The sequence below is a fragment of the Epinephelus lanceolatus genome, chromosome 24 (assembly GCF_041903045.1).
Source record: "Epinephelus lanceolatus isolate andai-2023 chromosome 24, ASM4190304v1, whole genome shotgun sequence".
NCBI lineage: Eukaryota > Metazoa > Chordata > Actinopteri > Perciformes > Serranidae > Epinephelus > Epinephelus lanceolatus.
Genome location: NC_135757.1, coordinates 1416897 through 1488985, shown reverse-complemented (window position 1 = coordinate 1488985; position 72089 = coordinate 1416897). Strand labels below are relative to the sequence as shown.

Here is a 72089-nt window from a genome sequence, read left to right as displayed (position 1 = left end):
TCCAAAACCATGAAAAAAAGTCATAGTATAGTATGTTGTCCAAAACTATGAAAAAGAAGTCATAGTATAGTATGTCGTCCAAAATCATGAAAAAAAGTCATAGTATAGTATGTCGTCCAAAATCATGAAAAAAAAGTCATAGTATAGTATGTCGTTCAAAACCATGAAAAAGAAGTCATAGTATAGTATGTCGTCCAAAATCATGAAAAAAAGTCATAGTATAGTATGTTGTCCAAAACTATGAAAAAGAAGTCATAGTATAGTATGTTGTCCAAAATTATGAAAAAAAAGTCATAGTATAGTATGTCGTTCAAAACCATGAAAAAGAAGTCATAGTATAGTATGTCGTCCAAAATCATGAAAAAAAGTCATAGTATAGTATGTTGTCCAAAACTATGAAAAAGAAGTCATAATATAGTATGTTGTCCAAAATTATGAAAAAAAAAGTCATAGTAGAGCATGTCGTCCAAAACCATGAAAAAAAGTCATAGTATAGCATGTCATCCAAAATCATGAAAAGAAGTCATAGTATAGCATGTTGTCCAAAACTATGAAAAAGAAGTCATAGTATAGTATGTTGTCCAAAACTATGAAAAAAAAGTCATAGTAGAGCACGTCGTCCAAAACCGTGAAAAAAAGGTCATAGTATAGCATGTCGTCCAAAATCATGAAAAAAAAGTCATAGTATAGCATGTGGTCCAAAATCATGAAAAAAAGTCATAGTATAGTATGTCATCCAAAACCATGAAAAAAAAGTCATAGTATAGCATGTCATCCAAAATCATGAAAAAAAAGTCATAGTATAGTATGTTGTCCAAAACCATGAAAAAAAGTCATAGTATAGTATGTCGTCCAAAATCATGAAAAAAAGTCATAGTATATTGTATGTCATCCAAAATCATGAAAAAAGTCATAGTATAGTATGTTGTCCAAAACTATGAAACAGAAGTCATAGTATAGTATGTTGTCCAAAATTATGAAAAAAAAGTCATGGTAGAGCATGTCGTCTAAAACCATGAAAAAAAGTCATATTATAGTATGTCATCCAAAACTATGAAAAAGAAGTCATAGTATAGTATGTCGTCCAAAACCATGAAAAAAAAGTCATAGTATAGCATAGCATGTCGTCCAAAACCATGAAAAAAAAGTCATAGTATACCATGTCGTCCAAAACCATGAAAAAAAGGTCATAGTATAGCATGTCGTCCAAAATCATGAAAAAAAAGTCATAGTATAGTATGTCGTCCAAAACCATGAAAAAAAGGTCATAGTATAGCATGTGGTCCAAAATCATGAAAAAAAAGTCATAGTATAGTATGTCGTCCAAACCCATGAAAAAAAGTCATAGTATAGTATGTCGTCCAAAATCATGAAAAAAAAGTCACAGTATAGTATGTTGTCCAAAACCATGAAAAAAAAGTCACAGTACAGCATGTCGTCCAAAACCATGAAACAAAAGTCATAGTATAGTATGTCGTCCAAAATCATGAAAAGAATTCATAGTATAGTATTTCGTCCAAAATCATGAAAAAGAAGTCATAGTATACCATGTGGTTCCAAAATCATGAAAAAAAGTCATAGTATAGTATGTCGTCCAAAACCATGAAAAAAAAGTCATAGTATAGCATGTCGTCCAAAACCATGAAAAAAAGTCATAGTATAGTATGTTGTCCAAAATCATGAAAAAGAAGTCATAGTATACAATGTGGTCCAAAATCATGAAAAAAAGTCATAGTATAGCATGTCGTCCAAAACCATGAAAAAAAGGTCATAGTATAGCATGTCGTCCAAAATCATGAAAAAAAGGTCATAGTATAGCATGTCGTCCAAAATCATGAAAAAAAGTCATAGTATAGTATGTCGTCCAAAATCATGAAAAAAAAAGTCATAGTATAGTATGTCGTCCAAAACTATGAAAAAGAAGTCATAGTATAGCATGTCGTCCAAAATCATGAAAAAAAAGGTCATAGTATAGCATGTCGTCCAAAATCATGAAAAAAAAGTCATAGTATAGTATGTCGTCCAAAATCATGAAAAAAAGGTCATAGTATAGCATGTCGTCCAAAATCATGAAAAAAAAGGTCATAGTATAGCATGTCGTCCAAAATCATGAAAAAAAAGTCATAGTATAGTATGTCGTCCAAAACTATGAAAAAGACCTCATAGTATAGTATGTTGTCCAAAACCATGAAAAAAAGTCATAGTATAGTATGTCATCCAAAATCATGAAAAGAAGTCATAGTATAGCATGTTGTCCAAAACTATGAAAAAGAAGTCATAGTAGAGCATGTCGTCCAAAACTATGAAAAAGAAGTCATGGTAGAGCATGTCGTCTAAAACCATGAAAAAAAGTCATAATATAGTATGTCATCCAAAACTATGAAAAAAAGTCATAGTATAGTATGTTGTCCAAAACCATGAAAAAAAGTCATAGTATAGTATGTCGTCCAAAATCATGAAAAAAAAGTCATAGTATAGTATGTCGTCCAAAACCATGAAAAAAAAGTCATAGGATAGCATGTCGTCCAAAATCATGAAAAAAAAGTCATAGTATAGTATGTCGTCCAAAACCATGAAAAAAAGTCATAGTATAGTATGTGGTCCAAAATCATGAAAAAAAGTCATAGTATAGTATGTCGTCCAAAACCATGAAAAAAAAGTCATAATATAGTATGTCGTCCAAAACCATGAAAAAACAGTCATAGTATAGCATGTCATCCAAAATCATGAAAAAAAGTCATAGTATAGTATGTTGTCCAAAACTATGAAAAAGAAGTCATAGTATAGTATGTTGTCCAAAATTATGAAAAAAAAGTCATGGTAGAGCATGTCGTCTAAAACCATGAAAAAAAGTCATAGTATAGTATGTCATCCAAAACTATGAAAAAGAAGTCATAGTATAGTATGTGGTCCAAAATCATGAAAAAAAGTCATAGTATAGCATGTCGTCCAAAACCATGAAAAGAAGGTCATAGTATAGTATGTCGTCCAAAATGATGAAAAAAAAGTCATAGTAGAGCATGTCGTCCAAAACCATGAAAAAAAGGTCATAGTATAGCATGTCGTCCAAAATCATGAAAAAAAAGTCATAGTATAGCATGTGGTCCAAAATCATGAAAAAAAGTCATAGTATAGTATGTCGTCCAAAATCATGAAAAAAAAGTCATAGTATAGTATGTCGTCCAAAACCATGAAAAAAAAAGTCATAGTATAGTATGTCGTCCAAAATCATGAAAAAAAGTCATAGTATAGTATGTGGTCCAAAATCATGAAAAAAAAGTCATAGTATAGTATGTCGTCCAAAATAGTAGTCATAGTATAGTATGTCGTCCAAAATCATGAAAAAAAGGTCATAGTACAGCATGTCGTCCAAAATCATGAAAAAAAAGTCATAGTATAGTATGTCGTCCAAAACCATGAAAAAAAGTCATAGTATAGCATGTCGTCCAAAACCGTGAAAAAAAAGTCACAGTATAGCCTGTCGTCCAAAACCATGAAAAAAAAGTCACAGTATAGCATGTGGTCCAAAACCATGAAAAAAAAGTCACAGTATAGCATGTCGTCCAAAATCATGAAAAAAAGTCATAGTATAGTATGTTGTCCAAAATCATGAAAAAAAAAAGTCATAGTATAGCATGTGGTCTAAAACCATGAAAAACAGGTCATAGTATAGCATGTCGTCCAAAATCATGAAAAAAAGTCATAGTATAGCATGTCGTCCAAAACTATGAAAAAAAGTCATAGTATAGTATGTGGTCCAAAATCATGAAAAAAAAAGTCATAGTATAGTATGTCGTCCAAAACCATGAAAAAGAAGTCATAGTATAGTATGTCGTCCAAAATTATGAAAAAAAGTCATAGTATAGCATGTCGTCCAAAACCATGAAAAAAAAGTCATAGTATAGTATGTTGTCCAAAACTATGAAAAAGAAGTCATAGTACAGCATGTCATCCAAAACCATGAAAAAAAGTCATAGTATAGTATGTTGTCCAAAACCATGAAAAAGAAGTCATAGTATAGCATGTGGTCCAAAATCATGAAAAAGAAGTCATAGTACAGCATGTCATCCAAAACCATGAAAAAAAGTCATAGTAGAGCATGTCGTCCAAAACCATGTAAAAAAGTCATAGTATAGTATGTCGTCCAAAACCATGAAAAAAAGTCATAGTATAACATGTCATCCAAAACCATGAAAAAAAGTCATAGTATAGTATGTTGTCCAAAACCATGAAAAAGAAGTCATAGTATAGCATGTGGTCCAAAATCATGAAAAAAAGTCATAGTATATAGTATGTCGTCCAAAACCATGAAAAAAAGTCATAGTATAGTATGTTGTCCAAGACCATGAAAAGAAGTCATAGTACAGTATGTCTTCCAAAACCATGAAAAAAAGTCATAGTATGTCGTCCAAAACCATGAAAAAAAGTCATAGTATAACATGTCATCCAAAACCATGAAAAAAAGTCATAGTATAGTATGTTGTCCAAAACCATGAAAAAGAAGTCATAGTATAGCATGTGGTCCAAAATCATGAAAAAGAAGTCATAGTATAGCATGTGGTCCAAAATCATGAAAAAGAAGTCATAGTATAGCATGTGGTCCAAAATCATGAAAAGAAGTCATAGTATAGCATGTGGTCCAAAATCATGAAAAAGAAGTCATAGTATAGCATGTGGTCCAAAATCATGAAAAGAAGTCATAGTATAGCATGTCGTCCAAAACCATGAAAAAAAGTCACAGTATAGTATGTCGTCCAAAACCATGAAAAGAAGTCATAGTATAGTATGTCGTCCAAAACCATGAAAAAAAGTCACAGTATAGTATGTGGTCCAAAATCATGAAAAAAAGTCATAGTATAGTATGTTGTCCAAAATTATGAAAAAAAGTCATAGTATAGCATGTCGTCCAAAACCATGAAAAAAAAGTCATAATATAGTATGTCGTCCAAAACCATGAAAAAACAGTCATAGTATAGCATGTCATCCAAAACCATGAAAAAAAGTCACAGTATAGTATGTCGTCCAAAATCATGAAAAAAAAGTCATAGTATAGTATGTCGTCCAAAACCATGAAAAAAAGTCATAGTATAGTATGTGGTCCAAAATCATGAAAAAAAGTCATAGTATAGTATGTTGTCCAAAATTATGAAAAAAAGTCATAGTATAGCATGTCGTCCAAAACCATGAAAAAAAAGTCATAATATAGTATGTCGTCCAAAACCATGAAAAAACAGTCATAGTATAGCATGTCATCCAAAATCATGAAAAAAAGTCATAGTATAGTATGTTGTCCAAAACTATGAAAAAGAAGTCATAGTATAGTATGTTGTCCAAAATTATGAAAAAAAAGTCATGGTAGAGCATGTCGTCTAAAACCATGAAAAAAAGTCATAGTATAGTATGTCATCCAAAACTATGAAAAAGAAGTCATAGTATAGTATGTGGTCCAAAATCATGAAAAAAAGTCATAGTGTAGCATGTCGTCCAAAACCATGAAAAGAAGGTCATAGTATAGTATGTCGTCCAAAATGATGAAAAAAAAGTCATAGTATAGTATGTCGTCCAAAACCATGAAAAAAAGTCATAGTATAGTATGTCGTCCAAAATGATGAAAAAAAATTCATGGTATAGTATGTCGTCCAAAATGATGAAAAAAAGTCATAGTATAGTATGTCGTCCAAAATCATGAAAAAAAAGTCATAGTATAGTATGTCGTTCAAAACCATGAAAAAGAAGTCATAGTATAGTATGTCGTCCAAAATCATGAAAAAAAGTCATAGTATAGTATGTGGTCCAAAACCATGAAAAAACAGTCATAGTATAGTATGTTGTCCAAAACTATGAAAAAGAAGTCATAGTATAGTATGTTGTCCAAAATTATGAAAAAAAAACTCATAGTATAGCATGTCATCCAAAATCATGAAAAGAAGTCATAGTATAGCATGTTGTCCAAAACTATGAAAAAGAAGTCATAGTAGAGCATGTCGTCCAAAACCATGAAAAAAAAGTCATAGTATAGCATGTGGTCCAAAATCATGAAAAAAAGTCATAGTATAGTATGTCGTCCAAAATCATGAAAAAAAAGGTCATAGTATAGTATGTCGTCCAAAACCATGAAAAAAAGGTCATAGTATAGCATGTCGTCCAAAATCATGAAAAAAAAGTCATAGTATAGCATGTGGTCTAAAATCATGAAAAAAAGTCATAGTATAGTATGTCGTCCAAAATCATAAAAAAAAAGTCATAGTATAGTATGTCGTCCAAAACCATGAAAAAAAAAGTCATAGTATAGTATGTCGTCCAAAACCATGAAAAAATGTCATAGTATAGTATGTCGTCCAAAACCATGAAAAAAAGTCATAGTATAGTATGTTGTCCAAAACCATGAAAAAAAAGTCATAGTATAGTATGTTGTCCAAAACCATGAAAAAGAAGTCATAGTATAGTATGTCGTCCAAAATTATGAAAAAAGGTCATAGTAGAGCATGTCGTCCAAAACCATGAAAAAAAAGTCATAGTATAGCATAGCATGTCGTCCAAAATCATGAAAAAAAGTCATAGTATATTATGTTGTTCAAAATTATGAAAAAAAGTCATAGTATAGTATGTTGTCCAAAATTATGAAAAAAAAGTCATAGTATAGTATGTCGTCCAAAACCATGAAAAAACAGTCATAGTATAGTATGTCGTCCAAAACCATGAAAAAAAGTCATAGTATAGTATGTCGTCCAAAATCATGAAAAAAAGTCATAGTATAGTATGTCGTCCAAAATTATGAAAAAAAGTCATAGTATAGTATGTGGTCCAAAATCATGAAAAAAAAAGTCATAGTATAGTATGTCGTCCAAAACCATGAAAAAGAAGTCATAGTATAGTATGTCGTCCAAAATTATGAAAAAAAGTCATAGTATAGCATGTCGTCCAAAACCATGAAAAAAAAGTCATAGTATAGTATGTTGTCCAAAACTATGAAAAAGAAGTCATAGTACAGCATGTCATCCAAAACCATGAAAAAAAGTCATAGTATAGTATGTTGTCCAAAACCATGAAAAAGAAGTCATAGTATAGCATGTGGTCCAAAATCATGAAAAAGAAGTCATAGTACAGCATGTCATCCAAAACCATGAAAAAAAGTCATAGTAGAGCATGTCGTCCAAAACCATGTAAAAAAGTCATAGTATAGTATGTCGTCCAAAACCATGAAAAAAAGTCATAGTATAACATGTCGTCCAAAACCATGAAAAAAAGTCATAGTATAGTATGTTGTCCAAAACCATGAAAAAGAAGTCATAGTATAGCATGTGGTCCAAAATCATGAAAAAAAGTCATAGTATATAGTATGTCGTCCAAAACCATGAAAAAAAGTCATAGTATAGTATGTTGTCCAAAACTATGAAAAAGAAGTCATAGTATAGTATGTTGTCCAAAATTATGAAAAAAAAGTCATAGTATAGTATGTCGTTCAAAACCATGAAAAAGAAGTCATAGTATAGTATGTCGTCCAAAATCATGAAAAAAAGTCATAGTATAGTATGTTGTCCAAAACTATGAAAAAGAAGTCATAGTATAGTATGTTGTCCAAAATTATGAAAAAAAAGTCATAGTATAGTATGTCGTTCAAAACCATGAAAAAGAAGTCATAGTATAGTATGTCGTCCAAAATCATGAAAAAAAGTCATAGTATAGTATGTTGTCCAAAACTATGAAAAAGAAGTCATAATATAGTATGTTGTCCAAAATTATGAAAAAAAAAGTCATAGTAGAGCATGTCGTCCAAAACCATGAAAAAAAGTCATAGTATAGCATGTCATCCAAAATCATGAAAAGAAGTCATAGTATAGCATGTTGTCCAAAACTATGAAAAAGAAGTCATAGTATAGTATGTTGTCCAAAACTATGAAAAAAAAGTCATAGTAGAGCACGTCGTCCAAAACCGTGAAAAAAAGGTCATAGTATAGCATGTCGTCCAAAATCATGAAAAAAAAGTCATAGTATAGCATGTGGTCCAAAATCATGAAAAAAAGTCATAGTATAGTATGTCATCCAAAACCATGAAAAAAAAGTCATAGTATAGCATGTCATCCAAAATCATGAAAAAAAAGTCATAGTATAGTATGTTGTCCAAAACCATGAAAAAAAGTCATAGTATAGTATGTCGTCCAAAATCATGAAAAAAAGTCATAGTATATTGTATGTCATCCAAAATCATGAAAAAAGTCATAGTATAGTATGTTGTCCAAAACTATGAAACAGAAGTCATAGTATAGTATGTTGTCCAAAATTATGAAAAAAAAGTCATGGTAGAGCATGTCGTCTAAAACCATGAAAAAAAGTCATATTATAGTATGTCATCCAAAACTATGAAAAAGAAGTCATAGTATAGTATGTCGTCCAAAACCATGAAAAAAAAGTCATAGTATAGCATACCATGTCGTCCAAAACCATGAAAAAAAGGTCATAGTATAGCATGTCGTCCAAAATCATGAAAAAAAAGTCATAGTATAGTATGTCGTCCAAAACCATGAAAAAAAGGTCATAGTATAGCATGTGGTCCAAAATCATGAAAAAAAAGTCATAGTATAGTATGTCGTCCAAACCCATGAAAAAAAGTCATAGTATAGTATGTCGTCCAAAATCATGAAAAAAAAGTCACAGTATAGTATGTTGTCCAAAACCATGAAAAAAAAGTCACAGTACAGCATGTCGTCCAAAACCATGAAAAAAAGTCATAGTATAGTATGTCGTCCAAAATCATGAAAAAAAAGTCACAGTATAGTATGTCGTCCAAAATCATGAAAAGAATTCATAGTATAGTATTTCGTCCAAAATCATGAAAAAGAAGTCATAGTATACCATGTGGTTCCAAAATCATGAAAAAAAGTCATAGTATAGTATGTCGTCCAAAACCATGAAAAAAAAGTCATAGTATAGCATGTCGTCCAAAACCATGAAAAAAAGTCATAGTATAGTATGTTGTCCAAAATCATGAAAAAGAAGTCATAGTATACAATGTGGTCCAAAATCATGAAAAAAAGTCATAGTATAGCATGTCGTCCAAAACCATGAAAAAAAGGTCATAGTATAGCATGTCGTCCAAAATCATGAAAAAAAGGTCATAGTATAGCATGTCGTCCAAAATCATGAAAAAAAGTCATAGTATAGTATGTCGTCCAAAATCATGAAAAAAAAAGTCATAGTATAGCATGTCGTCCAAAATCATGAAAAAAAAGGTCATAGTATAGCATGTCGTCCAAAATCATGAAAAAAAAGTCATAGTATAGTATGTCGTCCAAAACTATGAAAAAGACCTCATAGTATAGTATGTTGTCCAAAACCATGAAAAAAAGTCATAGTATAGTATGTCATCCAAAATCATGAAAAGAAGTCATAGTATAGCATGTTGTCCAAAACTATGAAAAAGAAGTCATAGTAGAGCATGTCGTCCAAAACTATGAAAAAGAAGTCATGGTAGAGCATGTCGTCTAAAACCATGAAAAAAAGTCATAATATAGTATGTCATCCAAAACTATGAAAAAAAGTCATAGTATAGTATGTTGTCCAAAACCATGAAAAAAAGTCATAGTATAGTATGTCGTCCAAAATCATGAAAAAAAAGTCATAGTATAGTATGTCGTCCAAAACCATGAAAAAAAAGTCATAGGATAGCATGTCGTCCAAAATCATGAAAAAAAAGTCATAGTATAGTATGTCGTCCAAAACCATGAAAAAAAGTCATAGTATAGTATGTGGTCCAAAATCATGAAAAAAAGTCATAGTATAGTATGTCGTCCAAAACCATGAAAAAAAAGTCATAATATAGTATGTCGTCCAAAACCATGAAAAAACAGTCATAGTATAGCATGTCATCCAAAATCATGAAAAAAAGTCATAGTATAGTATGTTGTCCAAAACTATGAAAAAGAAGTCATAGTATAGTATGTTGTCCAAAATTATGAAAAAAAAGTCATGGTAGAGCATGTCGTCTAAAACCATGTAAAAAAGTCATAGTATAGTATGTCATCCAAAACTATGAAAAAGAAGTCATAGTATAGTATGTGGTCCAAAATCATGAAAAAAAGTCATAGTATAGCATGTCGTCCAAAACCATGAAAAGAAGGTCATAGTATAGTATGTCGTCCAAAATGATGAAAAAAAAGTCATAGTAGAGCATGTCGTCCAAAACCATGAAAAAAAGGTCATAGTATAGCATGTCGTCCAAAATCATGAAAAAAAAGTCATAGTATAGCATGTGGTCCAAAATCATGAAAAAAAGTCATAGTATAGTATGTCGTCCAAAATCATGAAAAAAAAGTCATAGTAGAGCATGTCGTCCAAAACCATGAAAAAAAGGTCATAGTATAGCATGTCGTCCAAAATCATGAAAAAAAAGTCATAGTATAGCATGTGGTCCAAAATCATGAAAAAAAGTCATAGTATAGTATGTCGTCCAAAATCATGAAAAAAAAGTCATAGTATAGCATGTCTTCCAAAACCATGAAAAAAAAAGTCATAGTATAGTATGTCGTCCAAAATCATGAAAAAAAGTCATAGTATAGTATGTCGTCCAAAATCATGAAAAAAAGTCATAGTATAGCAGGTCGTCCAAAATCATGAAAAAAAAGTCATAGTATAGTATGTCGTCCAAAATCATGAAAAAAAAGTCATAGTATAGCATGTCGTCCAAAACCATGAAAAAAAAAGTCATAGTATAGTATGTCGTCCAAAACCATGAAAAAAAAAGTCATAGTATAGTATGTCGTCCAAAATCATGAAAAAAAGTCATAGTATAGTATGTGGTCCAAAATCATGAAAAAAAAGTCATAGTATAGTATGTCGTCCAAAATAGTAGTCATAGTATAGTATGTCGTCCAAAATCATGAAAAAAAGTCATAGTATAGCATGTCGTCCAAAACCATGAAAAAAAGGTCATAGTACAGCATGTCGTCCAAAATCATGAAAAAAAAGTCATAGTATAGTATGTCGTCCAAAACCATGAAAAAAAGTCATAGTATAGCATGTCGTCCAAAACCGTGAAAAAAAAGTCACAGTATAGCCTGTCGTCCAAAACCATGAAAAAAAAGTCACAGTATAGCATGTGGTCCAAAACCATGAAAAAAAAGTCACAGTATAGCATGTCGTCCAAAATCATGAAAAAAAGTCATAGTATAGTATGTTGTCCAAAATCATGAAAAAAAAAAGTCATAGTATAGCATGTGGTCTAAAACCATGAAAAACAGGTCATAGTATAGCATGTCGTCCAAAATCATGAAAAAAAGGCATAGTATAGTATGTCGTCCAAAACTATGAAAAAAAGTCATAGTATAGTATGTGGTCCAAAATCATGAAAAAAAAAGTCATAGTATAGTATGTCGTCCAAAACCATGAAAAAGAAGTCATAGTATAGTATGTCGTCCAAAATTATGAAAAAAAGTCATAGTATAGCATGTCGTCCAAAACCATGAAAAAAAAGTCATAGTATAGTATGTTGTCCAAAACTATGAAAAAGAAGTCATAGTACAGCATGTCATCCAAAACCATGAAAAAAAGTCATAGTATAGTATGTTGTCCAAAACCATGAAAAAGAAGTCATAGTATAGCATGTCGTCCAAAATCATGAAAAAGAAGTCATAGTACAGCATGTCATCCAAAACCATGAAAAAAAGTCATAGTATAGCATGTGGTCCAAAATCATGAAAAAGAAGTCATAGTACAGCATGTCATCCAAAACCTTGAAAAAAAGTCATAGTAGAGCATGTCGTCCAAAACCATGTAAAAAAGTCATAGTATAGTATGTCGTCCAAAACCATGAAAAAAAGTCATAGTATAACATGTCATCCAAAACCATGAAAAAAAGTCATAGTATAGTATGTTGTCCAAAACCATGAAAAAGAAGTCATAGTATAGCATGTGGTCCAAAATCATGAAAAAAAGTCATAGTATATAGTATGTCGTCCAAAACCATGAAAAAAAGTCATAGTATAGTATGTTGTCCAAGACCATGAAAAGAAGTCATAGTACAGTATGTCTTCCAAAACCATGAAAAAAAGTTATAGTATGTCGTCCAAAACCATGAAAAAAAGTCATAGTATAGTATGTTGTCCAAAACTATGAAAAAGAAGTCATAGTATAGTATGTCGTCCAAAATCATGAAAAAAAGTCATAGTATAGTATGTCGTCCAAAATCATGAAAAAAAAGTCATAGTATAGTATGTCGTTCAAAACCATGAAAAAGAAGTCATAGTATAGTATGTCGTCCAAAATCATGAAAAAAAGTCATAGTATAGTATGTTGTCCAAAACTATGAAAAAGAAGTCATAGTATAGTATGTTGTCCAAAATTATGAAAAAAAAGTCATAGTATAGTATGTCGTTCAAAACCATGAAAAAGAAGTCATAGTATAGTATGTCGTCCAAAATCATGAAAAAAAGTCATAGTATAGTATGTTGTCCAAAACTATGAAAAAGAAGTCATAATATAGTATGTTGTCCAAAATTATGAAAAAAAAAGTCATAGTAGAGCATGTCGTCCAAAACCATGAAAAAAAGTCATAGTATAGCATGTCATCCAAAATCATGAAAAGAAGTCATAGTATAGCATGTTGTCCAAAACTATGAAAAAGAAGTCATAGTATAGTATGTTGTCCAAAACTATGAAAAAAAAGTCATAGTAGAGCACGTCGTCCAAAACCGTGAAAAAAAGGTCATAGTATAGCATGTCGTCCAAAATCATGAAAAAAAAGTCATAGTATAGCATGTGGTCCAAAATCATGAAAAAAAGTCATAGTATAGTATGTCATCCAAAACCATGAAAAAAAAGTCATAGTATAGCATGTCATCCAAAATCATGAAAAAAAAGTCATAGTATAGTATGTTGTCCAAAACCATGAAAAAAAGTCATAGTATAGTATGTCGTCCAAAATCATGAAAAAAAGTCATAGTATATTGTATGTCATCCAAAATCATGAAAAAAGTCATAGTATAGTATGTTGTCCAAAACTATGAAACAGAAGTCATAGTATAGTATGTTGTCCAAAATTATGAAAAAAAAGTCATGGTAGAGCATGTCGTCTAAAACCATGAAAAAAAGTCATATTATAGTATGTCATCCAAAACTATGAAAAAGAAGTCATAGTATAGTATGTCGTCCAAAACCATGAAAAAAAAGTCATAGTATAGCATAGCATGTCGTCCAAAACCATGAAAAAAAAGTCATAGTATACCATGTCGTCCAAAACCATGAAAAAAAGGTCATAGTATAGCATGTCGTCCAAAATCATGAAAAAAAAGTCATAGTATAGTATGTCGTCCAAAACCATGAAAAAAAGGTCATAGTATAGCATGTGGTCCAAAATCATGAAAAAAAAGTCATAGTATAGTATGTCGTCCAAACCCATGAAAAAAAGTCATAGTATAGTATGTCGTCCAAAATCATGAAAAAAAAGTCACAGTATAGTATGTTGTCCAAAACCATGAAAAAAAAGTCACAGTACAGCATGTCGTCCAAAACCATGAAACAAAAGTCATAGTATAGTATGTCGTCCAAAATCATGAAAAGAATTCATAGTATAGTATTTCGTCCAAAATCATGAAAAAGAAGTCATAGTATACCATGTGGTTCCAAAATCATGAAAAAAAGTCATAGTATAGTATGTCGTCCAAAACCATGAAAAAAAAGTCATAGTATAGCATGTCGTCCAAAACCATGAAAAAAAGTCATAGTATAGTATGTTGTCCAAAATCATGAAAAAGAAGTCATAGTATACAATGTGGTCCAAAATCATGAAAAAAAGTCATAGTATAGCATGTCGTCCAAAACCATGAAAAAAAGGTCATAGTATAGCATGTCGTCCAAAATCATGAAAAAAAGGTCATAGTATAGCATGTCGTCCAAAATCATGAAAAAAAGTCATAGTATAGTATGTCGTCCAAAATCATGAAAAAAAAAGTCATAGTATAGTATGTCGTCCAAAACTATGAAAAAGAAGTCATAGTATAGCATGTCGTCCAAAATCATGAAAAAAAAGGTCATAGTATAGCATGTCGTCCAAAATCATGAAAAAAAAGTCATAGTATAGTATGTCGTCCAAAATCATGAAAAAAAGGTCATAGTATAGCATGTCGTCCAAAATCATGAAAAAAAAGGTCATAGTATAGCATGTCGTCCAAAATCATGAAAAAAAAGTCATAGTATAGTATGTCGTCCAAAACTATGAAAAAGACCTCATAGTATAGTATGTTGTCCAAAACCATGAAAAAAAGTCATAGTATAGTATGTCATCCAAAATCATGAAAAGAAGTCATAGTATAGCATGTTGTCCAAAACTATGAAAAAGAAGTCATAGTAGAGCATGTCGTCCAAAACTATGAAAAAGAAGTCATGGTAGAGCATGTCGTCTAAAACCATGAAAAAAAGTCATAATATAGTATGTCATCCAAAACTATGAAAAAAGTCATAGTATAGTATGTTGTCCAAAACCATGAAAAAAAGTCATAGTATAGTATGTCGTCCAAAATCATGAAAAAAAAGTCATAGTATAGTATGTCGTCCAAAACCATGAAAAAAAAGTCATAGGATAGCATGTCGTCCAAAATCATGAAAAAAAAGTCATAGTATAGTATGTCGTCCAAAACCATGAAAAAAAGTCATAGTATAGTATGTGGTCCAAAATCATGAAAAAAAGTCATAGTATAGTATGTCGTCCAAAACCATGAAAAAAAAGTCATAATATAGTATGTCGTCCAAAACCATGAAAAAACAGTCATAGTATAGCATGTCATCCAAAATCATGAAAAAAAGTCATAGTATAGTATGTTGTCCAAAACTATGAAAAAGAAGTCATAGTATAGTATGTTGTCCAAAATTATGAAAAAAAAGTCATGGTAGAGCATGTCGTCTAAAACCATGAAAAAAAGTCATAGTATAGTATGTCATCCAAAACTATGAAAAAGAAGTCATAGTATAGTATGTGGTCCAAAATCATGAAAAAAAGTCATAGTATAGCATGTCGTCCAAAACCATGAAAAGAAGGTCATAGTATAGTATGTCGTCCAAAATGATGAAAAAAAAGTCATAGTAGAGCATGTCGTCCAAAACCATGAAAAAAAGGTCATAGTATAGCATGTCGTCCAAAATCATGAAAAAAAAGTCATAGTATAGCATGTGGTCCAAAATCATGAAAAAAAGTCATAGTATAGTATGTCGTCCAAAATCATGAAAAAAAAGTCATAGTATAGTATGTCGTCCAAAACCATGAAAAAAAAAGTCATAGTATAGTATGTCGTCCAAAATCATGAAAAAAAGTCATAGTATAGTATGTGGTCCAAAATCATGAAAAAAAAGTCATAGTATAGTATGTCGTCCAAAATAGTAGTCATAGTATAGTATGTCGTCCAAAATCATGAAAAAAAGGTCATAGTACAGCATGTCGTCCAAAATCATGAAAAAAAAGTCATAGTATAGCATGTCGTCCAAAACCATGAAAAAAAGTCATAGTATAGCATGTCGTCCAAAACCGTGAAAAAAAAGTCACAGTATAGCCTGTCGTCCAAAACCATGAAAAAAAAGTCACAGTATAGCATGTGGTCCAAAACCATGAAAAAAAAGTCACAGTATAGCATGTCGTCCAAAATCATGAAAAAAAGTCATAGTATAGTATGTTGTCCAAAATCATGAAAAAAAAAAGTCATAGTATAGCATGTGGTCTAAAACCATGAAAAACAGGTCATAGTATAGCATGTCGTCCAAAATCATGAAAAAAAGTCATAGTATAGCATGTCGTCCAAAACTATGAAAAAAAGTCATAGTATAGTATGTGGTCCAAAATCATGAAAAAAAAAGTCATAGTATAGTATGTCGTCCAAAACCATGAAAAAGAAGTCATAGTATAGTATGTCGTCCAAAATTATGAAAAAAAGTCATAGTATAGCATGTCGTCCAAAACCATGAAAAAAAAGTCATAGTATAGTATGTTGTCCAAAACTATGAAAAAGAAGTCATAGTACAGCATGTCATCCAAAACCATGAAAAAAAGTCATAGTATAGTATGTTGTCCAAAACCATGAAAAAGAAGTCATAGTATAGCATGTGGTCCAAAATCATGAAAAAGAAGTCATAGTACAGCATGTCATCCAAAACCATGAAAAAAAGTCATAGTAGAGCATGTCGTCCAAAACCATGTAAAAAAGTCATAGTATAGTATGTCGTCCAAAACCATGAAAAAAAGTCATAGTATAACATGTCATCCAAAACCATGAAAAAAAGTCATAGTATAGTATGTTGTCCAAAACCATGAAAAAGAAGTCATAGTATAGCATGTGGTCCAAAATCATGAAAAAAAGTCATAGTATATAGTATGTCGTCCAAAACCATGAAAAAAAGTCATAGTATAGTATGTTGTCCAAGACCATGAAAAGAAGTCATAGTACAGTATGTCTTCCAAAACCATGAAAAAAAGTCATAGTACGTCGTCCAAAACCATGAAAAAAAGTCATAGTATAGTATGTTGTCCAAAACTATGAAAAAGAAGTCATAGTATAGTATGTCGTCCAAAATCATGAAAAAAAGTCATAGTATAGTATGTCGTCCAAAATCATGAAAAAAAAGTCATAGTATAGTATGTCGTTCAAAACCATGAAAAAGAAGTCATAGTATAGTATGTCGTCCAAAATCATGAAAAAAAGTCATAGTATAGTATGTTGTCCAAAACTATGAAAAAAAGTCATAGTATAGTATGTGGTAAAAAATCATGAAAAAAAGTCATAGTATAGTATTTGGTCCAAAATCATGAAAAAGAAGTCATACTATACCATGTGGTCCAAAATCATGAAAAAAAGTCATAGTATAGCATGTGGTCCAAAACCATGAAAAAAAGGTCATAGTATAGTATGTCGTCCAAAATCATGAAAAAAAAGTCATAGTATAGCATGTCGTCCAAAACCATGAAAAAAAGGTCATAGTATAGCATGTCGTCCAAAATCATGAAAAAAAGTCATAGTATAGTATGTCGTCCAAAATCATGAAAAAAAAAGTCATAGTATAGTATGTCGTCCAAAACCATGAAAAAAAGTCATAGTATAGTATGTGGTCCAAAACTATGAAAAAAAAGTCATAGTATAGTATGTTGTCCAAAACTATGAAAAAGAAGTCATAGTATAGTATGTGGTCCAAAATTATGAAAAAAGGTCATAGTATAGCATGTCGTCCAAAATCATGAAAAAAAAGTCATAGTATAGTATGTCGTCCAAAACCATGAAAAAAAGTCATAGTATAGCATGTCATCCAAAACCATGAAAAAGAAGTCATAGTATAGTATGTTGTCCAAAACTATGAAAAAGAAGTCATAGTATAGTATGTTGTCCAAGATCATGAAAAAAAGTCATAGTATAGTATGTCGTCCAAAATCATGAAAAAAAGTCATAGTATAGTATGTCGTCCAAAATCATGAAAAAAAGTCATAGTATAGCATGTCGTCCAAAATCATGAAAAAAAGTCATAGTATAGTATGGCGTCCAAAACCATGAAAAAAAAGTCATAGTATAGCATGTCATCCAAAATCATGAAAAAAAAGTCATAGTATAGTATGTCGTCCAAAACCCTGAAAAAAAGTCATAGTATAGTATGTCGTCCAAAATCATGAAAAAAAGTTATAGTATATTGTATGTCATCCAAAATCATGAAAAAAGTCATAGTATAGTATGTTGTCCAAAACTATGAAAAAGAAGTCATAGTATAGTATGTTGTCCAAAATTATGAAAAAAAAGTCATGGTAGGGCATGTCGTCTAAAACCATGAAAAAAAGTTATATTATAGTATGTCATCCAAAACTATGAAAAAGAAGTCATAGTATAGTATGTCGTCCAAAACCATGAAAAAAAGTCATAGTATAGTATGTCATCCAAAACTATGAAAAAGAAGTCATAGTATAGTATGTTGTCCAAAACTATGAAAAAGAAGTCATAGTATAGTATGTCGTCCAAAATTATGAAAAAAGGTCATAGTATAGCATAGCATGTCGTCCAAAACCATGAAAAAAAGTCATAGTATAGTATGTTGTCCAAAACTATGAAAAAGAAGTCATAGTATAGTATGTCGTCCAAAACCATGAAAAAAAAGTCATAGTATAGCATAGCATGTCGTCCAAAACCATGAAAAAAAAGTCATAGTATACCATGTCGTCCAAAACCATGAAAAAAAGGTCATAGTATAGCATGTCGTCCAAAATCATGAAAAAAAAGTCATAGTATAGTATGTTGTCCAAAACCATGTAAAAGAAGTCATAGTATAGCATGTGGTCCAAAATCATGAAAAAAAGCCATAGTAGAGCATGTCGTCCAAAACCATGTAAAAAAGTCATAGTATAGTATGTCGTCCAAAACCATGAAAAAAAGTCATAGTATAGCATGTCATCCAAAACCATGAAAAAAAGTCATAGTATAGTATGTTGTCCAAAACCATGAAAAAGAAGTCATAGTATAGCATGTGGTCCAAAATCATGAAAAAGAAGTCATAGTATAGCATGTGGTCCAAAATCATGAAAAAGAAGTCATAGTATAGCATGTGGTCCAAAATCATGAAAAGAAGTCATAGTATAGCATGTGGTCCAAAATCATGAAAAAGAAGTCATAGTATAGCATGTGGTCCAAAATCATGAAAAGAAGTCATAGTATAGCATGTCGTCCAAAACCATGAAAAAAAGTCACAGTATAGTATGTCGTCCAAAATCATGAAAAGAAGTCATAGTATAGTATGTCGTCCAAAACAATAAAAAACAGTCACAGTATAGTATGTCGTCCAAAATCATGAAAAAGAAGTCATAGTATAGTATGTCGTCCAAAACCATGAAAAAAAGTCATAGTATATAGTATGTCGTCCAAAACCATGAAAAAAAGTCATAGTATATAGTATGTCGTCCAAAACCATGAAAAAAAGTCATAGTATAGTATATTGTCCAAAACCATGAAAAGAAGTCATAGTACAGTATGTCTTCCAAAACCATGAAAAAAAGTCATAGTATAGTGTGTTGTCTTAAACCATGAAAAAAAAAGTCATAGTATAGCATGTCGTCCAAAACCATGAAAAAAAAAGTCATAGCATACCATGTCATCCAAAACCATGAAAAAGAAGTCATAGTATAGCATGTCGTCCAAAATCATGAAAAAAAAGTCATAGTATAGTATGTCGTCCAAAACCATGAAAAAAAGGTCATAGTATAGCATGTCGTCCAAAATCATGAAAAAAAAGTCATCGTATAGTATGTCGTCCAAATCCATGAAAAAAAGTCATAGTATAGCATGTCGTCCAAAACCATGAAAAAAAGGTCATAGTATAGCATGTCGTCCAAAATCATGAAAAAAAAGGTCATAGTATAGCATGTCGTCCAAAATCATGAAAAAAAAGTCATAGTATAGTATGTCGTCCAAAACTATGAAAAAGATGTCATAGTATAGTATGTTGTCCAAAACCATGAAAAAGAAAGTCATAGTATAGCATGTGGTCCAAAACCATGAAAAAAAGTCATAGTATAGTATGTTGTCCAAAATCATGAAAAAAAAGTCATAGTATAGTATGTTGTCCAAAACCATGTAAAAGAAGTCATAGTATAGCATGTGGTCCAAAATCATGAAAAAAAGCCATAGTAGAGCATGTCGTCCAAAACCATGTAAAAAAGTCATAGTATAGTATGTCGTCCAAAACCATGAAAAAAAGTCATAGTATAGCATGTCATCCAAAACCATGAAAAAAAGTCATAGTATAGTATGTTGTCCAAAACCATGAAAAAGAAGTCATAGTATAGCATGTGGTCCAAAATCATGAAAAAGAAGTCATAGTATAGCATGTGGTCCAAAATCATGAAAAAGAAGTCATAGTATAGCATGTGGTCCAAAATCATGAAAAGAAGTCATAGTATAGCATGTGGTCCAAAATCATGAAAAAGAAGTCATAGTATAGCATGTGGTCCAAAATCATGAAAAGAAGTCATAGTATAGCATGTCGTCCAAAACCATGAAAAAAAGTCACAGTATAGTATGTCGTCCAAAATCATGAAAAGAAGTCATAGTATAGTATGTCGTCCAAAACAATAAAAAACAGTCACAGTATAGTATGTCGTCCAAAATCATGAAAAAGAAGTCATAGTATAGTATGTCGTCCAAAACCATGAAAAAAAGTCATAGTATATAGTATGTCGTCCAAAACCATGAAAAAAAGTCATAGTATATAGTATGTCGTCCAAAACCATGAAAAAAAGTCATAGTATAGTATATTGTCCAAAACCATGAAAAGAAGTCATAGTACAGTATGTCTTCCAAAACCATGAAAAAAAGTCATAGTATAGTGTGTTGTCTTAAACCATGAAAAAAAAAGTCATAGTATAGCATGTCGTCCAAAACCATGAAAAAAAAAGTCATAGCATACCATGTCATCCAAAACCATGAAAAAGAAGTCATAGTATAGCATGTCGTCCAAAATCATGAAAAAAAAGTCATAGTATAGTATGTCGTCCAAAACCATGAAAAAAAGGTCATAGTATAGCATGTCGTCCAAAATCATGAAAAAAAAGTCATCGTATAGTATGTCGTCCAAATCCATGAAAAAAAGTCATAGTATAGCATGTCGTCCAAAACCATGAAAAAAAGGTCATAGTATAGCATGTCGTCCAAAATCATGAAAAAAAAGGTCATAGTATAGCATGTCGTCCAAAATCATGAAAAAAAAGTCATAGTATAGTATGTCGTCCAAAACTATGAAAAAGATGTCATAGTATAGTATGTTGTCCAAAACCATGAAAAAGAAAGTCATAGTATAGCATGTGGTCCAAAACCATGAAAAAAAGTCATAGTATAGTATGTTGTCCAAAATCATGAAAAAAAAAGTCATAGTATAGCATGTCGTCCAAAACCATGAAAAAAAGGTCATAGTATAGCATGTCGTCCAAAACCATGAAAAAAAAGTCACAGTATAGCATGTCGTCCAAAATCATGAATAGAAGTCATAATATAGCATGTAGTCCAAAATCATGAAAAAAGGTCATAGTATAGCATGTCGTCCAAAACCATGAAAAAAAGTCATAGTATAGTATGTCATCCAAAACTATGAAAAAAGAAGTCATAGTATAGTATGTTGTCCAAAATCATGAAAAAAAGCCATAGTAGAGCATGTCGTCCAAAACCATGTAAAAAAGTCATAGTATAGTATGTCGTCCAAAACCATGAAAAAAAGTCATAGTATAGTATGTCGTCCAGAACCATGAAAAAGAAGTCATAGTATAGCATGTGGTCCAAAATCATGAAAAGAAGTCATAGTATAGCATGTGGTCCAAAATCATGAAAAAGAAGTCATAGTATAGCATGTCGTCCAAAACCATGAAAAGAAGTCATAGTATAGCATGTGGTCCAAAATCATCAAAAAGAAGTCATAGTATAGCATGTCGTCTAAAACTATGAAAAAAAGTCATAGTATATAGTATGTGGTCCAAAATCATGAAAAAAAGTCATAGTATAGTATGTTGTCCAAAATCATGAAAAAGAAGTCATAGTATAGCATGTCGTCTAAAATCATGAAAAAAAGTCATAGTAGAGCATGTCGTCCAAAACCATGAAAAAAAAGTCATAGTATAGCATGTCGTCCAAAACCATGTAAAAAAGTCATAGTATAGTATGTCGTCCAAAACCATGAAAAAAATCATAGTATAGCATGTCGTCCAAAACCATGAAAAAAAGTCATAGTATAGCATGTCGTCCAAAACCATGAAAAGAAGTCATAGTATAGCATGTGGTCCAAAATCATGAAAAGAAGTCATAGTATAGCATGTCGTCCAAAACCATGAAAAAAAGTCATAGTATAGCATGTCGTCCAAAACCATGAAAAAAAGTCATAGTATATAGTATGTTGTCCAAAACTATGAAAAAGAAGTCATAGTATAGTATGTTGTCCAAAATTATGAAAAAAAGTCATAGTATAGCATGTCGTCCAAAACCATGAAAAAAAGTAATAGTATAGTATGTGGTCCAAAACCATGAAAAAAAAGTCATAGTATAGTATGTTGTCCAAAACTATGAAAAAGAAGTCATAGTATAGTATGTCGTCCAAAATTATGAAAAAGAAGTCATAGTATAGTATGTCATCCAAAACCATGAAAAAAAAGTCATAGTATAGTATGTCATCCAAAATTATGAAAAAAAGTCATAGTATAGCATGTCGTTCAAAACCATGAAAAAAAGTCATAGTATAGCATTTCGTCCAAAACCATGAAAAAAAGTTATGGTATAGTATGTCATCCAAAACCATGAAAAAGAAGTCATAGTATAGCATGTCGTCCAAAACCATGAAAAAAAGTCATAGTATAGTATGTCATCCAAAACTATGAAAAAGAAGTCATAGTATAGTATGTTGTCCAAAATCATGAAAAAAGTCATAGTATAGTATGTGGTCCAAAATCATGAAAAAAAGTCATAGTATATAGTATGTCGTCCAAAATCATGAAAAAAAAGTCATAGTATAGTATGTTGTCCAAAACTATGAAAAAGAAATCATAGTATAGTATGTCGTCCAAAATTATGAAAAAAAGTCATAGCATAGCATGTCGTCTAAAACTATGAAAAAAAGTCATAGTATAGTATGTCCTCCAAAACCATGAAAAAAAGTCATAGTATAGTATGTCATCCAAAACTATGAAAAAGAAGTCATAGTAGTATGTTGTCCAAAATCATGAAAAAGAAGTCATAGCATAGCATGTTGTCCAAAACCATGAAAAAAAGTCATAGTATAGCATGTCGTCCAAAACCATGAAAAAAAGTCATAGTATAGTATGTCATCCAAAATTATGAAAAAAAGTCATAGTATAGTATGTCGTCCAAAACCATGAAAAAGAAGTCATAGTATAGCATGTCGTCCAAAACCATGAAAAAACGTCATAGTATAGCATGTCGTCCAAAATCATGAAAAAAAGTCATAGTATAGTATGTCGTCCAAAACCATGAAAAAGAAGTCATAGTATAGCATGTCGTCCAAAACCATGAAAAAAAGTCATAGTATAGTATGTCATCCAAAACTATGAAAAAGAAGTCATAGTATAGTATGTTGTCCAAAATCATGAAAAAGAAGTCATAGTATAGCATGTCGTCCAAAATCATGAAAAAAAGTCATAGTAGAGCATGTCGTCCAAAACCATGAAAAAAAAGTCATAGTATAGCATGTCGTCCAAAACCATGTAAAAAAGTCATAGTATAGCATGTCGTCCAAAACCATGAAAAAAAGTCATAGTATAGCATGTCGTCCAAAACCATGAAAAGAAGTCATAGTATAGCATGTGGTCCAAAATCATGAAATGAAATCATAGTATAGCATGTCGTCCAAAACCATGAAAAAAAGTCATAGTATAGCATGTCGTCCAAAACCATGAAAAAAAGTCATAGTATATAGTATGTTGTCCAAAACTATGAAAAAGAAGTCATAGTATAGTATGTTGTCCAAAATTATGAAAAAAAGTCATAGTATAGTATGTCGTCCAAAATCATGAAAAAAAAGTCATAGTATAGTATGTCGTCCAAAACCATGAAAAAAATCATAGTATAGCATGTCGTCCAAAACCATGAAAAGAAGTCATAGTATAGCATGTGGTCCAAAATCATGAAAAAGAAGTCATAGTATAGCATGTCGTCTAAAACTATGAAAAAAAGTCATAGTATATAGTATGTGGTCCAAAATCATGAAAAAAAGTCATAGTATAGTATGTTGTCCAAAATCATGAAAAAGAAGTCATAGTATAGCATGTCGTCCAAAACCATGTAAAAAAGTCATAGTATAGTATGTCGTCCAAAACCATGAAAAAAATCATAGTATAGCATGTCGTCCAAAACCATGAAAAAAAGTCATAGTATAGCATGTCGTCCAAAACCATGAAAAGAAGTCATAGTATAGCATGTGGTCCAAAATCATGAAAAGAAGTCATAGTATAGCATGTCGTCCAAAACCATGAAAAAAAGTCATAGTATAGCATGTTGTCCAAAACCATGAAAAAAAGTCATAGTATAGCATGTCATCCAAAACCATGAAAAAAAGTCATAGTATAGTATGTCATCCAAAACCATGAAAAAAAGTCATAGTATAGTATGTCATCCAAAATTATGAAAAAAAGTCATAGTATAGTATGTCATCCAAAACTATGAAAATGAAGTCATAGTATAGTATGTTGTCCAAAATCATGAAAAAGAAGTCATAGTATAGCATGTGGTCCAAAATCATGAAAAAGAAGTCATAGTATAGCATGTCGTCTAAAACTATGAAAAAAAGTCATAGTATATAGTATGTGGTCCAAAATCATGAAAAAAAGTCATAGTATAGTATGTTGTCCAAAATCATGAAAAAGAAGTCGTAGTATAGCATGTCGTCCAAAACCATGTAAAAAAGTCATAGTATAGTATGTCGTCCAAAACCATGAAAAAAATCATAGTATAGCATGTCGTCCAAAACCATGAAAAAAAGTCATAGTATAGCATGTCGTCCAAAACCATGAAAAGAAGTCATAGTATAGCATGTGGTCCAAAATCATGAAAAGAAGTCATAGTATAGCATGTCGTCCAAAACCATGAAAAAAAGTCATAGTATAGCATGTTGTCCAAAACCATGAAAAAAAGTCATAGTATAGCATGTCACCAAAACCATGAAAAAAAGTCATAGTATAGTATGTCATCCAAAACCATGAAAAAAAGTCATAGTATAGTATGTCATCCAAAATTATGAAAAAAAGTCATAGTATAGTATGTCATCCAAAACTATGAAAATGAAGTCATAGTATAGTATGTTGTCCAAAATCATGAAAAAGAAGTCATAGTATAGCATGTCGTCCAAAACCATGAAAAAAAGTCATAGTATAGTATGTGGTCCAAAACCATGAAAAAAAAGTCATAGTATAGCATGTTGTCCAAAATCATGAAAAAGAAGTCATAGTATAGCATGTGGTCCAAAACCATGAAAAAAAGTCATAGTATAGCATGTTGTCCAAAATCATGAAAAAGAAGTCATAGTATAGCATGTGGTCCAAAACCATGAAAAAAAAGTCATAGTATAGCATGTTGTCCAAAATCATGAAAAAGAAGTCATAGTATAGCATGTCGTCCAAAACCATGAAAAAAAGTCATAGTATAGTATGTCTTTCAAAACCATGAAAAAAAGTCATAGTATAGCATGTTGTCCAAAACTATGAAAAAGAAATCATAGTATAGTATGTTGTCCAAAATTATGAAAAAAAGTCATAGCATAGCATGTCATCCAAAACCTTGAAAAAAAAGTCATAGTATAGTATGTCGTCCAAAATCATGAAAAAAAGTCATAGTATAGTATGTCTTTCAAAACCATGAAAAAAAGTCATAGTATAGTATGTCATCCAAAAACATGAAAAAAAAAGTCATAGTATAGTATGTGGTCCAAAACCATGAAAAAAAAGTCATAGTATAGCATGTCGTCCAAAACCTTGAAAAAAAAGTCATAGTATAGTATGTCGTCCAAAATCATGAAAAAAAGTCATAGTATAGTATGTCTTTCAAAACCATGAAAAAAAAGTCATAGTATAGCATGTCGTCCAAAACCTTGAAAAAAAAGTCATAGTATAGTATGTCGTCCAAAATCATGAAAAAAAGTCATAGTATAGTATGTCTTTCAAAACCATGAAAAAAAGTCATAGTATAGCATGTTGTCCAAAACTATGAAAAAGAAATCATAGTATAGTATGTTGTCCAAAATTATGAAAAAAAGTCATAGCATAGCATGTCGTCTAAAACTATGAAAAAAAGTCATAGTATAGTATGTCGTCCAAAACCATGAAAAAAAGTCATAGTAGTATGTTGTCCAAAATCATGAAAAAGAAGTCATAGTATAGCATGTTGTCCAAAACCATGAAAAAAAGTCATAGTATAGCATGTCGTCCAAAACCATGAAAAAAAGTCATAGTATAGTATGTCATCCAAAACTATGAAAAAAAGTCATAGTATAGTATGTCGTCCAAAACCATGAAAAAGAAGTCATAGTATAGCATGTCGTCCAAAACCATGAAAAAAAGTCATAGTATAGCATGTCGTCCAAAACCATGAAAAAAAGTCATAGTATAGCATGTCGTCCAAAATCATGAAAAAAAGTCATAGTATAGTATGTCGTCCAAAACCATGAAAAAGAAGTCATAGTATAGCATGTCGTCCAAAACCATGAAAAAAATCATAGTATAGCATGTTGTCCAAAATCATGAAAAAAAAGTCATAGTATAGTATGTCGTCCAAAATCATGAAAAAAGTCATAGTATAGTATGTGGTCCAAAATCATGAAAAAAAGTCATAGTATATAGTATGTGGTCCAAAATCATGAAAAAAAGTCATAGTATAGTATGTTGTCCAAAACTATGAAAAAGAAATCATAGTATAGTATGTTGTCCAAAATTATGAAAAAAAGTCATAGCATAGCATGTCGTCTAAAACTATGAAAAAAAGTCATAGTATAGTATGTCGTCCAAAATCATGAAAAAAAGTCATAGTATAGTATGTCGTCCAAAACCATGAAAAAGAAGTCATAGTATAGCATGTCGTCCAAAACCATGAAAAAAATCATAGTATAGCATGTTGTCCAAAATCATGAAAAAAAAGTCATAGTATAGTATGTCGTCCAAAATCATGAAAAAAGTCATAGTATAGTATGTGGTCCAAAATCATGAAAAAAAGTCATAGTATATAGTATGTGGTCCAAAATCATGAAAAAAAGTCATAGTATAGTATGTTGTCCAAAACTATGAAAAAGAAATCATAGTATAGTATGTTGTCCAAAATTATGAAAAAAAGTCATAGCATAGCATGTCGTCTAAAACTATGAAAAAAAGTCATAGTACAGTATGTCGTCCAAAACCATGAAAAAAAGTCATAGTATAGTATGTCATCCAAAACTATGAAAAAGAAGTCATAGTAGTATGTTGTCCAAAATCATGAAAAAGAAGTCATAGTATAGCATGTTGTCCAAAACCATGAAAAAAAGTCATAGTATAGTATGTTGTCCAAAATTATGAAAAAGAAGTCATAGTATAGCATGTCGTCCAAAATCATGAAAAAAAGTCATAGTATAGTATGTGGTCCAAAACCATGAAAAAAAGTCATAGTATAGCATGTCATCCAAAACTATGAAAAAGAAGTCATAGTATAGTATGTCGTCCAAAACCATGAAAAAAAGTCATCAGAGTTTAGTGACGTGGACAATAAAAAACATCAGAGACATTAATTTTATTGATTTTCCATAAGCAGTAACAAGATGTTTATTCCACACCCTCCGCACAGAGAGACTTTTATTCACCAGTACGTTTGCAAAAGTGAAGAGACATAACATGAGACAATTTACAACACAAAATGTGAAAAAACATTTAAAAAAAAATACATGGAGATATTTGTGTTTCAAGTGAAAGAGCAAAATATTGAGTAATGCATTTTCTAATTGTACTGCACATCAAATTTTTAAATTTATACAATTATACAAACAGGTTTGATTAAATATAGTTCTGTATAAAACAGGGTCAACCAAAATATATTAAAACACATTCATGGCATTGCATGATGAAAACAGCCACTGTAAAGTTTTGTTTTTTTTAAAAAAAAACAAACAAATCTTAAAAGGCATAATGTGATCTGTTTGAAATGTAATTGTACACTTTAAAAAAAAAACAAAAAAAAAATTAATATTACAAATTACATTTGTCACATGAACACTTTCCCAGTGTGACACTCACTCCAGGACTTGTACTTCGTGCAGATGTGTGCCGAGTGCTGTATAGGTCAGGAAACAGCAGGTCCAGTCCGCTGTCCTCCACCTCACAGTCCTGCAGGATGACCTGTGTGTCCTGGCTGCTGTGTCTCAGGATGGCAGAGACGGCCCTGCAGTCGCCAGCAGTCAGACTGAGGGTCTCACTTTGATCCAGCTCCACACAGGAGGAGCAGGAGAGATCCAGCCTGTGCTGCACAGTCCTGAGCAGGTCGACTGCTGCCCCCTGCTGGACGTCAGAGGCAGCACAGCAGTGGACCAACCTCAGCAGCAGGCTCCTGTCAACACTGGAAGGAAAACTGATGAAAAATCTGAATGAATAAAACAGCCAAAAAGATTAATTGATCAGTTACCGGTGTGTTCCACAGACTGGAACATGGCTTCCCCGCCACTGACAAGATTTTCTGTCATTTATGACAAAATGCTTCCCCGCCATTGACGAGATTTTCCGTCATGTATAACAAAAGGCTTCCCCGCCATTGACGAGATTTTCCGTCATTTATAACAAAACGTTTCCCCGCCATTGACGAGATTTTCCGTCATTTATAACAAAACGCTTCCCCGCCATTGACGAGATTTTCCATCATTTATAACAAAACGTTTCCCCGCCATTGACGAGATTTTCCGTCATTTATAACAAAACGCTTCCCCGCCATTGACGAGATTTTCCGTCATTTATAACAAAGCGCTTCCCCGCCATTGACGAGATTTTCCGTCATTTATAACAAAATGCTTCCCCGCCATTGACGAGATCTTCCGTCATTTATAACAAAGCAATTCCCCGCCATTGACGAGATTTTCCGTCATTTATAACAAAGCGCTTCCCCGCCATTGACGAGATTTTCCGTCATTTATAACAAAGCGCTTCCCCGCCATTGACGAGATTTTCCGTCATTTATGACAAAGCAATTCCCCGCCATTGACGAGATTTTCCGTCATTTATAACAAAGCGCTTCCCCGCCATTGACGAGATTTTCCGTCATTTATAACAAAACGCTTCCCCGTCATTGACGAGATTTTCCGTCATTTATAACAAAGCGCTTCCCCGCCATTGATGAGATTTTCCGTCATTTATAACGAAGCGCTTCCCCGCCATTGACGAGATTTTCCGTCATTTATAACAAAGCGCTTCCCCGTCATTGATGAGATTTTCCGTCATTTATAACAAAGCGCTTCCCCGCCATTGACGAGATTTTCCGTCATTTATAACAAAGCGCTTCCCCGTCATTGATGAGATTTTCCGTCATTTATAACAAAGCGTTTCCCCGCCATTGACGAGATTTTCTGTCATTCATAACAAAGCGCTTCCCCGCCATTGACGAGATTTTCCGTCATTTATAACAAAGCAATTCCCCGCCATTGACGAGATTTTCCGTCATTTATAACAAAACGCTTCCCCGCCATTGACGAGATTTTCCGTCATTTTTAACAAAGCGCTTCCCCGCCATTGACGAGATTTTCCGTCATTTATAACAAAACACTTAACAATCATAATAATAATCATAATAATAATAAATCGGTTTTATTAGCGCTTTTCTAGATACTCAGACAAAATAATATGCACAGAAACAGGCACTCAAACAAAACACTCAATCAAAGGACACTCAAACAAAAGGCAAATAAACAACACTATACACCACACTACAAAGGGACCACATATTAAGACAGAGAGTGGGTGGAGGATGAAGGGGGGAGGATTTTCAGATGCTGTAGGTGATCCTGAAGAGATGGGACTTAAGCTGACTCTTGAATGAGGGGAGTGTGTCAGAGTTCCGGATGGCCAGGGGCAGGGAGTTCCAGAGGGTAGGGGCGGCGATGGCGAATGCTCTGTCCCCCAGGGTGCAGTACTTCACTGCCATTGATGAGATATTCCATCAATCCACGCTTTCACTGTCATGAGATAGGGGGTGCTGTTACAAATCTTGTGAAATCGAATTGTACTGTTGTGTCCAAAAACTAATGAAGAAGAATATCTGCTGGAAATCATAAGAAAATGTAGCAGCTTATAAACTGCATGTAAATGCCTGTGCCAATGGAAAAGTTAATGGATGTGCAAGCCGTGGAGACGTTGATGGACTCAGACTCCAACACTTCCTGTTTTGATCAACATTCTGAATCCGATTTGGACAAAGAAACAAACGAGTTTGGTGGGACGACCACGGATGAGACAGAGACAACACAACACTGAACGATCACTGAATGTGAATGCTTTACCTCAAAGAGAATATTATTTTCATTGTTATTATTTTCATTTATACAATTCAAACTGACATAAGGAAATGAGAAAAAAACAAAGACTTGAAAAGTAGTTTTTGACAAAAAAAGCTCTTCTTCAACTTTTTGTTCAAAAAGTTTTTGGTTTGTTTTTTGTTTGTTTTTAATGAAAATGCACAAATCAAAGTCTTTGTATAAAAAGAAATGGACTAAAAATAAAATGTTCTTTTTGTTTAAAAACAGAGGGTCTCTTCTTTAGTTTCATGTATATACTGTTTACACATTCATAGAACAAATTATTCTGTGGGTCCTAAAAGATCAGTGAATATGATCAATGCTAAATATATAAATAAATAATAAAAAATAATGCTCCAGAGTGAAAAATGTGTTTTCTTGTTTCCTGTTGACGTTATTTTTAAGTCCCAAATATGTGTCTGTATCTCTCTTTCTCTTTTACCTTTTCATGTTTTTTCACATATGTATTCTTTAAAATCACTCTGTCGCTCTGTCTCTCTCCCTGCAGCAAATCTGGACCAATCATCAGCAAGCAGGGGTGCATCATGTGACCTGTCTCTGTTATTCACAAAAACCGGAGTGGTGATGCAGCAGTGACTCACTGCAGTGACACTCTCTCTCTCTCTCTCTCTCTCTCTCTCTCTCACACACACACACACACACACACACACACACACACACACACACACACACACAGCTGCTGTGGCACATCTGTGGTTTGGATTACAGACTCTTATTTCCATGTAACATTGATCATTAAAGGTATGCAGGTTACTGTCTGTAACCAGTATCACCAGTGAAAGTTAACGCTACCTGCAGATTTATGATATGTCTATGGGGGCTCTGCTCTCCAGCACCATGATGGGCGTGTCTTTAGGCTGTGTCAGGACAGATGATTGACAGGTGCAATCCTTTCCTTTCTCTTGGCTTTATCTTGAGTGTTGAAGGGACAGATTTGTTTTTATACAAACTGATATACTGCCACATTATGGTAACGTATGAAGTGTCATGTTGTGGGAACGTAAAAACTGTCATATTGTGGTAATGTAAAAAGTGTCACTTTTGGTAATGTAAAAAGTGTCACGTGGTTCTGTAAAAAAATGTAATGTGGTAATGCAAAAAGTGTCACTTTTGGTAATGTAAAAAGTGTCACGTGGTTCTGTAAAAAGTGTCATGTTGTTGGACCGTAAAAAGTCATGTTGTAATGTAAAAAGTGTCACATTGTGGTAATTCTTTCAGTTCGAATAAACACAAGAATTTGTGCTCTAGAGAAAGGATCAGCACTCAGTGAATAACCTCCTAAGCCCTATGATAAGCTAATATGGCAAGGCTTAACTATACAGACCAGTGAGCAGTGATAACTAGCATGTCTTTGGGGTCATCGGGTGGGAACCTCCTTTCACCAGTGTTTCATCTAGTTGGTCCCACGACACCTCCAGGAGGCTAGACAGTGATCTCTGGCGTCCCAGAGACACTCCCCTAATGCCAGGTCTCACTGCTCCCCGCACCAACCCAACAACCTCCTTTATCTTACTTACACATGGCTTTCTCAGCCCAAACAGCACTGCCACCTTCAACAAACCCAGGCTCCATACATGCGAGCTCCAGGTAGAAACAGGGCTGATACTACCTTTCCTAGCACATTCACCATACTCTATTTCACACATTACATAGCATAACTACAATATAAGCTTATATTGTGGTAATATAAAAAGTGTCATGTTGTGGTAATGTAAAAAGTGTCATGTTGTGATAATATAAAAAGTGTCATGTTGTGGTAATATAAAAAGTGTCATGTTGTGGTACCGTAAAAAGTGTCATGTTGTGGTAATGTAAAAAGTGTCATGTTGTAATAATATAAAAAGTGTCATGTTGTGGTAATATAAAAAGTGTCATGTTGTGGTAATGTAAAAAGTGTCATGTTGTGGTACCGTAAAAAGTGTCATGTTGTGGTAATGTAAAAAGTGTCATGTTGTGGTACCGTAAAAAGTGTCATGTTGTGGTAATGTAAAGTGTCATGTTGTGGTAATATAAAAAGTGTCATGTTGTGGTAATATAAAAAGTGTCATGTTGTGGTAATGTAAAAAGTGTCATGTTGTGGTACCGTAAAAAGTGTCATGTTGTGGTAATGTAAAAAGTGTCATGTTGTGGTACCGTAAAAAGTGTCATGTTGTGGTAATGTAAAGTGTCATGTTGTGGTAATGTAAAGTGTCATGTTGTGGTAATATAAAAAGTGTCATGTTGTGGTAATATAAAAAGTGTCATGTTGTGGTAATGTAAAAAGTGTCATGTTGTGGTACCGTAAAAAGTGTCATGTTGTGGTAATGTAAAAAGTGTCATGTTGTGGTACCGTAAAAAGTGTCATGTTGCGGTAACGTAAAGTGTCATGTTGTGGTAATATAAAAAGTGTCATGTTGTGGTAATATAAAAAGTGTCATGTTGTGGTAATGTAAAAAGTGTCATGTTGTGGTAATATAAAAAGTGTCATGTTGTGGTAATGTAAAAAGTGTCATGTTGCGGTAACACACTAGACTTTATGTCTAGATGTCATGAGATGTCCCAGACGTGGCATAGGCTGTCATCTACTATGACACACTACACAAGATAAAATGATGGCTTATCGCGTACGACACTTGTCATTCATGAGCCGACCCGACACCGTCCAACACTGCATTGGGCTATAATCAGACTGATATCATGTAGTGAGAACCCATTATCAAAGTAAATCCCAACTCGAGATCCACTGTCGTTTGGCTATTTGCATTGGTCGCTACCTTTTTAGAAAACCCCAACCTCATCTGAGCACTGTAAGGGTACACGCCCAAAACAACACATTTGCACTCCAACCTCATCACATATTGACGTTTGATCATGGACTTCCACGTCCACATACAGTGGCTATGGTTACATGATGGCTTCTCATTCGGAATGAAATAAATCTGAATGAAATCATTCTGAATTAAAGTCTTTCCAGGTAGTTTACATGAGAAATATTCATTCTGAATGAGGGTTTACACAGAGATCAGTTTAATCGCCTTTATTCAGGTCTGTGCAAGGTTTGGGGCAGGGAAGGTTTCTGATTGGATAGGGGGCGGGGCGGATGTTACGTGTTTATGTTTACTGGAAGAAAACACTGTAGTCCTCGCTCCGGATAACAAGATGCTTGACGCCGCCGTTCTTAGTGCCTTTTTCGGGCTTGTTTTGCTTATATTCTTGAAGCAGCAGTACGACAACAACCTTGTTCTGCTAATGCTTCGTCTGTTGAGGAGGAGAAGGGAGGTAGGAGGTCGAAGAAGGGAGATAGAAGACCGTGCTGTGGAGAATGGAAACCGGTGAGTGCAACGAGTCCGACTGCTCTATCTCAGCCCGTTGATATGCGCGCGTCATGGCACCAGAAGGGCAAGGAAACGAGCATGTGCAGAAAGACCGGAATGAACTTAAAGAGGAATGAGTGTATACAAGTGCGAGAAATTCTTTCATTCAGAATTAGAAACGGAATAAACCACCCCCTTTAATCGGATTTAATTTTCAATCGGAATGACCGTTTACATGACCACTTTTAATCGGAATGGCCTTTCATTCCGATTAAAAGTGGAATTAAACTGTCCATGTAAACGTACTGACTGTTAAAAGTACCCTGGGTGCCTTGATGGTTGACGTTCTGGTACGCTGAACTAAGAACAAACGGTGCTGTTTGTGTCGCTCCGTCACTTGGAATGCATGATTATTGAATGCACCACTCACATCATCTTCCTCCATTGTCTAAAACAAGCCAGCAAACTTGCTAGCTAGAGCTAGCTAACATCTGTGGAGAGTTGTGTTGCCTCCAGCTAGGTCCCACCGAGAAACATATTACTGTTAACTAACAGTAAAAAGGTCTGTAACTTCTGATAGGAAGCAGTACTTAGCTAACGTTACTCTAACTGCTACAACCAAGACAATGATCTCTAAAAATGTATAAGTATATTTGTAGTAGTCTGATATTATTTTACGAATATCTGAGAAGGTAAAAACACCATAAAGTTGCTGTTAAAGACATATTTATTATAGAAGATTTCACCGACCGAACGATGCACTACAGAGCGCTCCTGGGATGACCTTTTCTGCCAAGGCCAACTGGAAAGTTAGTGCCGCCATTGTTCTCTCATCAAAAAGCCAACAGGATTTTTCCATTGGATATTGGATTATTGCAGAAAATAAATTCCAACTGCCGCTGATTCCTTTTTACCATTTCTAATTTGAAACACACACACAAGGAGTGGAAGTGAAGTGCCAAAATGTCAAAATATAAGTTTTTTTGAGTCATTTATAGTATAGTCAAAATGGCAATGTCAAAAAGGAATCAGCAAAAACCAAAATGGGCATTATTTTTTTTTTACGAAAAAGGGGAAAAGCAGTTGGCATAAACCAACAACGGACTGCTTTAGACTAGTTTTTGTCTTTTTTGATCTTGTAACAAAAAAGGAGAAATGGCTTTGTTTTGTTGTTTTTCGGTGGAATTTGGTTTGTTTTGTTTTTAAATTACAAATGACTTGCGAAGTATCCAATGATACCTGGACCTCAAGGCATTCTTGAGATATCGCATTTACAAAACGAAAGGAAGAATGTAAGTACTACGTATGTACTTACATACTTACAGACACCTCTAAACATAATGCCTCAGGTCGTTCCAATCGCTGGCAGGGAAGTATAACAAAATCCAGGCAGACGAATAAACTGCCGCTCAATGACAGTGGGTCAGCTCCACACTCTCCTCCAAATATGGTCACTGCTGGCTCCAAAAATCCAAGATGGTGGTGAGGAAATAAGAGGACATAAGAGGCAACAGACACTCGACTCGCGTTGTTTATATTGGTGATTTCATTTCTATATAAAAACAATTGGCACACTTAACCTCACTGGTTTTACATTCAGCCTTCAGACAAGAACACAGGACACAGAAAACATCCAACTCACATCAACTGATCACCAGGTCACATGACCTGTTGCCTGCTCCGAATGTGTTGTCAATCTACTGATGCTTCTCAAAGTCAAGGATGGATTCTTCAAGGAGGCTACGTCATTAACCCTAGAACACTAACGTCGGGTGATTTTCACGCGTGCAATTGTGATCATGTGATTTTCATTGTGTTGCTTTTGTCTGACTTGCGTGGGTCCTTGGGTAGCTTCATCCTGCCCAAAGACATCACTGAAGGTAATTGTGTTTCCCTGCTCCCATACTTGTTTTTTTCAACAGGCAGGTGTTCAGGTGATTTTAGTGTTTGAGGGTAAAATATTTTTTGGATGGATTTTAGCTGAAGTTAGTGTTTTTTGTATTAATTATCATGCCAACAAGTGAGTAAAACACAGCTAAGTTTCCTTTATGTTGGCAATCATTAGCTATATTTCTTATTTAATATGAAAGCTAAGTTATCCCTAATTTTTCACTAATTTTAGAGCCTTTTTATAGGGTCCCCCAATGATACCTTTTTTTTTCATTTTATGATACATTGTATAGGAGGAAATATAAGAAGAGTACTTCAATTTGCCAGGTATTGTTGAACTTTAATACATTTGGATGAGAAGTACATTATATCGGGTAAAATATACCCGACGTTAGTAATGCTGTTACTAATTGTAACATTAGTGTTCTAGGGATAAATCCTGCCGACAGACTGTTCCAGTGTCAAAGGTCCTTCGAATTCTACCACGAGTCCTTTCTTCAGGGAATTTACAACAGTGCATGTGTGTATACTCAGCGGGTATGAAGAACCCACAATTCTTTCCACATGATTTCCCAGCAGGACCTCTGCAGTGATGCACACCTGGGCACTCACTTCAGTGCTAGGAAGGAGTCTTGTCTAGCCTTTGTAGGACCTGTTTTACCAAGGACGCATCGTTGACTTTGAGAAAACCATATGAGTCTGTCTCTAAGGTGCAGCTGCTGAACTGTACTTCCCACAATGCAACGAGGGTCAAAGGTGATTCTGTCCTGCAGGTGTTCAAGATGGCCTCTGATAGTTTTTGTGACGATAATCACTTGACAGGAATTTAACGACCTTGAACTGTAGTTTAAGGCTAAAGCTCGTCACCAGTCAGCGGTACTTCTGTTTAACGGCTCACGTTCTTTCTGAAACAGAGAACGGAGGTGTGGTTAATGGTCTGTCGTAATCTGTTACCCTAGCAACCAGACTGTGTTGTCAGTTTAATCAGACCACAAATGAGAGAAGAATAAGCATGGCACACCGACTCCAGAGGCAGGGTGTCGTTTGGCTGCTGTTGCACCGCCGCATACCAGCCGTAGTGCACCGCAGGAAGGATAGACATGTTACTGAGTCACCATCATGTCACACACCATCCATCTGCACCCACAGATCACCAGCCAGCCAACGTTGGGCTGCGAATGCAGAGCTCTTCAGTGAATGAAACCACTCTGTCAGTTCAGCTCAGCACAAGAGAGAAGAAACAGAAGTGAGGAAAGTAATCAAAGAGCTAAAGTCCAGAGAGATTGAGGCCAAAACAAACTTGTTCCATGAGGTAAGATTATTTTTCTCTTTAACAGAAGGGTTTTCTGATGGTTTTTGCTACTGTTAATTGGCACACGGCTCTGTTCTTTCTACACTGGATTGTGTTGCTAATGTGCTAACTAGCTAACTAGCATCAAGGCGGCCTTCCCGTTTCTCTTTTTGAAAGAATGAGAAATCCAGACTACCGCCGTTTGTTGGTGTGGAGAGTTTTTTCCTCTCACGCAGGCGCAGAACGTACATACTGGTTGACCGTCAGCTGGAGTCTTTACAGAATGCACAAAAAAAAAGTAATATTTGACCTGAAATACGATGAAATCACAACTTATTATTGAATAATAAACTGCCAGCAACCTTTTTATTTTAGAAAGTTAACTGCGTTCATTAGTTTGAAAGCGCCTTACCATCTCCTGGCTGTATGAGAGCAACAAAATAACGGGGAAGCGGAGAGCTCGGCTGCTTTGTTTTAATGTCTCCTCCTGCTGAAACGCTTTGTGTGGGATCAGGGCCTAATGCAGCGGCTTGTGTTGGTCAGCTAGTCTTGTTTGTTAATGTTACTGCTGATCACTGCTCTGCTCTATTAACGTTAAGTATTCACAAGATACTTCACGTTCGCATTGCCAATGTGAATATTTAGACATTCAATTAAAATAAGTTGCAAATATTGCCTTTTGTGATGCTGAACAACAAGTTAACTCCAGCGTGTCCACGCTGTACACTGTTCAGGTGCTGCACTGTGCTCAAAGTTGAGTTCTGCTCCAATAGTTCCATCAACATCACCTCATTAACAAGCATTTAGACAATCAATCTGGGTTCCCGCACATTCTCATGTACAAAATATCAAAACTTTTCCATGACCTATGATAAGAAAAATTATTTTTTTGTTAAACTCAGCATCACATCAGATTCAAGCTCTAATAAGGAACGAAGAAGGTAAAGATGGAACGCAGAAGGAAAATCAAGAAATTTACTGGACGCTACATTACATTATGTCACAGTAATGTGACATAACAGCAAATATATTTGCTGTTATGTCACATTACTGTGACAGTTTCACAAAATTTCATGACTGATTTTATGAGGTGATGAAATTGTGTGATTGGAAATTATATTTTTGAATTTTAGGTTTGTATCTGTAATACTGGCGCTGACTGGAAACTTGAAAATAACACTCTGGTGGGGAAAGGGTTAAAGACCAACTTAGCGAGGACTTTGTTAAGGTCCTAAGAATTCAGTTGCAACAACCAGACTTATGCCTAGTGTTAACCATGCCCGGTTTTAGCGGCGCGCGTTCATGTGAAGGCCCAGCAACTTTGACTGCAGGTTACACCTCATGGACCAGCAGTGTGTTGAAAGCATTGAGCCCTGTCTAGTTCAGTCAAACTCAAGTTCGTTTGCCCCCTCAGTGCGGTTTGTTTGTGCAGGTTTGAACACAGCAAAACAACCGGACCGAGACCTTCTTGAAGAGGTGGTCTCAGTCCGGTTCCGAAGGAACTCTGGTGCGGTTGGTTTGTGGTGAGAAGGTGTTCCGACCTGGGTCTGAACCAACCTCTGGTCCACAACTCTAGGTCTGAAAGGACCCTGAATGTGCTGCTGCTGACCAGCTAATTATCTCACTATCCAGCTTGATAACAGACGTTAGCAGCGCACCTTTTCGAGGTAAACATTTATTTGGTCACTCGGTCAACAAGCTGAGGTGAGGACAGTTTCTGTTTGTATGTCAGCTAGACAAAAAGCAGCCTATAACAGAAAAGCTAATGTTGGTTGCTGTTAAACATTTGTAGCTCTTGTGAATCAAGCTGCTGATTTATAGAAACAGTTGAGATTCTGACTTATCGTCTGTTCCTGACTAGGCGTAATATTTACACCTGGTCTTAGCGAGAAGAAGACTTAAGCCTGGATGGAGCAACCAGACCCTGAAGATTAATTTGAGATGCACCTCAGAAGTGTGTGTACAGTTTTTTGGTCATATGTCTGCAATAAACATTGAATGGAAAAAGTGCATCGTTTGTACAGGTGTAAATCACCAGTTTTATCACGATACGGTACTATATGGAGTCCAGGGGCAATTGCTCTGAGACAACAAGGGAGGCTGAACTTCCCCTAAAATTTCATAGAAGAAATGGTCAAATATGCACGATTGAATTTACATGTTCAAACGTCAGCTGTTTATCACCAGTTTTCAAACGCGACCTCCCTGTCATACATTCTCGTGTCAGCACGGTGGACGCGGAGCCTCCAAGCATTCCTATGAGACAGCGCTGAGCAGGTTTTTTTCATGCAGCAAAGCGAGACGTCATTGGATAAATGCAACAAAATCGTCACTTCCAGGGAGGCTCAGCTTCCCTGGGACCTGATGGAGCGGTAGGCGGGAGAGGACGCTCAGTGTCTGCATGATGATTGGAGGAATTGTCTAAAAGGCTGAACCCCTTTGTGACTGACAGCGCTTTGGAAATACACACCTGTATTTTCTCTGAAATCCAAAATATTTCCACACTGCTGAGTTATTCAAGTCAATAATGCTGCTGTTTTACAGTTAGACAGAATTTCAAAATAAAAAGTATCCTAAAGATGATGATATGGATCGATGTTTTTCACTTTGCATCACTGAAATGATATGTCGAACCAGATCAATGGATCGTTACACCCCTGATATTCTGTGCCTAAAAACATAACATAACATAACTAACATAAAGTGGACATATTTGTAAAGGGGAGACTCGTGGGTACCCACAGAACCCATTTCATGTCAGATGACTTGAAATTTGGAGTATAATTTTAATTGATGAAAAGTATAAAGTATTTTTCTAACATTTAAAAAACATATCTTACACCTTATTAAAATTTGTCCAACATTTTATTTCTTTTCTTTTTTTCTGACATTTTATTAATATTTGTTGGAAATTTTTTTCAAGCGTTTCATTATTATTTTTTTCGGACATATTATTAATATTTATTCCGCACATATTATCAGTATTTGCTGGACGTTTTATTTATTTTTTCCACAATTTACTAATATCTGTCAGACATTTTAGAAATACTTTTTCGGACATTTTATTAATATTTGTCGGGCATTTAAAAAAAAAATCTGACATTTTATTAATATTTTAAATAATAAAATGTACAGACTTAAATCGCATCACAATTAAAGCATCAATGCTAATAACCATAACTTTTACTTATCCCCTGATTTTTCCAGGCCTGCAAAATGTGATTGTGAAATTCCATGACCTTTTCCAGGTTTTCCATTACCTTAGGAATCGATTGCCAAATCGTACAAGAATCGATTATTTCCCATGATCAAACGCAACAAAAACCTCATGTTTGTTTTGTATCTTGAATATTGTAGTTTATAAACCGCAGTGGAACCAACAGGTTCTGTGGGGCTCCAGGTCAAAGGTCATTAAGCTCCCCGAGCCTTCGACCAATCAGATCGCCGCATGTCTTCAGACTCCATTGGAGCTGCGGAAGCTCTCACCAATTCTCCACTCAACAACGTTCAGCTTTTGCTTTGTCTGATTTTCTGATGATGTGAGTTTCTGGATGTTTTCTGTTTCTGTTGATGATGTCGTCAATAAATCAATAGATCAGTTAATCAATAGATCAATAAATCAATAAATCAGTCTTCGCTGTCTTTGGCGATGCGACTGAAGGAAATAAGGCTGGAGATGGTTACTTATGTGGTCTACATCCATGATGGAACAATCAGAAGATACTGTTGGTGTGTGTTGACAGCATGCAGTTAAAGTGAGCTAGTGTCCAGTCGGAGTTCACCGTCCATCCCACTGTGGGTCAGACGCCTGACTGCTCGTCAATCTCCACGGTAACGGCGTTAAACCTGTAGCCGCTGTTACACTCAGACCTTTAGAGGGTTGACGGCTGCTGGGCGAGTCTCATGAACAAACACTGGGGTCTCCTCTCCGTCTCTCTGTCTCTGTCTTCTTTCGTCTCCTGTCCTAACGATCCAGGTCTTCAATCCTGTTCCCTCCGTTGTTCTCCTTCTCCTCCTCCTCCTCCTCCTTTTTTTCCCCTAACTTCTCCTTCTCCTCCCTCGCCCTCTCCCTGGCTCCGCCCTGGTTCTTTAGGTCCTGGAACACCTCGGTGAAGAAGTGCGGGTCGGCATTGATCCGCAGCATGTCGGTGCTCAGACGCTCAATCAGCTCCAGCACCCGCTCCCAGAATGCATCGCGGCTGGACTCCACCAGGAAGGGTTTGAGCGGGTACGAGATCTCGTTGCCAAGGTACGAGTAGCCCAGGTAGAGACAGATAAGGAAGGTGGCGTGGAGCTCCTGCTCTGAGGAAGTGTCCTCGTCCACTGCCTCCCTGCACAGCAGGTACACGAAAACCAGACTGGCAGGACTGATGAAGCACTGGTCCTGCAGGAGGACAGGACAATGGGAATTACAGAGACAAGAGTACTACTACTGCAGAGACAGAGACTGGACATTGAGTATTACACAGAGCAGAGTACTCTTTTTACCAAAAGAGAGGCACAGAGACACGAGGACACAGAGACACAGGGACAAAGAGACACAAGGACACGGGTTCATCAGGACGCAGAGACACCTGGACACTGACCTGCCAGCCTTGTACCAGCAGTGCTCGGTCAACGTTTCTGAACCACAGGACGATCTGATTGGACGAGAGCTCCTTCAGTTTGACACAACGATGACACAGGAAGTCAGACAGGCAGCGAAGGAGCTCGCCTGTGGACGCCTGCAGAGGACAGGAGACGAGGATATTAATAGTCTGTTGAATAAATAAAACCTTCAATTTAAATTGTACAAACCTTTAAAAAACTTTAAAGTGACAGACTTTTTGTGTTAACATGTTTAAAGTGATTTTGAATCAAAACTGTTTAAGTATTTAAAGAATGTGAAATTTACCCAGCTGGTGCCGGACATCAACATGAGGTATGAAAGACGTTGGACACTGTCGTCGAACGATGATACATTTTGGTTGGAATGAAAATGAGGTCGATAATATTTTAAATGTCCAATGACGTTAGAATTTCATGAAAATGACATTTGTCAGATGTTGGGTTTTGTTCTCCATAATTTACGACTAAATGTCGTTGTTCTACGTCAAGGTGATTTTGGCATGAGACAACTGGAACATGCTGGATTTCGGTCACTTAGCAACAACATAAAACCAACAAAATGTCAACGTAATTTGTCATCAGTATTTTATGGCAGTATTTTACGTTGGCGTTAGAACTAAATATATTGTCATTGTTTTGTTTATTTGTGTTGTTTTTTTCGTGATATTCTTGTTGGATAATAATGTTAGAATGTCAGTTAGTGTGGACGTTAACATTATGACGTTTTGCAGATGTTGATTTTTTTTTTCCATAACTATTGACTAATTGTCGTTATTCTTTGTCAAGGTGATGTTGGTGTGACAGGACTGGAAGACACTGGATTTTGATCATTAAAAAACACTACTTAAAACCAACAAAATGTCAACGTCGTCTGTCGTCAGTATTTTACGTCAGTATCAGACGTTGTCTTGACATTAAATTTTGGTCACCTGACCTCAAAACCTGAAATCAAACAAATATCAACGTCTTCAAATGTCTTGAAGTAGAATGACAACATTATGGAGAACACAAATGGCGTAATGTTAACTTCCACACAACATGAAATTCTAACGTCAACAGACATTTAAAATATCATCAATATCAAAAATGTATATATTTTATTGATTTTTTTTCTCTATCATTGACAACTAAATGTCATTATTCTACCTCAAGATGATTTTGGCATGAGACGTTACAAAGACGTCACTTAACAACACAACTTAAAACCAACAAAATATCAATGTCATGTGTCGTCAGTGTTTTACGTTAAAATGATATGTCATGCTAATGTAAAATTTTGGTCACCCGATGTCACAACCTTAATTCAACCACACAACAGCATCTAACCACGCTGCCCAGCTGGCCCACGGCCGACCTTCAACATTGAAATGTGGTTTAAATGATGTCAGTTGTTGTTTCAGCATTGAAACAATGTTGAATTCTGATGGCTGTCAAAAGGTTAACAAAATTCTCATAAATCAACATTGAAATTTCAAAAAAATGTATTGTAACGTTGAAACAGTTTTGAAACCACATCTAAAGTTTATGAAAAAACATTGTAAAATCAACATCGATTCATCTTTCAAAATCAAAACATAATTCAACAGTAATGCAACCATGGTGTTTGACATTGATTCAGCAGTGAATAAACATTAGATGCCAGCTGGGTAAATAAAGCATGAAATTATTTCTATTATTATAAGTTTTCTCTGATCTTTTTTTTCTTCTGATCTTTGTACCTTGATCACTTTTTTTTCAACTGAATGACATTGCAGCTCTGATGTCACTGATGATGTCATTTATTTATTTGTTTGTTTTGTCTATTCTTTTTATTGCTACATTTCTTTTTTTTTTTTTTTTTTTTTTTTTACATTTTACATATTTGTAGTGTACGGTTTGAACACACGCGCACGCACGCGCGCGCTCACACCCACCTGCACCACCACCCTCCGCGGTGAGATGATCAGGTCCGGCCTCCCCACGTTTGGGTTCTGGGTATGATCCGGGACGGTGGGGACGGGCACCGGGATGGGTCCGTGTCTGTGTCCGGCCTTGAGTGCTCTGTGGCGGCTGTCGGTGGCCGCCTGCTCCCGCTGCCCCCGCTGCACGTGCCCGGGCTCGGACACCGCGGGTTTCACCTTCTTCCCGCCCTTCCTCTTGGCTCGCGCGGCCACGAGGCGCTTCTTCCAGCTCAGCGCGTGCAGCAGCACCGGATGCCGCGTCTTCGTCTTCTTCGTCTTCTTCTTCTTCTCCTTCCCGTCCTTCTCTTCCTCCTCCTCCTCCTCCTCCTCCTCCTCGCGGGGCTCCGGCGGCTTCTGCACCGCGAGCTCCGCGAGCTTCTCCGGCCCTCGAGCCGCGGCTTTCCGCGAGCCCGGAGACAGAGACAGCACCGTTCCCATGACGACAAGCAGACCGAGCGGCGCGAGGCTCTCTGCAGCAGCAGCAGCAGCAGCAGCAGCGGAGGAGAAGCTGTCTGTCTGTCCCTCTGTCTGTCCTTCTGTCCGTCTGTCCGCTCCAACCGTAAATGAAAGGTTACAGATAAACCTCCATCATGGAGACAGAAGAGACACGAGCCGGCAGCTTCTTCACCCCTCCACCTATCTGTCTCTCTGTCCCGGTGTGGTGGCTCCGTGTGCCCCCCCTCCGTCTCCACCTGTCTCTCTGTCTCTGTGACGCAGACTGATGGACTGAAGCAGGGTGGGCGGGGCTCCTGCAGAGACGCTGTCCGCGGTGCTGAGCGCCTTTAAAACTGCAGTGAGGACCATTAAAGGACCGTTCCACTCATTTTTATTATCATCATCATCATCATCATCATCATTATTATTATTGTTGTAATAATGATTTTACACACTGAGTTATGGTTGCAGCAGGAGCAGAGATATCATACACAGTCCTCTTCTGTATCAAACCCTGACGCCTACATTACCCACAGTGCACCTCTCCCTCTGACATGTATCCTGCAGCAGAGATGACTGTCGCGTCTCTCCACCTCCACCTCTCCACAGTTTTACTTTTCAAACTCGTAGCCTGTGACCGACGCTGCCTCAGGTGACATCACTCGAGGCCGTCGTCTCACAGCGGCTCCCCCAGAGACACTGCCCACATTTCCCAGCATGCTCGGCTGAGTAGTTTGTAGTTGGTGTGAGTTGCTGCTTTCAGTGTTTGTTATCGTCCGTGGTGTGTCTGCTCGGGGGGGGGGGGGGGGGGGGGGGTATTCCATCAAGCAGGCTAAAAGCAAATCCAGGCTTAAATGTCCAAGTCTGGCTAATATGAGCCAGAGTTCTGTTCCACTGAAGAAGTTCCTGGTACTATTTGGGGGGCAGGAACTTTAAAGGATCGTCCTCTCTCTCGGCCCTCTCAACCTGTAAAGTTACTGGGCTCTGGATGTGACGTAATCGTTGCGCGACTATTTTGACCGGGGCGATGCGGCAAAGAAACAAAGAAGAACAACAAACAAGAAGCAGAAGTACAAAGCAGAAAGACGATTATCAACATGGAAGGAGCTGAGGTGGTTGCTGGGTTTCTGGCGTGTCTCTTCATTTACATGGCGGTGGAAGCTATGAACGAGAGGAGAAGACGTCTCGCTTTCTGTTGACTTGAGTATATCCAATCAGCACCAAGTAATCCCCAAGCCCCAGCCAGGAGTTTCTTGGGGCCGTTCTGAGTACCTACTCCGAGGCAGGGACTTGTTTAGCCCCTGTAAAAGTTCCTGAACTCTGTCCTTCAGGGGTGATTCGGCCCTCATGGCTCCTTTAGATGAATTTCTTTTCACTGTTTAATGTATTTTAGAACAATGTAAATACTGTTGCCACCTGGTGGATGTAAATATGGGCCTAAAGATTATTTCATACTGTAACTGCCGAGCTCTGTGAATACAAGTTAACACATTCATGTGAATCAGGCTGAGTTCAGTTTAACCTGCCGCTGTTAGCAAGAGCTGTTCTGTTTATATTGCATACTGAGTATAACAGAGTACTGAAGTACTTTAGCTACTGAGTATAACAGAGTACTGAGTATCACAGAGTAATGAAGTACTTTAGCGACTGAGTATCACAGAGTAATGAAGTACTTTAGCGACTGAGTATCACAGAGTAATGAAGTACTTTAGCGACTGAGTATAACAGAGTACTGAGTATCACAGAGTAATGAAGTACTTTAGCGACTGAGTATAACAGAGTACTGAGTATCACAGAGTAATGAAGTACTTTAGCGACTGAGTATCACAGAGTAATGAAGTACTTTAGCGACTGAGTATCACAGAGTAATGAAGTACTTTAGCGACTGAGTATAACAGAGTACTGAAGTACTTTAGCTACTGAGTATCACAGAGTACTGAAGTACTTTAACTACTGAGTATAACAGAGTACTGAAGTACTTTAGCTACTGAGTATAACAGAGTAATGAAGTACTTTAGCGACTGAGTATCACAGAGTACTGAAGTACTTTAACTACTGAGTATCACAGAGTACTGAAGTACTTTAGCTACTGAGTATCACAGAGTACTGAAGTACTTTAACTACTGAGTATCACAGAGTACTGAAGTACTTTAGCTACTGAGTATAACAGAGTACTGAAGTACTTTAACTACTGAGTATCACAGAGTACTGAAGTACTTTAACTACTGAGTATCACAGAGTACTGAAGTACTTTAACTACTGAGTATCACAGAGTAATGAAGTACTTTAGCGACTGAGTATAACAGAGTACTGAAGTACTTTAACTACTGAGTATAACAGAGTACTGAAGTACTTTAGCTACTGAGTATAACAGAGTACTGAAGTACTTTAGCGACTGAGTATCACAGAGTACTGAAGTACTTTAGCTACTGAGTATAACAGAGTACTGAAGTACTTTAACTACTGAGTATCACAGAGTACTGAAGTACTTTAACTACTGAGTATAACAGAGTACTGAAGTACTTTAGCTACTGAGTATAACAGAGTACTGAAGTACTTTAGCGACTGAGTATCACAGAGTACTGAAGTACTTTAGCTACTGAGTATAACAGAGTACTGAAGTACTTTAACTACTGAGTATCACAGAGTACTGAAGTACTTTAGCTACTGAGTATAACAGAGTAATGAAGTACTTTAACTACTGAGTATAACAGAGTAATGGAGTACTTTAACTACTGAGTATCACAGAATACTGAAGTACTTTAACTACTGAGTATCACAGAGTACTGAAGTACTTTAGCGACTGAGTATAACAGAGTACTGAAGTACTTTAACTACTGAGTATCACAGAGTAATGAAGTACTTTAGCGACTGAGTATAACAGAGTACTGAAGTACTTTAACTACTGAGTATAACAGAGTACTGAAGTACTTTAGCTACTGAGTATAACAGAGTAATGAAGTACTTTAACTACTGAGTATAACAGAGTACTGAAGTACTTTAACTACTGAGTATAACAGAGTAATGAAGTACTTTAGCGACTGAGTATAACAGAGTACTGAAGTACTTTAACTACTGAGTATAACAGAGTAATGAAGTACTTTAGCGACTGAGTATAACAGAGTACTGAAGTACTTTAACTACTGAGTATAACAGAGTACTGAAGTACTTTAACTACTGAGTATAACAGAGTAATGAAGTACTTTAGCGACTGAGTATAACAGAGTACTGAAGTACTTTAACTACTGAGTATAACAGAGTACTGAAGTACTTTAACTACTGAGTATCACAGAGTAATGAAGTACTTTAGCGACTGAGTATAACAGAGTACTGAAGTACTTTAGCTACTGAGTATAACAGAGTACTGAAGTACTTTAGCTACTGAGTATAACAGAGTACTGAAGTACTTTAACTACTGAGTATCACAGAGTACTGAAGTACTTTAGCTACTGAGTATAACAGAGTACTGAAGTACTTTAACTACTGAGTATCACAGAGTACTGAAGTACTTTAGCTACTGAGTATAACAGAGTACTGAAGTACTTTAACTACTGAGTATCACAGAGTACTGAAGTACTTTAGCTACTGAGTATAACAGAGTAATGAAGTACTTTAACTACTGAGTATAACAGAGTAATGGAGTACTTTAACTACTGAGTATAACAGAATACTGAAGTACTTTAACTACTGAGTATAACAGAGTAATGAAGTACTTTAGCTACTGAGTATAACAGAGTAATGAAGTACTTTAACTACTGAGTATAACAGAATACTGAAGTACTTTAACTACTGAGTATAACAGAGTAATGAAGTACTTTAACTACTGAGTATCACAGAGTACTGAAGTACTTTAGCTACTGAGTATCACATAGTACTGGAGTACTTTAACTACTGAGTATAACAGAGTACTGAAGTACTTTAACTACTGAGTATCAGAGAGTATTTAAGTATTTTAACTACTGAGTATCACAGAGTACTGGAGTACTTTAACTACTGAGTATAACAGAGTACTGAAGTACTTCAGCTACTGAGTATCACAGAGTACTGGAGTACTTCAGAGTAACGCGTTACTTTGGAGGATCACCATAATAACTATGTATATTTATATTTTTATTCATTAATTTTTTTTGTGTGAGTGTGTGTGTGTGTGTGTGTGTGTGTGGTGGGCGGGGCCTGTGGCAGCAGCAGGCTCATTGTCTGAGGAGGCAGAGGGACAAAGAGGGGGAGGCCGAGTCTGTCTCTTTCTTCATGTGGGGGAGGAGAGGGGGAGGATTAACCGGCTCATCTGCGACACGCGCTCACACACAGCACGCATTTCATATCAACACTCACACACACTCTCTCACACACACACACACACACACACACACACACACACACACGGCGGCCGAGCTTCATCTGGATCAGCATCAGCACCATCCTCCTGCTCCTCCTCCTCATCATCATCAGCGGCGGCGGCGGCGGAGAGGACGGTAGACAAAGAGACACGGAGACAGAGACAGACAGACAGGCCGGAGGTGGAGGGACTCGGTCCTCACCGTCTGACGGGAGACAGACAGACACAGGGCGACAGACAGGAGACAGAGACAGGCCTTCGCCGCCTCCACCGCCCGTCTCTGTTCCCTGTGTGATGGCCGACCACATGTTCCCGCTGCTGCTGCTGCTGTTGTGTGTGTGCTGAGTGTGTGTTGTTGCAGGTGGGTGTGTTCGGTGTGTGTGTGTTCGTGGTCCGGTGTGTGTTATGGGGAACGCGGAGAGCATGGAGAGCCAGCTGGCGGTGATCCGGTCCAGAGCCGCTCCGGTCCGACTCCCGATGCCCGACCCGGCCGAGCTGGAGGAGAGGTTCTCCATCGCACTGGTAATACACACACACACACACATTGGGTACATACATGATACACAGTGTGTGTCACACATGTTCATGCAACCTCAGGCTTTAAATTCCACTTCCTGTCTGATGTGTGATATGAGCTGCTGTGAATCAATGTATCGATCTATGAGCTGATGTTTATTATTTCTTGATATTTTTTTTATTATTTTTGATATTTATTATTTATTTCTTTATTTTTTTTATTAATGTTTAATTATTTTTTTATTTTGTCATAATTTTATTATTTTAATTACTTTTTCTATTTTATTTAAAAATGTTTAATTTTCTTATTGCATTTATTATTTTATTTATTTTTATGGTTGCAAATGTAAAGTGACCTGCACTTGTGTGGCCCCTTTCTAGTCATTTGGCCACTTTGGTCACATTCACACATTTCACACACTGGTGGCTGAGGCGACCATACAAGGTGCCTCCACTCAGTTTTTAACACACACACCAATGGAACAGCCATCAGGAGCAAGTGGGGATTCAGTATCTTGCTCAAGGATGCCTTGACTTGCAGATCGGAGGAGCCCAGGATCGAACCAATCCGATATAAGATCTTCCAATTGGACGACCCGCTCTTATGACATTATGATTATAACATTATGGTGTTTTGCAGACATCGGGGTTTTAGGGTGGAGGCAGTGTGATGGCCCTCAGTAACAATTAATATTCAGGGTGAAAGATAAACTTTATAAACTCTAATCATTCATTAAATGGTTTTAAATTTAACTTCTGTGTCTTTCAGAATTCAATGAACCTGCCTCCGGACAAGGTGCGTCTGCTGCGTTCCTACGACAACGACAAGAAGTGGGAGCTGATCTGTGACCAGGTGGGTGGTGCTAATAAAGTTTAAAGTTTGAATCAGTTCCTAACTGAGGAAGCAGCCTCACAGAGGTCATAGACCTATTAGACATCCTGCTGTATACACTCACTGGCGACTTCATTACGTACGCCTCTTAACTGCTCGTCAACGCAATCAGCCAATCAGCCAATCAGGTGTCAGCAGCTCATTAACATTTAGTCATGTAGACATGGTGAAGACGAGCTGCTGAAGTTCAAACGGAGCATCAGAATGATGAAGAAAGGTGATTGAAGTGACTTTGAACGTGGCATGGTTGTTGGTGCCGGACGAGCTGCTCTGAGTATTTACTGGGATTTTCAGCACAACCATCTCTAGGGCCATGCTCAGTTGGTACTAAGAAAATCTCCCCCACACCATTACACCACCAGCAGCAGCCTGAAGCGTTGATACAAGGCAGGATGGATCCATGCTTCCATGTCGTTTATGCCAAATTCTGACGCTACCATCTTCTGATGGCTACTTCCAGCAGGATAACGCACCATGTCACAAAGCTCACATCATCTCAAACATGACAATGAGTTCACTGTACTCCAATGGCCTCCACAGTCACCAGATCTCAGTCCAATAGAGCACCTTTGGGATGTGCTGGAACGGGAGATTCTCATCATGGATCAACTGTGTGATGTCATCATGTCAATATGGACCAACATCTCTGAGGAATGTTTCAGCACCTTGTTGAGTCTGTGACACCAAGTATTAAAAAGCAGGTCCAACCTGGTACAAAGTGGCCACTGAGTGTTTGTAGATATACCGCAGTTATATTTAATTAATACTTAAGTGCTACTTTAATGTTACTTCTACAAAGTCAAGGCGGGATACCCCAGACCCCCAGACCCCCAGGGACCACCAGGTGGTTTGGGTGGTTTTACAAATGAGAATTCGTACCAGTGACAGTAAATGAAGATGGACAACACGTCTCCGCTAATATCCCAGATACAACTGCTGCCATCTTGCGCTGATGACGTAATTAGGAGCCAGAGTCTGCACAGTAGTGATCTCTGCGGTATCGAGTTCCCGCCCATACTCAGGTCCGACCAATTTCAAGCCAAAGAACGGATTAAAACCAAACTTATTAGAAGAATGACAACTTAAACAAACACTGGAGTTTTTTATTTGGTCCATGTTCCATCCATAAACATGGAGGCCATTTCATGCACTACCCACCCAAACACTGTTATAAACCAAGTACCCCACTTCATGACAGAGGCACTCCCGGAAGGCAATGGCCCCCTAGCAAGGCAGTGTATTGTGCCATATCATAAAAACTGTTCAGGAATGGCCCGAGAAATGTGACATAGACCTCAGGGCATCAACCTGGAAACCTCGAATTCCCAGATGCCAATCTGATCAAGCATTCATAGAGCATGTCGGTACCCCAGAGGTACCCCTGATCCACAGTGGAGCCTTCTTGGGTCAAAGCTGTTGAGGCACAGACACAGGGTCTCTGGGGTGTCCTGTGGTGTCTGGTACCAAGGCGATGGCAGAGGATCCTTTTAGTCCTGTGGGCTACCAGGCGGCATACTGGTACGTGCCACTGATGCTCGATCAGATTAGGATCTGGAGAATTCAGAGGCCAGGTTGACATCTTGAGATCTTTGTTATGTTCTTTGTGCCATTCCTGAATAGTTTTTGTGATGTGGTATGGTGCATTGCTCTGCTGGGGGGCAGCTGCCATCGAGGAGTGCTGTTGCCATGAGGAGGAATATTTGGTCTGTGATGGTGTTTGGGCGGGTGGAGTGTGCCAGGACCCAAAGTTTCCCAGCTGAACATTGCATTGTTATAAGATAATCAATGTTATTCAGCCAGCATTTGTTTGTGGGGCCCCTGTGGGTAGTGGGCCCCATATGAGATTGTCCATGGGTTCCATATTGGCCACATGCCAATTGCCCACATGGGTGGGTTTACTCAAGTGGGCCTCACATGGGTTATGCCAGGGCTACCAGGTACCAAGCAACACATTCTCACTCTGCACTCGTCACATACTGGCGCATGGTCTGTGTACTTTTAACGTCTACATATGATGTGCTAGGGATCCTGGGTGTGAATGTTGTTGATGTTCTTGGACGCCGTGTCGACTTACACCTTTTGAAGGCATTGTGTCTTTTCGAAAAACACCTCCATTTTCACAGGCAATTTCGGCTGACGGATGCATACAGGTTAGGCTTAGGCAACACATGCACATGGTTAGGTTTAAGCAACAAACAACAACTACAGCACTACTACGAGAACTAAATTAGATCTACGTCTAGAACCACAATACTGCTACGATAAGCACGATACTACTACTCCTAATGCTACACTATATCAACCACCAGAACGACAGCTTGAGTCAGGTTGTCACCACTATACTGGTGTTTTTGTTTGTACTGGAACTACAATACTACCACTAGAATACTACAATATTTCTACTAGTAGAGCTACGGTACTACTACTACTACTAGTAAAACTACAACACTACTACTATAATTACAGTATACTACCACTAGAACTGCAGACTATCTACTACAAAAACCACAACATATCTACGAGCAAATCTACAATACTACCTCTAGAGCTGCAGACCATCTACTACTAGAACCACAATACTGCTACTAGAACTGCACTACTACTCCTAGAACCAGGGGCGGATTAAGTCATTTTGGGGCCCAAGGCGAAGACAGGCATGGGGCCCTCCACATCCTTTTCTTGATCCTTTTATTGTTGTGGTGCTGAAATGAGAAGATAACACACAAAATAACAACAACAGGTCAATTATAGAGATACATACATTTTAACAGAATACACATATATTATTTTTTACCTTTTGTCCCTCTCTCTTCCTGTCCCTTTTTCTCAGTGTCTTCCTCTCCCCTTTTCTTTCTTCTTCTGTCCTTTTACTCAACATCATCCTCAAAGCCTGGCTGGATGCTGTCACAGCCCGTCCCTGTCTCCTTCTGAAAACAAACACACACAAAACACAGTATAAGGCTTGTACCCAGTGGTGTAATGTAACTAAATACATTTACTCAAGTACTGTACTAAAGTAGAAATTTGAGGATTTCATGCATATGTCCACTCCACTGTATCTCAAACACTGCACTTTCTACTCCACTACATTTGTCTGACAGCTTTATGCATTCTTTACGTTGCAGGTTACATTTATTTTCAAACCCTTCCTGCCCAGTGAAAACCATGCACCCCCAAATGATGATGATTTAATGCTAATATTTGTGATAAACTGAAAGAGTCTTCCTTTGTGGGGTGACTTAAGCCAAAACTCTTAAAAAACCCTTTGGACCAGCAGGAAAATGCATCATGACAAAGCTGAAAACAGGCTGTTTTGCTAAATATATGACAACTGCTTAAACCGTATATAAATTCATTTAAGAATTAGCTCAACCTTAAACGTCTACAGCAGTAAATTATAACATGCATTAAAGCGATATTAATACAAAGCTATGACACTGACAGGGATCATTTTAATGCAGAGTGAGTAGTTGTTAATAATTTACTTACATACTGTGTAATGTTTTGAATGCATAACGTAAAGGAATACTTACCAATATAGAATAAATGTACCCTTTGGACAGTTTTGATAACGTTACTCACTGGTTGTTCATCTCGATCTCCACACGTCAGACACTCCTGAACAGATGTTGACGTCGTCGTTGTCAATTTCCTCCTTCTTTCTCCTTTTCTCAGCTCCGCAGGGGTAACTTCTTTTCATTTCTCTCACCTTCGTCGTTGTCTTCTTCTTCTCTCCTCTTCTCTTCTCCGCGCCAAGCTGTTTGTTTTGCTGCTGTCTTCCTGAATCCTTTCGGCACATGCGCAGTAAGATGGACTAGTCCAATGTAGTGGGGACTGAAGGGGGGGCCCCGAGACACATATAGTGCAATAAGCATCCTGCTGGCATTTTAGCGTAAGGATTTTAATGAAAAACATACATTATGTTTACAAATAAGAAAAAACTAGATTAACCATAAATGCAGAAACTTGGGGCCCCAGGCAACCGCCTAGTTTTGCCTAATGTTAAGTCCGCCGCTGCCTAGAACTACACTATATCAGCACCAGAACTACAGCTTGGATCAGGTCAGATTGTCACCAGTATACTGGTGTTTGTACTGGAACTACAATACTACTACGACTAGAACTACAATACTTCTACGACTAGAACTACAATATTACTACTACTAGAACTACAATACTACTACTAGAACTACAATACTTCTACTACAAGAACTACAATATTACTACTACTAGAACTACAATATTACTACTAGAACTACAATACTACTACTAGAACTACAATACTTATACTACAAGAACTACAATATTACTACAACTAGAACTACAATATTACTACTAGAACTACAATATTACTACCACAGAACTACAATATTACTACTACTAGAACTACAATAAGACTACTACTAGAACTACAAAATTACTACTACAGAACTACAATATTACTCCTACTAGAACTACAATATTATTACTACAGAACTACAATATGACTACGACTAGAACTACAATATGACTACTACTAGAACTACAATATTACTACTACAGAACTACAATATTACTACTACTAGAACTACAATATTACTACTAGAACTACAATATTACTACGACTAGAAGTACAATATTACTACTACAGAACTACAATATTACTACTAGAATTACAATATTAGTACTACTAGAACTACAATATTACTACTACAGAACTACAATACGACTACGACTAGAACTACAATATTACTACTACAGAACTACAATACGACTACGAATAGAACTCTAATATTATTACTACTAGAACTACAATACGACTACGACTAGAACTACAATATTACTACTAGAATTACAATATTACTACTACTAGAACTACAATATTACTCCTACAGAACTACAATACGACTACGACTAGAACTACAATATTACTACAACTATAACTACAATATTACTACTAGAACTACAATATTACTACTACTAGAACTACAATACGACTACGAGTAGAACTACAATATTACTACTAGAATTACAATATTACTACTACAGAACTACAATATCAGTACTACTAGAACTACAATATTACTACTACTAGAGCTACAATATTAATGCTACAGAACTACAATATTACTACTACTAGAACTACAATATTACTACTACTAGAGCTACAATATTAATGCTACAGAACTACAATATTACTACTACTAGAATTACAATATTACTACTACTAGAACTACAATATTACTACTACAGAACTACAATACGACTACGACTAGAACTACAATATTGCTACTACTAGAACTACAATACGACTACGATTAGAACTACAATATTACTACTACTAGAACTACAATACGACTACGAGTAGAACTACAATATTACTACTACTAGAACTACAATATGACTACGACTAGAACTACAATATTATTACTAGAACTACAATATTATTACTACAGAACTACAATATTACTACTACTAGAACTACAATATTACTACTAGAACTACAATATTATTACTACAGAACTACAATATTACTACTAGAACTACAATATTACTACTACAGAACTACAATATCAATACTACTAAAACTACAATATTACTACTACTAGAGCTACAATATTAATGCTACAGAACTACAATATTACTACTACAGAACTACAATATTAATACTACTAGAACTACAATATTACTACTAGAACTACAATATTAATACTACTAGAACTACAATATTACTACTACTAGAGCTACAATATTAATGCTACAGAACTACACTGTATCTACCACCAGAACTGCAGTGTGAATCGGGTCAGGTTGTCGCCAGTGTACAGGTGATTTTGTTTGTCTGTTTGTTGTTTGTTTGTTTTTTTCTATGAAACTGGCATTGTCACCTCACATCACATCACAAGGGTTTGAAACTGCAACTGATAAACTAAAAACTGTAATTTGAAAACTACAACCGACAATTGGAAAAATACAATTTTCAACTAAACAACTACAAATGACAACTGAAAACAACTTCAAACCTGAGGTGGGGGTTTCACACCTTGGGGTGGGGGGGCCCTTATGTAGGGAGTTTGCATGTTCTCCCTGTGTCAGCGTGGGTTTCATGCAGGTTAATTAATTAATTGGTGAATCCTGTGATAGTCTGGCGACCTGTCCAGGGTGAATTCTCATCACTTTTCACTAAATCATAAATTAATAATATATATTCTAATATCGCCTAAAGACTGCTGATCCTGAACGAACCTGATTGCCGTATTTTTTCCTGGAGAGGCAGACACAGGTTTTGTTGGTGGGCGGGGTTTCGTATGTGATGTCATCCAGTCACATTGTTTGTGTGTGTTTGATGCAGGAGAGGTTTCAGGTGAAGAACCCTCCACACACCTACATCCAGAAACTGAGGGGCTTCCTTGACCCGGCCGTCACACGCAAGGTGAGGTGGGAAATGGAGTCTGTAGCTGGTGTACAACAGTGATGGTGTCAAAATGACATGTTGTTCTGTTCTTTTTTTCTGCCTGTTTAAAGTTTAACATTATTATTGTTACTAGATAATTATTGTCATTTAAGTTTATTAACCAGTCTGTACGTCTGTCCGTCTGTCCACAGAAGTTCAGAAGAAGAGTTCAGGAGTCGACTCAAATGCTCAGAGAACTCGAGATTTCTCTTCGTACAAACCACATTGGGTACCTGTCAATCTGAATATCTGTCTGTCTGACCACCTGTCTCTCTGCAACTCTGTCTCCTGGATCATACTGTACTAATTCACTCATTTGTTAATGAATGTGCGAGGTCACAAAGTGTTGAACAAATCAGTAAAATGTTCATATATAAATATATATATAATGTACAGTAGCATGTTCTGTTTATACATTGAATAGCTTCTGGTTGATGAACGTCGGCCTGTGTGTCTGTAGGTGGGTCAGAGAGTTCCTGAATGAGGAGAATCGAGGTCTGGATGTTCTGGTCGAGTATTTGTCCTTCGCTCAGTACGCCGTCACGTAAGTCTGAACAAACACATATTAAAGTCATTAAATATAATAAGGTACATGTTGTTAAGGTTTCTGCAAAAGACTTTAATGTTAAAAAACAACAAAACTTTATTTCCCTCATATTTTCTGTGCTGGAACACCTCTGTCTGGTTTTCATATCTCGGCGTCTCTGCACAAAGAAGGGCAACACTTTCTACTGTAAAACAATCCCCCACAAAAGTTTCTAAAGACAACTGTACATGTTCCAGCAGGAATATGATCCCAAACGTGGAAGAAAGCTACAACATGCATCCCTGACGTTAACATGTAGCTACATGTAGCAGTGTACTTGCAGCTAAGGTTTCTACTGTGAGAAATCACCAAGTAATCCTCTAAACAGAACCGGCCATGTTCCAACAGGAATACGATCGGAAAATGGCAGAAATGTACAACATCGGCAACCAAGTTTACGTGTTTGCCCGTCATTAGCATGTAGCTACATGTAGCAGCGTAGGCGTAAGCAGATATCCATAAAGAAATATGTCATACAGTGACATCATACTGTTGCCAGAGTAAAAAAAGTGTTTATATTTCAGTATAAATATTGCTAATATTAAAAACTGCAGATAAAACTACAGACTGCTGTTTGTGACGAAGAGAAACTGAATTATTGTAGTTAGCGACAGGTCGATATTTGTGTTCAGGTTTGATGGCGAGCAGTCGGAGGCAGGAGGTGAGGTCTCGTCCATAGATTCTCCCTGGAGTCGGTCCATAGAGGATCTCCATGGCGACTGCAGCCTCCCCTCCCCGTCCTCGTCCGTACCCCGAGCAGCCCGACACTCCATCAGGTAACAAACGTAAGAACAGTGCAGGTGAACTCAGCAGGTGAAGACGTCCTCTCTGATGACGTTTGTGTGTTTGCAGCTCGGCAATGGTGACTCGCTCCAACACTCTGCCTAGTCGTCGCACTCTGAAGAACTCGCGACTCGTCTGTAAGAAAGATGACGTTCACGTTTGTGTCATGTGTCTGAGAGCCATCATGAACTACCAGGTAACACTGTAACTCTTCATCTGAAGACACAGAGCAGTTTGAATGTGGTGACCAAGCTTCATCTGTGTCCTCCTCTTCCTCAGTACGGATTCAACATGGTGATGTCACATCCTCACGCTGTCAACGAAATCGCCCTCAGCCTCAACAACAGGAACCCCAGGTCAGTAATTCAAATACATACAGAGAGCTAACTACAAACTACAACAGAAAATATACCAACAACAAAAACTACTACTGGAAAACCATAAACAACAAGTGGAAAACCCAAATAACGACTAAGAAAACTACAAGCTTTAACTGAAAAATTGCAAACTACGACTAAAAACTACACAGCATAGATTAAACTACAGCCTGTTGTTTGTGTTGAAAACAAAGATACGTTTTCTGAATGAAGTTAAAATACAATTAATGAGCTTTTTGTTTAAAGTTGCAATTAAAGATTTAAACTTCATTAACTGTTTCTCTGCCTGCCTGTCTGATGACCCGTTTCCCTGTCTTCGTCAGAACGAAGGCTCTGGTGTTGGAGTTATTGGCGGCAGTGTGTTTGGTCAGAGGAGGACATGAGATTATTCTGTCAGCCTTCGACAACTTCAAAACTGTAAACAACACACACACACACACACACACTAATCCCAGCTGACACAGTGTGAGGGGCGGGGTTTACCTGGACAGGTCACCTGTCAATCACAGTCACAAACTCTTGACTCCGATAGGACAACGGAACAAATGAGACAAAGTGTCAGTTGATTGGTTGGTTCACCAGCTCGTTGATTGACTGATTGATTGATTGATTTGTTGCAGGTGTGTTCAGAGTCGATGCGTTTCGAGAAGCTGATGGAACATTTTAAGAACGAGGACGACAACATCGACTTTTTGGTACGAAGGGTTTATTTTATCTTTAAAGTCAAATGATCTAAATTATAGAGGACCGAGAACTGAACCCTGAGGAACCCCACACCTCCACACACCTTCAGGGTTCTTACATGAACTCACCTGGGATTCCAGTTTAATTATGGTTACATCATCCAGTTAAAAAACAGTTGCTAACGAAAAATGTGTTTGTGTTGTTGTCGCCATGGTAACGGTTGTCAGGTGGCCTGCATGCAGTTCATTAACATCGTGGTTCACTCGGTGGAGGACATGAATTTCAGAGTCCATCTGCAGTATGACTTCACCAAGCTCAACCTGGACGAACACCTGGAGGTAACATGGTCACATGATCGTCTCTCAGCCAATCACAAGAGGGCTATTGATTAACAACACGCCTGTCTCTGTACGTGTCTCACTTCAGAGGCTGAAGCACACGGAGAGCGACAGGCTGCAGGTTCAGATCCAGGCATATCTGGACAACGTGTTTGATGTCGGGACGCTGCTGGAGGATGCCGAGACCAAAACTGCGGCCCTGGAACGAGTGGAGGAGCTGGAGGAGAGCCTGGGCACGGTAAGATGGACAGGTGCAGGACTAACCTGTCTCTTCCTGTTTTCAGACGTCGGGTGTGTGCTGGACACTCCTAACGAAGCGATGAAAGACAGACAGAGAGAAACGTGTCGTACTGACCTGTCCTTGTTTGGGTCCTCAGATGTCAGAGCGTCTCCTAGACGTGGAGAATGAAGCAATGCTGAAGATTGTCGAACTGGAGAAACAGCTGATGCAAACCAATAAGGAACTGGACCACATCCGGGTGAGTGCTGTTGTCATGGAAACCACAGGAACATTTGGTCACTATAGATACAGAAACTGTGGTGTATGACGATGCTAATGTGAAAGGCATTCTACATTTCTGTTTCTAAACTTGATCAGTGAACCAGAAAAAGAAAAGAACTCCTGAAATATAGTACCGTCACTTTAATTCTTTACCTGTTACCTGTGCAGGAGGTGTACGCAAGCACCAACTCTCAGGTGCACACTTTGAGGCGGATGGTTCGGGAAAAGGACCAGACAATCCGACGTCAGAGCCGTCTGGAACGCCAGGCTCAGGAGGCCCAGCAGGCAGGAGGACCTGGAGCTCCTCAACCCCAGAGAGGAGAGGGTGATGGGGGAGTGGCTGACTCCGCCTCCCCGTCACCTCCACCTTGTCCTAACCTGTCCCCCAGGTGAGACACGCCCCACAGTTAGAGACTCAAGCTACAATAATCTAGACCAGAACCAGAGTGGACGTGAAATATGCAGCGGTATATAAAATCTAGAGGACCTAGAACAGAACCCCGAGGAACACCATATGTCAGTATTAAGACTAAAGTATAACCTGTAAAGGACCAAAAACAGAACAAAGAGGAACCTCATTAGTCATTATAAACACAGTAATATAATACATTTTAAATTATAAAGAATCAAGAACAGAACCTAGGAGACCCCCCAAGTCATTATAAACAACATTAAAGAAAACATAATAAAGGACTGAGAACAGAGCCCTGAGGAACTCCTAAAGTCATCATTACCACTGTAAAAAAATAATAACCAGAGGAATACCCAGAGGAACCCCCCAAGGCATTCCAAAGACTGTAAAAGAAGTATTATGAAGGACCGAGACTAGAATCCTGAAGAACCCCATGACACAATTAACACTGTAAATGTGAAGATCATGTCACTCTCTGTTTGCTGAATGTGTATGTATGTAAAAGAAGAAGAAGAAGAAGAAGAAAAAATGAGCAGGAAAACAAGACGGTCCTGTGCAGGACTGCCTGCCAGGCCCCTAATTATGAAGGACCAAGAACAAAACCCTGGAGAACCCCAAATGTCATTATTAACACTGTAATAGAATACATTTAAAATAAGAAGAAAAATAAAAGAAAAATAAGAAGGAAAAATAAGGCCGAGCACGGAAGAACCAGAGAGGAAACACCATCACATGGAGCTGTCCACATCGGGAGGAAACCAGCGCCCCCGGCAATCCGGCCGCCAACAGGAACCCGCATCCCGGCCCAGGCAGGGGAAGAGCCCAGCATAACTGCCAAAAGGTGATGGTCTGAACCCGCTACCCCACCAGGGGAGAGCGGACCCCAAGCCAGCGCCACAGCAGCCAGAACCAGCGGCCGCCCCCCGGTGCAGACGGCTCCCACTGAGGAAACACTGGAGTTAAGAACTATAATAAATAACATAAAATATTAATAATATAGTATCTAAAAAATAATAAATAGTATCTAAGTTATCTAACAGACTAAAAGTAAGACTACATTAGTAAAAATTAGGCCGGTGCCGGAGGACCTCAGGGTCAACGAGGGTTGCATAAGATAAAAACAGGTTAGAAAGATAAGAAGGGGCAAGACCATTAAGACATTTAAAAACAATTAAAAGGACCTTAAAATCAATCCTAAAACACACGGGGATCCAGTGTAGTGATTCTAAAACCGGTGAATACATTAATAAGGACCGAGAACAGAACCCTGAGGAACCCCATGTCACAATTAACACTGTAAATGTGAAGATCACGTTGCTCTGTGTCTGCTGAATGTGAAGTAAGCAGGAATACATTATAAAGGACCTAGATCAAAACCTTGGAGAACCCCAGATGTCACTATTAACGCAGTAAAGGAACAGATTATAAAGGACCAAGAAGAGAACTTCGAAAGACCCCTAAAGTCAGTTTTATCACAAAAATTATAAAGGATCGAGGAAGGAACCCTGAGGAACCCCATTAGTTATTATTAACACAGTAACAGAATAAATTATAAATAATAATTATAATTATAATTTTTTTTCTACAGTCAGTGTTAACACTGTAAAAGAATAAATTATAGAGGACCAAGAATAGAACACAGAGGAACCCCATAAGTCATTATTATTAACACTATAAAAAATAAACACAGCTACACACAGTTAATGTGATGATCATGTTGCACTGCATCTGCTGGATGTGTACATGGAAAACTGGTGGCTGACTCTAACAGGACAATATCTCAGAGGTTGAGTTCTGTCACCCCCAACTGGCCAAAAATGATTAATGTAGCTTTAAGTATAACGTTCCTCTGACGAGGGTCGGGCTTTGTGCGTTAGTTACAAACATATTTCTATAATTTGATCATGGTTGAGTTATAAAAATCCAATTTACCACATATCAGTGTCCAATAAGAAAAAAATGTTTCTTTAAATGTGCGATGATTGATTCTGATTGATTACCTGATTGATTTCAACAGTCCTGAGACCGTAGCTTATCACAGCATGGGACCAGGGATGGGCGGAGCTCCAGGGATGCCGGCCCCTCCCCCACCCCCTCCTCCACCACCGATGCCGGGCACAGGTGAGTTTCAGTTCCACCAGACAGTGAAGGATCCACTTTGAGTACGACACTGACCTGTTTTCTTTCTTCTCTTTGTCTTTAAAGTGTCCAACGGGTCGTACCCTGCACCTCCTCCCCCTGCTCCTCCTCCTCCCCCTCCTCCACCTCCTCCTCCATGTCGGACCAGCGAGCTCTCCTCCTCTGTCCCCATGCCCCCCCCTCCTCCCCCTGTGGCCCCGCCTCTCCCAGGTACAGGGGGGTCGCCCACAGTCATCTTTAACTCTGGACTCGCAGGTGAGGCTGGCTGAAATGATGTGTTCACAGGCGGTGAGGAAAATATTCAATGTTCCGTTTGAAGTCCAGCGTTTAAAATGTGACATAACAGAATACTTCATCTCCCTAAATGTATTTGTATATCAGTTACTCACCACGTTATGTTGAATTTATGAAAAAGTTTATCTCTCACACCTCCATGGTGAATGAAGAATCCAAAAAAGGGGGAATATTCATATTAAATTGAAGTCACTGAGGACTGTATTTAACAACTATAGCAAAACACAACAAACTCTCACACAACTCCTGCAGTTTGATCCAAGTCTGATTTATCAAGACGAGCGCTCAGAACTTCACAGACAGCGCTTTCCCATAAAACACTGAATGGAAAATGAAAGATAATCTCAGCTCCCTTTAAAGCCAGACTCCACTGACAAAACACGGGAGCTGTTGGTCTACCGCTGCCTTCATCACTTAGTTAATTTGTGTTATTGTGTGACTTTGGTGAATCTGAACTAACGAACGAGACACCCCAGATAAAAATGTTTGTCATGCACTGGTCAATTTTCAGATTTTGGGGTAGTGTGCCTCCATAGCATTTCTTCTTTTAGACTGCGTGGAAGAAAACATCCAAAAACATATCTAGGTTTATTTTAGTTCAGATTTTCTACACAAAAAATGTTTAAACATAAAATGTAAAACTTGTATTACAAAAAATGATTGCTTGGGAACTGGGGAAGTTTCATGGTGATATCTGCCAGTTGAAATGTTTACCCTATTATTTTTATCTCATCTAAAAATGGTGGAATTATTATTATATACATCAAATTTTCCACTTTTATTCATATCTATTTTCTGAGGGTTTTCGGGGGGGTGTAAACAGAGGGGTTTGTTTATGTATCATTCACAGCTTGATTTATAGGACTTTTTATTCCTAAAAACATAACATTTTCTTTCTTTTTTTTATGGCTGTTGACAATCTTTAAACATAAAATTTCAGAAAACATGTATCACAAAAAATAATTGTCTAAATGTCAGTAAACAACAGGGAAGTTTCATGGTGATATCTGTTAGTTTAAATTTTGACCCTATTATTTTTGGTCTAAAAAGTGTTAGGATTATTCAATGCATATACATTTTCAAAACCAAAAATCCCAACTTCAGTAGCACTTACATGCACCAAATCTTCCGATTTTATTCCCGTGTATATTCTGCAGATTTTTGCAGAGGGGTTTGTTTACGTATCATTCACAGCCTGATTTATAGAACTTTCTTTCCTAAAAACATGGCAAGTACAGTATTTTATGATCCATGGACTGATTAAAAGAGATATCCACAATTCCTTCTGTTAAAAATTTTACGCTCATATCTCAACAAAGTGAAACAAGAATATTGAAGCTGACTTTATCCAACGTTCAGATTTACATTTTGGAAATTTAACAAGCAAATAGCCCATATTTAACTAGATTATACATCACTGGCATATTTAAACATAACATTTCAGAAAACTTGTTTTAGAAAAAATAATTGACTACTCTAAGTACTCAACTGGGGAAGTTTCATGGTGATATCTATTAAAAATTTTACCATATTGTCTCATTTTTGGTCTAAAAATGTTTAGAAAGGTTGTTTTTTCAAAACTCTGAGCCAAAAATCTCAACTTCAGTAGAACTTACTTTCATCAGATTTTCCAGTTTTATTTCTGTCTGTGTTCTAAAAGTTTTTACAGAGGGGTTTATTTATGTAGCATTCACAACCTGATTTAGAGAACTTTTTATTCTATAAAAACCTGGCAAAAATAGATTTTTTATGGCTTTTAGCAGTATTTTCTGATTTATGGAGTGATATAAAGAGATATCCAAAATTCACTTTGTTGAGACATTTAACTTTAATATGAGAAACAAGAATTTTTAACCTGACTTTATCCAATGTTAAGATTTCTGCTCTGGAAACTGAGGAAGTTTCATGGTGATATCAGTTAAAATCTTTACCCCACTCACCTGTAGTGTCTTCAGAGGTCACTGTGTTATTAAAGGTGAATCCAAACCTCCCAGCCAATCAGAAACCAGGATTCTCAGTTGTCATTGTAAATGTGTAATATAATCAGAGTTTCATGATATTGATGTGTTGTTTTTTCTCTCACCTTGCTGACAGAGGGTCCTCTCAAGTTATTCTGTACGTTTACTTACACTTTACATTGAAACATCTTCACATTACTCCATCATCATCACCATCATCACCATCCTTCCTTTAGCTCCTCCTCCATTCCGCTGCATCCCTCCATGTTCTGCACACAGTAAAAACCCAGAGTGAAAACACACCTGTAGTCTTTGATCCATCTCAAAGTGAAACTGAAGTCCTTTCTCCCTGCTCACCAATCTCTGTTGCTGCTGTGCAGCTGTGAAGATCAAGAAGCCGATCCAGACTAAGTTCAGGATGCCGGTGTTGAACTGGGTCGCCCTGAAGCCGAGTCAGATCAACGGGACCGTCTTCAACGACATCGACGACGAGGCCATCCTGCAGGTGACACAAACACCCATTTTAGTCAGTTCATCATTGAGTCCAAGTGGACGTTTGTGCCAAATTTGAAGACATTTCCTCAAGGTATTCTTGAGACATCACGTTCATGAGAATGAGAAAGAAGAGGTCACAGCAACCTTGACCTTTGACAACCAAAATCTAATCAGCTCATTCTTGAGTTCAAGTGGACATTTATTCCAAATCTGTGGAAATTCCCTGAAGGTGTTCTTGAGATACTGCATTCACAAAAATGGGCCAAATGTAGTCACAGTGACCTTGATTTTTGACCAACAACTACCAAGATTGAATCAGTTCATTGTTGAGTCTAAGTGGATGTTTGTGCAAAATTGTATTCATTAGAATGAGAAGAATGAGGTCACAGTGACCTTGACCTTTGACCTACTTCCACCAAACTCCAATCAATTTATTCCTCAATCAAACTGGACGTTTGTGCCAATTTTGAGGAAATTCACTTAAAACCTTCTTAGGATATCATCTTCACAACAGTGAGACAGATGCAAAGTCACAGTGACCTTGACCTTTGACAACCAAATTCTTACCAGTTCATTTCTGAGTCCAAGTGGACATTTGTGCTGAATTTGAAGACATTCCGTCAAGGTGTTCTTGAGATATTGTATTCATGAGGATGAGAAAGAAGAGATCACAGTATCTTGACCTTTGACCTACAACCACCAAAATCTAAGCAGTTCATTGTTGAGTCCAAGTGGACGATTGTGCCAATTTTTAAGAAATTCCCTCAAAGTGTTCTTGATCCCTCAAGGATATTATGCTCAAGAGTATCAATGAACCAGGTCACAGTGATCTTGATCTTTGGCGACCAAATTCTATGAGATCATCCTTGAGTCCAAATGGACGTTTGTGCCAAAACACCTGACTGTGAAGGAGTCTGAGGAACTGTTTAACTATCTGTCCCTGTCTGTCTCTATCTCTGTCTCCGTCTGTCTGTCTGTCTGTCTGTCTGTCTCCGTCTTTCTCTCTCAGGAGCTGAATGTGGAAGAGTTTGAGGAGCTGTTTAAGACAAAGGCTCAGGGTCCGGCGGTGGACCTGACTCTGTCCAGACAGAAGCTTCCTCAGAAAGCTCCGTCCAAAGTGTCTCTGCTGGAGGCCAACAGAGCCAAAAACCTGGCCATCACTTTGAGGAAGGCTGGTCAGGGGTCAGAGGTCATCTGTCGTGCCATCCACATGTATGTCAACCAGCACCACCAGTACCACTGACAAAGGTGTGATCACCACCACCAGGAACGACCAGTAAAAGGTCACTCTGTGTCTCTGCAGGTTCGACCTGCGGACGGTTCGGGTTGATTTTGTGGAGTGTCTGATGCGTTTCCTGCCCACAGAGGCCGAGGTCAAACTTCTACGGCAGTACGAAAGGGACAGAAAACCTCTGGAGGCTCTGAGCGACGAAGACCGATTCATGATGCAGTTCAGCCGCATTGAAAGACTCAGTCAGCGCATGTCCATCATGACCTTTATGGGCAACTTCACCGACAACGTCCAGATGTTAACTCCGGTAAGACAGACAGGTAGAGACAGATGGGTAGAGACAGACTGGTAGAGACAGACTGGTAGAGACAGACAGGTAGAGACAGATGGGTAAAGACAGTCAGGTAGAGACAGACAGGTAGAGACAGACAGGTAGAGACAGACTGGGAGAGACAGACTGGTAGAGACAGTCAGGTAGAGACAGACTGGTAGAGACATTCAGGTAGAGACAGACAGGTAGAGACAGACTGGTAGAGACAGACAGGTAGAGACAGACGGGTAAAGACAGTCAGGTAGAGACAGACAGGTAGAGACAGACAGTGAGAGACAGACAGGTAGAGACAGACTGGGAGAGACAGACTGGTAGAGACAGTCAGGTAGAGACAGACTGGTAGAGACAGTCAGGTAGAGACAGACAGGTAGAGACAGACTGGTAGAGACAGACAGGTAGAGACAGACAGGTAGAGACAGACTGGTAGAGACAGACTGGTAGACACAGACAGACAGGTAAAGACAGACAGGTAGAGACAGACAGGTAGAGACAGACTGGTAGAGACAGACTGGTAGACACAGACAGACAGGTAGAGACAGACAGGTAGAGACAGACTGGTAGAGACAGACAGGTAGAGACAGACTGGTAGAGACAGACTGGTAGAGACAGACAGGTAGAGACAGACGGGTAGAGACAGACAGGTAGACACCGACAGACAGGTACACACAGACAGACAGATGTGACCTGTCTCACTGTGTTGTCCTCTTGTCTCTCAGCAACTCCACGCCATCATCGCTGCTTCAGTTTCTATAAAATCATCTCAGAAGCTCAAGAAGATCCTTGAGGTCAGTCTGAGGTTAAACATCAATGTGTTCATGATCACCTGTTTATACACTGCTCAAAAAATTAGGAACACTTAAATCATCCGTCAAATCTTGTTGAACTAATTATTCAAGTGGAAAATCTTTACTGATGTACGCTGTATAATTTGTTGAGAACAGAATGTCCAGGGGGATCTCCTCCCTGGCCTGGATCAGGGCATCAGTGAGCTCCTGGACAGTCTGTGACTTCCTTGTTAGGACTGTGACCTTCATGTGTTTGAGCAGTGTTATTAAGTATATACGTGAGAGTATGAGTGAGTGTCCGTGAAACTGTACCTATTGATGATGACGATGATGTTGTAGATCATCTTGGCTCTGGGGAACTACATGAACAGCAGTAAGAGAGGAGCTGTGTACGGATTCAAGCTGCAGAGTTTAGATCTGGTAACACACACACACACACGCAGTTCCTATATGACGACAGTACCTCAGGTTTGATCGCAGCTCGTTACAGTGTGCGTTTGTGTTTCAGCTGCTGGAGACAAAGTCGACAGACAGGAAACAGACACTGCTTCATTACATCAGCAACGTGGTCAGAGAGAAGTATCCCGCCAAGTCTCTGTTCTACAACGAGCTTCACTACGTCGACAAGGCTGCTGCAGGTGAGTCCGTCAGCCAATCAGGGCGCTGCAGACTCCTCCCACTCTGCGTCACTTACCCATGTGTCCCCACCTGTGCACAGTGAGTCTGGAGAACGTGCTGTCCGATGTGAAGGATCTGCAGCGCGGCATGGAGCTCACCTGGAGGGAGTTCAGCGTTCAGCACAACGCCACACTCAAAGACTTCATCAGCAGGCACGAGTCACGGCTCAACAAGCTGCAGGAGGACGCGCGCATTGCTCAGGTGAGACTCCACCCGTTTCTGATTCACATTACGTTAGCTACGCCGTAAACAAATCACTTTGTTTGATGACTTTGTTTGGGTTCATTTCAGGATGCGTTTGAGGACGTGGTGAAATTTTTCGGGGAGAGTTCAAAGACAATGCCGCCGTCCGTCTTCTTCCCCATCTTCGTCCGTTTCATTAAAGCATACAGGGTGAGTAAACATGACACACCTCCTCTACAGGGAAGCCGCACCTACAACAGGACCACAGGGTTTATGTTTGGAACAAGTCTTAACGCCTTACTGGCAGAGGGCAGGACCTAAAAGAACACACAGCTTGACAAAGGAACAGGTTGTTGTGTATTTAATTTGTGTGTTTCTGCATATGTGTGTGTTCTCAGCTGGCGGAGGAGGAGAATGAGCAGAGGAGGCGTCAGGAACAAATGTTACTGGAGAAACTGGAGCAGGAGGAGCAGCAGCAGGAGGAGGAGACCAAGGTGAGACTGTGACTTCTGACCTTTGACTGGTTTTAATGAGTAAAAGTAACAACTTGACGTACTCCTGACTCTCACCTTGACGAACTCCTGACTCTCACCTTGACGAACTCCTGACTCTCACCGTGACGAACTCCTGACTCTCACTTTGACGAACTCCTGACTCTCACCTTGACGAACTCCTGACTCTCACCGTGACGAACTCCTGACTCTCACCGTGACGAACTCCTGACTCTCACTTTGACGAACTCCTGACTCTCACCTTGACGAACTCCTGACTCTCACCTTGACGAACTCCTGACTCTCACCTTGACGAACTCCTGACTCTCATCTTGACGAACTCCTGACTCTCACCTTGACGAACTCCTGACTCTCATCTTGACGAACTCCTGACTCTCATCTTGACGAACTCCTGACTCTCAACTTGACGAACTCCTGACTCTCACCTTGACGAACTCCTGACTCTCAATTTGTACACCTGACTCTGAATGTGACGTACTCCTGACTCTCAACTTGATGAACTCCTGACTCTCACTTTGATGAACTCCTGACTCTCAACTTGTACTCCTGACTCTCAAGGTGATGTACACCTGATTCTCGACCTGACGTACTCCTGACTCTCACCTTGACAAACTCCTGACTTTCAAGGTGATGTACTCCTGACTCTCAACTTGACGAACTTTTGACTCTCAAGGTGACGTACTCTTAAGTCTCAAGGTGACGAACTCCTGACTCTCAACTTGATGTACTTCTGACCCTCAAGGTGACGTACACCTGATTCTCGACCTGATGTACTCCTGACTCTCAATGTGACATACTCTTGACTCTCCACATTGGGGATGTGACGGCTCATGGTGCCTCACCTGATGGCTCTCATGTCTGTTTATGTGATCTCTAAAGATCTCCATGTATCCCCCTCCTCCCCTCCAGTCTCCCTCCCACAGGGGGAAGCGGCAGCAGCAGGAGCTGCTCACCGAGCTCCGAAAACGTCAAGGCAAAGACAGTCGCCATGTTTATGAAGGGAAGGATGGCGCCATAGAGGACATTATCACAGGTAAATATACACCACTAAAACACATTGTCACAGGTGAACAAACACACATCAGACCACATGTTCTCTGTCTGCTGTCTGATTGGCCATTTTGGTTTTATCTCACCTGCAGCTTTGAAGACCGTCCCCTTCACGGCTCGATCCGCCAAACGCAGCTCTCGCTTCTTCTGTGACCCCGCCCACACTGAGGAGCACTACTGAGGGACAGAGAGACACATTACATTGTAAAGAGAGCTTAAACGTCAGCATGTTGGAGGATGGTGTCTTCTTCAGCTGGCCACGCCCACTTCTAATCGATGGGACCAATTAGCACTTTGAACATTTCTGATCGATTGATGTGAACTGATGACATCATGTTTTGTATGTTACTTTATTGGTCAGTTTGTGCACAGACCAGGTTCCCAGACACCACCTGACCTCTGACCTCTGACCCCTGACCTGTCCCTAATGTTCCGCTCTGTTCTGACCGCTGTCAAACCAAACTCCATCCAGGAATTTTGGGATTTAAAGTGACACCAGAACCCAAAATCCTGGTTCTGGGTCAGCATGTCTGTGGTCCTGTGGTTGTTCTGGGTTCCTTCAATCTGTCTCTTTAACTGGATCGTGTACAGGGTTCTACTACTTTCACTACGTTGTGTTCTACTGTGTTTTACTGTATTTACTAGCCTTACCAGAGCCAGGTATACACAGAGTCTGGCACCTTTCTAAAGGGTTAGGAAACAGTGTCAGCAAGAAGCACTCAAACACAAGAACCTTTGCCAGACTCTGGTTATCTGTGGCTCTGGCTCACCTTCCTGAACCTGACCCTTCCTCAAAACGCATTTCCTCTGAAGCCCCGCTGTTAGCCTGTTAGTTACAGTGGCCTGCAAAAGTTTGGGCACACCAGGAAAATAATTCATTTACTGTGAGCAGTTAAGTAGAAGATGAACTGGGCCAATTTTTGGGCCGTCTTCATACATTGGTCTTTTCGGTCTATCCACAGATTTTTAATAATGTTTAGGTCGGGGGACTATGAGGGCCATGACAAAACCTTCAGCTTGCTCTTCTTGTGATAGTCCATTGAGGCGGTAATCATCCTTTTAGCCATTTTATCTGCTTATCTGGGACATCATCCCTGTCCACGGCAACACTTTCAAGCTCCTCCTGGAGGATCCCGAGGTGTTCCCAAGCTAGATGAGATATAAAATCCCTCCAGTGTGTTCTGGGTCTGCCCCGGGGGCTCCTACCAGTGCGACGTGCCTGGATCACCTCTAATGGGGAGGCGGCCAGGAGGATCCTGATCAGATACCTGAACCACCTCAATTGACCCCTTTTGACGCAGAGGAGCAGCGGCTCTGCTCTGAGCTCCTCACCCTATCTCTAACTCTGAGCCCAGACACCCCACATTGGAAACTCACTTTGGCCGCTTGTATCCATGACCTCATTCTTTTGGTTACTACACGGAGCTCATGACCATAGGTGAGGGTTGGGACCAGTAAAAAGAAAGCTTTGCCTTCCAGCTCAGCTCCCTCTTCACCACAACAGTCCGATGCAGCGCCCACATCACTGCAGAAGCCGCACCACACCGCTGATCCACCTCATGCTTCATTCTACCCTCACTGTGAACAAGACCCCAAGATACGTAAACTCCCTCGCTTGACGCACCAACTCTCTCCCAACCCAGAGGGATTAATCCACCAGTTTAAGGCCATTTTTACAAATGCTGTGATGTTTGCTTCCAGAATTTGCTGGACTTTAACCGACTCCATTCTTTGCTCTACCTGTGAAATGTTCCCCGTGCCACTGGCTGCAACACAAGCCCGAAGCATGATCCATCCACCCCCGTGTTTAACAGTTGGACAGGTGTTCTTTGCATGAAGTTCTGTACCCTTTATAGACCTTTCTACTGTTAGTAAACAGTATGGCTTTTTTGTGGGCGGGGCTTAGCTGAAGGCAAAACAATTCTCCACAGACATTAGCTAGCACTAGTTAGCAAGTTCTGTTGTCTTGTTTTAAACGATGAAGATGATGTGAATGGTGCGTTCAGAAATAGGATGTTTCATTTTTAATCTCGTCTTTTGACGATCAGCTCATCTTCTACACGCTGAACTACTCACAGTAAGTTTTGAACAGGGGTGCCCACACTTTTGCAGCCACTGTAGCTCTGGAGCCGCACCAGCAGGAATATCGACTGAAAAATAAACCCTGCCTCAAGAAACTCGGAGCTACAAAAAGCCAAATTCTGGTCTTGTTGTGTTTTGAAATGTGTCACCAGTGAGGGGGCGCTGTGGCCCAAGACAACAGAATAAGAAAAACACGTCTCTGTCTGCCCTTCAAGAACTCAACAGACTTCCCTGTAACGTAGACGCAGTCTGAGACGATGTTTCAGACGATAAACTGACCTGAGTCCTGATTTACTGACGAAACTCTTCAGTCTGTAACATGAAGCAGCGAAAGTGAGGTCAGTCTGCTGGTGAGGCTGGACATACATACTCTGACTAACCCAGAACAGACTTAAAGCAGCCCCTCTTTACCTGTGTAGAGGCAGGTCTGAACACTGCTGTGTCCATTCCAGCAGTCCTGCATCAACATCATCACAATCCTGCGCCCCACCCCCCCCCCTCCCCCCCCCCAAGTCGAAACAAGACAAAAAAAGTGAAACAGCACAAAGTTTTCTACGTGTACATACATTTTCTAGAAAGCTGGTTAGCGTTGCTCGTACTGTTTAGTGTTTGTTGGTTGTTGGTGATTCTGCACTTGGTGGTGTGAATAAAAAACACACCCTGTCTACATGACGTCTGTCAATTTAATGCCGGTACTACTCTAACTTTAAATAGTACTTTTCAACCTTGACCCTATTTTACCATGTTTTTATGTCACAACAGTTTTTTGAAGTGGTCCAGTACTGAGGAAGAGCAGCTGTCGTCAGTGTCTGTCCTCTTAAAATGTTTGTTCTTGTCACTGACAGGCTCAGATTGTTGTTCTGAGTGTCTGACACCACTATGGGAAGGATCCCTACAGAGATAGAGCTTTGTGTTAAAGAGTAAAGAACCAAAACCAGCCCCCCAATCACTGGCGTCAAACCCACCAGACTCTAAAAAACGCGTTAATGAAAGTCGACACAA

At 37.9% G+C, this 72089-nt stretch overlaps 2 protein-coding genes and 1 long non-coding RNA gene across 3 annotated transcripts; 1 reads left to right on the top strand and 2 right to left on the bottom strand.

Moving 5' to 3' along the window:
* Nucleotides 1–39359: 39359 nt before the first annotated feature.
* Nucleotides 39360–44250, bottom strand: LOC117249978 (cyclin-dependent kinase 5 activator 2-like). The gene is made up of 3 exons (XM_078165783.1): nt 43029–44250; nt 41094–41231; nt 39360–40891 (listed from the first exon to the last, which is right to left on the bottom strand). Exons 1-3 carry the CDS (start codon nt 43491–43493, stop codon nt 40472–40474), a joined length of 1023 nt encoding a protein of 340 aa, XP_078021909.1. The 5' UTR covers nt 43494–44250; the 3' UTR covers nt 39360–40471.
* A 3284-nt stretch (nt 44251–47534) lies between these two features.
* On the top strand, nt 47535–71754 carry LOC117249948 (formin-like protein 2). The gene is made up of 28 exons (XM_033615845.2): nt 47535–48348; nt 49112–49195; nt 55566–55646; nt 55820–55896; nt 56128–56211; nt 56886–57029; nt 57106–57232; nt 57316–57392; nt 57737–57830; nt 58034–58108; nt 58325–58435; nt 58524–58673; nt 58813–58914; nt 59106–59326; nt 61367–61470; nt 61555–61743; nt 63877–63897; nt 64121–64245; nt 65245–65447; nt 65539–65773; nt 66514–66582; nt 66922–67002; nt 67091–67220; nt 67301–67461; nt 67552–67653; nt 67842–67937; nt 68865–68988; nt 69098–71754. Exons 1-28 carry the CDS (start codon nt 48232–48234, stop codon nt 69184–69186), a joined length of 3273 nt encoding a protein of 1090 aa, XP_033471736.1. The 5' UTR covers nt 47535–48231; the 3' UTR covers nt 69187–71754.
* Nucleotides 57053–59230, bottom strand: LOC144461897 (uncharacterized). The gene is made up of 3 exons (XR_013490479.1): nt 59091–59230; nt 58791–58921; nt 57053–57171 (listed from the first exon to the last, which is right to left on the bottom strand). It is a non-coding gene; the product is annotated as an uncharacterized LOC144461897 (long non-coding RNA).
* Nucleotides 71755–72089: the final 335 nt, after the last annotated feature.

Bases quoted from the DNA above. Each gene is read 5' to 3' on its own strand.
- LOC117249978 (XM_078165783.1), bottom strand. From the start codon at position 43,493: ATGGGAACGGTGCTGTCTCTGTCTCCGGGCTCGCGGAAAGCCGCGGCT. The intron at 41,232-43,028 runs GTGGGTGTGAGC...TGTCCTCTGCAG, and splicing joins CGCGGAGGGTGGTGGTGCAG to GCGTCCACAGGCGAGCTCCT. The intron at 40,892-41,093 runs GTCAGTGTCCAG...GTCCTCCTGCAG, and splicing joins TGCTGGTACAAGGCTGGCAG to GACCAGTGCTTCATCAGTCC.
- LOC117249948 (XM_033615845.2), top strand. From the start codon at position 48,232: ATGGGGAACGCGGAGAGCATGGAGAGCCAGCTGGCGGTGATCCGGTCC. The intron at 65,448-65,538 runs GTATGTCAACCA...GTGTCTCTGCAG, and splicing joins ATCTGTCGTGCCATCCACAT to GTTCGACCTGCGGACGGTTC. The intron at 67,938-68,864 runs GTGAGACTGTGA...CCTCCCCTCCAG, and splicing joins AGCAGGAGGAGGAGACCAAG to TCTCCCTCCCACAGGGGGAA.